Below are 55,129 nucleotides of genomic sequence, written 5' to 3' on the forward strand. Positions count from 1 at the left end.
GGGGGTTTTCTTCACAACCGTGTTAATAGCCTCACCACAAATAGCGGTAATCGCAACTGCACAGTAAGGATAGAAACACAGTATTAGCACTTCCAAGATTGTCGATTCAAAAGGCAGGTGTGTGGGAATGATTGGGGATGTGTCACGAAAACAGCAGCAAAGTAACACACATCACTGACAGAAGGTGAGTTTGTTCTCTCAGCCGCCAGTACATATAAAGCTTACATACCACAATGTGCTTGTGACCTAAAAAACACACCATTTTTTTTCTTTTTTACAGGCAGTGTGACACAGCAAACTTGAGCTTCTTTCTAGGCGACTTGATACAACAAATACAAATAGAAATGCAAAATATATTTAAACAACAAAATATGAAACTATAGCACACACAACAGCTTTGGTATTTTGGGTGATTTTCTATGCATGCATGCGTGCATGAGATGAGAAGACTTGCTGTAATCATGCAAACCCATTGTTTATTAAGTAATGTACACCTTTTTTTCTATGCATTTCAAAAAGGGACACCTATGCATATACAGCGACATATAAAAGTTGCATACAGGAATAACTGATGTGTGGTTTTCGACTCTCTCAGTAACTATCACTCCATTCTAGGATTGAATTTTTCAATGAGCTTATATCTCAATGTCGATGCACCAATCTCCCTGATGACATGACTTTTTAGCTCCTGTTTTCTTTATCAAGGAGGAGCTAATCATAAAAAATAATGAATGCTGGGTGGCAATGAAGCCTTGTAAAAAATGGTGGTGCTGCACTGCAAAAAAACGTGGGGAAGACGAGGGCAGGGAAGTATTAATTGACAGTTACTGGGAAAGTCAAACTCGTTTTAATCAGCAACATCTGTAGGCAATCCGCAGTGAGCATTTGGTAGCATACATTGCTTACGTGAATCTATGTAGAGTAACACAATTACTTTTTCTTGCCCTTGATGGTCTGATGGGCAGCTGCCTCTTCAGCGGCCTGCTGCGCCTGCTGGGCCGCCAGTTTCTTCTTGTTGAACAAGTTGATTTCTTCATCCAACATCTTTCTCTTTTCCTCCATTTTCTTCTTGTCCTCCGTGTGCTGTTTCTTGAGAGCGTCAAACTTCTCGTGCAGCTGTGCAATGTCATCGGTACATATAACATAAAAAGTTAGACAGTTTTCGGAAGATTGCCATGAATGTAGCAGGAAAATCAAGGGTTTGAATTATGCAGGGAACACAAATTTCAAGAAAGATAGGGGCAGAATGAACACTTCATGGGTAACCATGGCGAAAGTTGGACTGATTTATCGCAGAAACATGGCAGTAAATACGACAAATTCAAGACATAACCCCTTTACTACCTTGAGTGTCAGACATTCATTCGCATGTTGAATTACCTATACCTTCAACTGTAGAGAAAGTCCGCCAAGATCGTACATGTTAACATCATCTTTTGTGTATGGTACAACATTAGCATTGGTAGTCAAGGGATAAAGTATTACGGAACAGAAAAGTTAGAGGGAAGAATGTTCTAGAGGAAGGGAAGACATAGATAAGGAGTTTATAGATTTACAGAGAACAACAGTTCTGGTGGCAGTAGGTACATAACATGCTTCATTTTCTCACCTCTTTCTCAGACATCTTCAACTCTGCTTCTTTTTCCTTGACCCTGACAACAAAGGACTGTCTCATTTCATCCTCCTTCTGCTGTAGCTGCTGTAAGTGGGTTGACCGCTTCTGCTCGTATGTTTCTTGCAAGCTGAAATATCAACATAGAAAGTCCGTGAGCAAACATCTTTTTGCAGGGTACTTGGCAAATATGGGAAAAGCGCCCTCTGTCTACAGTTTCCTGTATACCATAGAAAACTCATTTCAAAGCATAAACATAAACAAGATTGAGATTCTATTGTGATCAAGCAATATCACGGAGAGTACATTTGCATTCAATAACAATGAAAAGCAATTATGTCAATGGGCAACTGGTTTAAGAAATCTTCAAGTTTGCTGTCAATAACTTATTAAGTAATACATTATATCTACATGCAATATCTCTTGCACTGCTTTCCAACTGAGATAAAAGGAAAAAGCTTATTTTGATTTTCTTCAGTAAGTTCACTAAATGACTGACATGCTGATACGGTTCAACACACACCGAAGGCGAAAAAGACCTCCAGCAATACAAAACTGCATGAACTTTTTACAGGCTTTTTTACCTGGTTGGTTTGCCCTCAGGATCACTGTCCATAAATCCCATCTCTTCCAGACGACATCTTCTGTACAGTTCATAGTGACGTGCATGTGTCTGTTCTATCAGGTCCTCCATGTTTGTTCTGATGAGCATCTCGCGGAGCTTGACAAAGTCACAGTGGCTCTCATTTTCCACTGGAACATGGTTATATGAGGTGAGCAAAGAGAAAAGTCAGAAACAAAGACCTGACTATAACTGACGTCCAAATAGTGACATGTACCTTACGCGTGGCTCGAACAGAAATTTGTCAATGTAATGTCAGATGATGAAGGTGGCCAAGACTGGAATATGCTGTCTCAAAATAATCTCTGTCCAGAAATGACTCATAGTTGCATTGACATAAGCTAATAGTATCTCTGTTATTGTTTCATTTTCCAAACGCTTTTTCAAGATAGGTTAACCCTTTGCGCCCCACTGCAACAATGTTGCAACATTTTTGCAGAGCCCAGCAGAAAATTTGCATACCGGGGTCCCCAAATCCCAAAACTTTCACTCACTGAACACCTCAGTGGAAATACAGTGAACGTATTTTTTTTTAACTTCGCTGTAAATTTCTTGGTCGGTGTTTTTATGAAATGATTTCTTTTACAGGCAGGAAGAACTTGAAAAATAAAAATAAAATGATTTTCTTATGATAAATATCGCTGTCGTTTTTTTTTATGTGTGACAGAAATGACTTAGTTGAATAGTTAGAAAATTGTTGAACGTCATGAAACTTTCCTGTGTAAAATTTAAATTTAAACACCTTATCAAAATAAACAATCTGGACCAAAGGCTAAACTTATTATGTTATATCTCGGTAACGTAGTTCAATTTTATCATGAATTCTACACTCTGAATTTCTTACCTGAGGCAGTGTGGCACGTCGGTTACCCTGACGGTAAAGTACTATTTAAAATTTTCTAAAACTTCAGAGACAAGCAAATGTCACGAACGTTCATGAACGCAAAAGTTTTGGCGACAAAAATAGCCAACGTTTTAAAGTCATTTGAAAGTATAAACGTTTCGAAGCAATAATATATATACAGTACATATCTCCGTGTGAAATCTAGACGGGGTTCCCCTTCAAGGTCATCAGAGTTCACGTAGACGCTGTTTTGTCTTCATACCGGAAGTCACTCAACGCCGCAAAATTGACGCATGGTACTCCAAAAAACACTCGTTCTTACACAGATGGACGTTGCACTGCTTACATCCCCAAGTTGTTTCAACAGGGTAGCCCTTTGGTGTTTTCTTGCCAGTCTTGCTGCATTGCCGACAACATTTCTTCTTACGCTTCGCGTTCGGAGAGAGTACTTCGCAGATGTGGTTAGCGATGTTGTCGGCGTTGATGCTATTCTCGACTTCTGTGACTTGACTTTGCGGCCCGCGCTTCCGACGACTTGTAAAACCGCCAATCAGCTGACTTGCTAGATCAAGGCGATAATCTTTCTGCCGATATCTTCGTCGAGGGTTTGGTGTATGTGCAATGCTGTACAATATAAAGGCGTTGATGATCATCCGATCGACAAAAAACCAGAACAAGTACTTCCAAAACTTCATGTACTTGTTGTTGATCGGGTAGTACGAAGCCATCTGGTCACTGAGGTCGACGCCGCCCATGTACTTATTGTACTCCCTCACCACTGTTGGACGAATATCTCCTTCCCCTTCCTCTGAACTTCCAGGCCGCCAGGATTGCAGTTGGAACTAAGCAGGGTCACATCACGCTTGTCGTGCCACAAAGTAGCTGTGATTTCACCGCTTGCTCGGTAGACGTAGTCACCTGGTTTCAGCTTCGTCGCTGGCTTTGACACTGCAGCCGGAAGTCCTTTACTGTTCTTGCGAACTGTGCTGCAAACGTACGTTTGCCTGTCAACAAGTCGACAGCAAGGCGAAGGGAACTGAAGAAATTATCATAGTAAATATGATGTCCTAATCCACAATATCTGCTGGTCAGATCAACAACGACACTGTAGCCAAGACCATGTTGCGTGTGCTCTCCCTTTCCAGCATACGGGATCATATCGAAGGTATAACCAGTGCGTGGACATGCAGCTGACCAGATTTTAAATCCCCACTTCACAGGCTTCGCTGGCATATACTGAATCATCGGTGATCGCCCGGCGAATTTACACATAGCTTCGTCAATGGAAATTTCTCTGAAAGGGATGAACTTCGTGGGAAATTTAGAACGAAGTTGATCGATCATCGGCCGAACTTTGTACATCTGATCTCTGCCTGGGTCTTGTCGGTCGGGTTCGCCATACGGATCGTTGACATGAAAATACTGGTTCAACTTCAGGAAACGATTTCGGGACATGACTTTCGCTATCCCCGGTACATGAAGACGGTCGTCCGTTGACCAGTAGTCGCGTATTTCGGGCAATGAGTGAATACCCATCAAAATGAGAACACCAATATACGCTTTCATCTCATTTCTGTCAACCGGACTCCACTCAGTGTCGACTTTCTGTGAAAGATCCTGTCTGAACTGCGCGTATTTGTTGGTTTCGCGGACGAGATGATCGAGAAAGTCGTCTGTCATGAACAGTTGGAAAAAATCCAACTGATCACCCGTACACCCCAGATTGTGAAATGGGCCAGATTCGTCGCCGTTGAAAGGAAATAAAGTTATTTCGTCACTTGAAGTTTCTGACCACTCCAGATTGGCTACAGTAACGTCGTCTGCATGTAGATCTTCGATCAAACGCTGGGCGAGTTCAGCAGGATCGATGTCACTCGCGCTGCCATTTTCCTGTCGATATGTTTCCCTCGCAATCTCCACTCGCAGTTGTTGTTCAGATATTTCCTCTGCTGTGAAACCTTCAAAATCGCTGTCGGAATCAGAGTCCCCAAAGAAAATGTCCCAAACGGTGTTGTTTCTCACTTCCGGGGTCGACATATCAAAACAAACTTTAAATAAATGAATATTTAAATCTGTAGAGTTTTCCCACGGTGCGGGGTCGCGTCACTCAAAGAAAAGTTCAGGTCGTCTGTGTGTGTGGGGCGGGAAAAAATCTTTTATTCATGAAGGGGGCGGGAAAATGTATTCATGTATATGTGATGTCGTAGGCAAGATGTTGTTAAACGTCATTGAGGCATGTGTAGTCGTCACGACAAAAACTAACGATGTAATCAATCCTTGTTTACTAATTAAAAATGCAGGCCTATTGAGGCCGTAACGGGATCACTGCACTGCGTTTACACAGGCCGTGTCAGGCCTAACCGGGCGTACGTGAATACAATTAGTGAGGCCGTCTCAGGCCGAATCGGAGCGCAAAGGGTTAATGCACTGTAATAAATTATTGTATTTTCTCACCCTGTACAACACCCCATGGGTACTGTCTTGCCCTCACAGTTTTATTGCCGACTTTCACTTCCTCATTACTACCGACAACAGCAAATGGAAGATGGCCCTGTGTGAAATAGGAAAACGTACATGTGAAACACTGCACACCATATTCAATTGCAAAAACAGAAGACACCTGTCTATAGATAGACACCAGTCTATGATGAGTGCCAACTCTTGTTTTTGAAGCTATACAACTTCCTAGAGGTGTATATGGGAATGCTAGCTTGAATGAGATTTACCTTCAAAAGCAATATCTCAGGAAAATACTTGAATTCGCATTTTGCACAAAATTATTTTGATGTGACACAATTGTTGTCAGTGGCAAAAATTGACTCCTGTCAAAGGAAATTGGATGAAAGTGTCTGTGATTTGCTTTAGTGCTACTGCAATCCCTATAGTTTTTTTTTTCACTATAAGTATTTTCCTCTGAGAGTCACAACAATATGATGTACAGGAACACAGACATCTACTCACAGATGTTTATATGCTTTTCTCAGTGAATACTTACATTCATTGTTGAGTTGAGTTCAGCGACCGTTTCATCATCTGTTGGGAACTGGTAGATCTGTACACCATTGCTGACAAGTTCACTCATAATCTGTTCAAAAACACCAATAAAAGAATTAGCATATTTTAGCAGTCACCATGACTTCCTGTCACAACACAAGCAGGGTTATTCAGAAAGTTGTTTCATTTCTCGGTACCAGCATTTACAATTGTATTCTGAGGATTGCATAAAATTTCTTGTTGAGACCTCTGAAGTCAACTTGGACAAAGTCATTTGACATACACATTGAAAACTCCACAATGGCTGACGCATTGATTTGTTGCATGTATTTATCTGTCAAGGGCAGAGACACTGTTGACAGCATCCACATTACAATAGAGTGAATGGGTTGAAGATACAGGATGTCTAGTAGAAGACAGTGACCGCTGTGTACTCCACTTCCTTGAAGCAGATACCCACAACACTATAGAACTATATGTCAGAACTTGACAATTCAAATAATTTGTTACAGAACCCTCTTTGCACAGGAAAGAGTGAGGAAATATGTCTGAAAATGTTTTCAAGTCATGAGTAAATAAAGTTCAAGAGTTTACCACCATTATGGCATGTAATAAATCATTTCAATTAATCTTTATTTTTTTTTATAAGTTAAAGCGTCAGTTTCTGTCACATTTGCTGATGTTTTCCCTATTTTTGTTCTCTGTGTCAAATGCAAGTTCTCATGCTGCTCCCCAAAGCTTGTTGAAACACCTACTACAAAGCTTGCAAACACAGTGCCTTATCATGTAAAATGTACTGTTATTGTTCACACTTGAATTCTGATTCACTTGTCAACAATAACAATGCAGTCTACAAATGTACAGCCTGGTTGATATGTGGAATACTGCGTATCGTAATATGCTTTCAGGAGTAGTACAAGAAACTGTACTTGACATTAAAAACATAAACAGAGATAAAAATACCGTCAATGACGCTGTACCTTCTCTAATGTGTGGCCAGGTCAGGTAATTGGTTGTTGGCATGGAGTTGTTGGTAAATAGTTGATGATGTAGGGGCATGAGGTGGGATATGGACCCAAAGAACCCAAAAGATGATTAAATACATCAATCAAAAAAATTCTAAGCTACAGTATAAACTGCCTAAAGATAGTTCAATGTGGAAAAAAGTTAAACAATTCAGAAATAAGAATTAACAGTCCAAAATAGTAATGACGCACTTCCCTACTGACCTGAGTGCATGTGAAATACACAACCTGGCATCTGTAAATTAAATGTATACCAAGTGATCATTTCCAGTCACTTTTAACTGTTTTTAATGGATTTTCCAAAGAGTCCTGTGGAAATGATGAAAAACGCTTATCTGGTCTTGTGTTTGTATAACCTCATGGCTGATAATTGTCATAGTATTGAAAAAAAATTGAAAGTGAAGAAATTACAGTTTTAATAGGCATATTTTCCTTGAAATACATGACAGTGTAAAGAATATATGCTAAAAGTGTTTAAGAGTAAATTTCTTTTCAAAAAATAATTTAATTTGTGACCAAAGGATTTTTATTCTTTGAGTTTACAAATTCAAACATTGCAATTTGTTCAATCATCTTGTGCAGTGCAAAATTTATAAAATGACTGAAAAACAAAAAAAATTGGCAGAATTACAGTCTTTGTGATGTAAAATTATGGGGTGACATCACGATAACTGTTAATCTGTTTGAAGTACTAATATACTATAATTTGAAAAAGAAAAATTCATGCAGAAACGGTAAAATATATTGTCAGCAATGTAGTGTTAATTTTGACTTGACATCAAAATATGCCTTTGCTGGATACCAAATATATAGGGCGAAATATCAGCCATGTTCAGCAAAATCCACACAACAGCATTGATCCTTTTCTAATTTGATTTGATTTGCTTATGTTATCCTTGTATGACAGTCAGTACAATATGGAACTTGAACACAACACAGTGAATAAGTATGCTGTAAATGAAATGGTGTGGCTGCATCCACATGCAGCAATAGGAGTGCCTTTGTCTCTCACCCCTCATTTCCAACCTGTCCCATCCCTGAAAAAATAGTCTGGTCTTATATTTATAATGTTAATAATTTCTGTATTTGTTAAAATGTGCGCATCTCAAAAACTTTTGATCATAAACATTTTCATTGTTTTTTATAGCTGACCAATCAGTTAACCTGTTTATTTTGAATATTTGCGCATTTTTCCTCAGTATTTGACATTTTCTGAATACCTTCTTATTCAGTTTGTCATTTTCTAAAAGTTTAAATGCTCCATTGTGTGGTCAAGCTTTCCACACGCATCAAATGTGGTACTTCATATAGGAGGGTCTGCCTCTAGAGGGCGGGCATCATGAACACTCCTGTGTTTGTTGGTTAATTCCTCCACGTAAACTTCTGATTGTACTGTAAACATTGAACATGGCCGACGTCCGATTTTCCTGTCTAAAACTTTCACTCATTTTCGTTCATATGACTCTGAAACTCCAGGAAACGATTGGGAAGAAAGGTTATCTTGAAATATTGAGGTACTCGCCGATATTTTGCAAAATTAAATGAGAAAAAATGCAAGGAAAATGCCGACAGGCTTACACAATGACAGTTTTCAGACTCGGAGGCATATGATCATCTCTGCAGATTATGCAACAGGCCCAGATCACGTGAGGCCATGAGGGGATATCCACGCAACTCAGTACCAAACACTAGCGCTCACAGAGTGAGCAAACACAAAGTGAGTACCCCTAACGTAAGCTCAGTAGTCTGTAATAGATTGTAGTCAACTAAGAAACCTTTGAGAAAGGCTTAACACTGTGGCTATGCCGCTAAGTCCCTTTTGATTTTTGTCACAGCTCAAAATCGTTCTCCCACACCTCAACCTGAGCCACGAACACCCCCACCAGTTTATGATATGACCCATCACAATGGCATGACGTCAACGGATCTTGACAGATGGAAGTCTTGACAGACGGAAGTTCTTGACAGCAGCATATTGGTTTTCAACTCTAATACCTTCTCTGTCTATAAATAGACACGAGAAGGTAAAAATCATTAAAGGTTACATCTACTGGCCCTTTCTGCCAGTCATCTTTTACAACAGGAGTGTTGTAAAGTGTATCGAAATACAGATACTGTAAACAGTACCACAGCTCACCTTGATTTTAAATTTATGCAGCTCTCCCTTGGAGACAGTATCAGCTTTGGCAATGACAGGAATGATGTTCACTTTACTGTCCAGTTTCTTCATTGTCACCAAGTCCAGGGACTTGAGAGAGTGACCAGTTGGTGCGATAAAATAAAGACACGCATGGATGCGAGTGTCATGGTAAATATGCAGGGCTCTTTTGATCTTCAGTTCCTCTTGGAGATAATTTTCAAACTGTTTGTCTATGTGTTCTACTATTGATTTGTAGCTAGAAGAAAAAATATGCGACATTTAACAATTGCTCTTTTTTGAGTTTTTTTCACATAAACTGAACACAAACAGAGGTTTTCTTCTAGCATGATGTACCATATGACTACCGTAGTAGCTTACGTCTATGGGCTGAAGTATGTGTCCTTTTCATAATATTAGAACAAGAATATCAGAAAAGACCTATACTATATTACATACCTATCTTCTTTGTTAATTTGGTCACCAAACCCAACTGTATCCACTACAGTCAACTTGAGTCTTACATTGCTTTCTTGAAGTGCTGTGAAAGGTCACGATAACACAATCATAAATAATGATTACTATGAATGGCTTTTAAGACAAAAATCCTGCCGTTTTTCAACTTGTCTTTTGATATAGATGTTACACAGTGTTCGCGGTGACTTTTTTCTCTTCGCGTACGGCATACGCATTAGTCTGCTAAAATTGCATAATGGCTGGATTTGAGTGCGTAATTTTACTTTCGCACTCGATTGATGAAAAAACTGACTGCAAAATACAATGTGCCGTTGAATAAACCTACTCTACACATATTCGGATTGTACGATGTAACATTATATTTATGAAAACAGTTGAACCAACAACTTGAACAATGTTGAAACGTAACAGCGAAAGGTATACATGCGACCGTCAAAACACATCGGGCAACCCAAAAGTTAGAGTTATGGCAGCTTATCTAGACACATCTGCAGTGTGCAAAATTTATCAGGATTCCGACGAGCTCTACCGATGAATAATTTTTTTCACGGACTCGTAGAGCAAAGTTGAAAGAAAACAGATTTGTTTGCTTCGACGCCATGCTGTATGTGTGCTTGATCAAAATATGGGAACAGCGAGACGCGATGATGGTGCAGGGTTGGCATTTGTATAATTTGTCGCAACATTTCTGTCAATCACTCACTTTGTGTAATAAGTTTCAGAAACTATCGCTCGCCTGAAAATTAGCAACGTAATTCATAGGCACAGCTGACATAATAACGTGCCTGTGAATACGATGCCGATTTTTCAGACAACGCCAAGAGAATCCGAAACTTTCCTCACAAAATGAGTGATTGACAGAAATGTGTTGCAACAAATTTCGTCTGGTTGTCGCTTAAGCTCAGTCGTGGGGAGTGCTTTCGGAAACATTTTACTGTTATCCTTTACGTATAGAAAACGCATAACAATGAAAAAAATGCGTAGAGAGTCAATTTCAATGCGTAAATACGCACGATTTTTGCGTAAACGCGAACTCTGTTACACTGTATGGAACAGTAATAATATATATTGATTACAGCATCACTGTCTTGAGTGCATTTTGTTAAACAGTGACCAAATCAGACAGTCAATGTTGTCATTATCTATCAACCATTTATGACTCAGTAACAAGAATTGAGTACAGGACACAAGTTATAAATGCCAATCTATAATCTCAGCTTATCTTACCATAAGTTTTTGCATTTAGTTTGACATTTGGCAGGCTATGTGGTGCCGGCTCACTTTCAAACTGTGTGTTAAACAGAGTGTCCATCAAAGTGGACTTCCCTAGACCAGTTTCTCCTGTAAAAAAGAACAGTATTTTCCCAAATGAGATAACAGCATGCCCTCTATGGCAGAAACACATGCTTTACCTATACATGCAAGTTCACAAATGTTCTGTTAGATTTATCCATCTGGCAGTTGTCCTTGAAATATTTTTACTTCATTACACCTGTGAAGGGGTATTAATTACATTGACACGTTGAATCAATTTAATTTGTTTCTGACAAGCTATACACTACATTAGTTTTTACACACAGCAATCTTATTACGATAACTATGACATAATTAGTGGGGAACAAAATACACAAGGTTTGGAGGTATAAAATCCTGGAAAAATTTTCCAGATTTCTTAAGCAATTTCTGCATTTGTAAAACTGGGACATACCATGGTTTACATTCGTAAAGCATAGCCACACAGACCTGGCTTACATTTTCAAGGCTTGTTTGTCGAAAAATTTGACACACTTTCTGTGGAACTTACCAACACATAATATATTGAAACAGAAACCCTGGGCAACAGATTTGTTCACCAATTGATCGGGAAGACTGTCAAAGCCAACATGACCCTGTAGTTTCAAATGCCTAACATCTGGACCCTGTGAATTATTAAAGAATTAAGGTCAGTGTATAACATACATATGGCCAGGCTGTATAACATGGAAAAAGGGATGGGCAACCATTGCATTGGTCTTCTTTTCACGCTTCAGCTGTTTTACTGAAACAATTATGTAAATTCCTTGTGGAGCTTTTTAATAGTGTTGAATGAGATAAACCAAGTTACATCATGACACAATGCAAACATTTCAAACTGTATTGTCTTTGTTAACTCAGGACATTTGATTTTCATCAACAACTGTGCAGGACTGAGGAAACACAAATACAACACCGCATAAAAATTTGTGCCATTTTTCACCTTTCTATTCCAATGAATTCTAGTGTAGTAGTGTACCGTACAGCCCTTGTCTGAAAAAGCTGTTTGTGATGGAGGGACTGTGGTAAGATACTTGTTTGGCTACACATAGAATGAATGTAACTGTAGGAAACACAATAAGACCATAAACAGTTAAGCAATATTTCTCAACTGTTTGTACCAGTACCAGAGTTGAAGGACTCTGTAGTGTCTGACCTCTAAGAAGTGACATGATCTGTCAGTTTAGTCACCAGCTGAGAAGTCTTTGTTCATGAATTTCCATGAGGCCGATACCTCAGTATGAAAAGAGCGATACTGGTTTTTACATTACTACCTGATCAAATCACAAAACAGCACCCTCAAGCACCTCTACTTTGAAAAAAAAATCCACATAATTGACAGGTATGACAGATATATTGTTGTTGGCTTGCAAGGACATTAAAATAATGAGGGGCAATAAAAGAATCATTGATCAGTTAGATTTACAATGGCATATTGAACAAAATACGCACTTTAGTTTTGGATACCAAGTCTTCTTATACCCAGAACTATGCGGTCCAATATAATGGCAATAAAGCATACATCAGTGAGCCTTTGTTCAGTAAAATTTAAACATAAATTTACACTTATTTAATCCAATAGTACAACTGTATATGCCGATCATTAATTACACAAAACTACCATTTTTTGTGAGAATTTCTCTCGTGAATAACTAGAAAATAAAAACTTACTGAGAAATAATTCATACTTATATAATAAAGAACTAAACAGAGATATGATTATAATAAAGTATGGTGGAGAAAAGCGATTCTGGTCCTCATCACTTTAAAATTTGAACACATCCTGTACAAACCCATTATATGAGTATCAATGACACATTTTGAACAATACTTTGCTTTGAAAATAAAAAATTTCAAGTAATTACCAAGCAACTGGGTCGTTTGCCTTGTTTTCTGACAATTAAGGACTAGTTTCTTTTGGCAGGTGTATGAGTACGTTAACGGTTTCAATGGGCTGTCACACACAAATTTGCCCACCGTGAGATGTTATCAGTAAAATATCGGAAAATATCGTAAATACCGATGAAATCTTATATAAAACGTCAATGAAAAGGTTAAAAATCGGTAAAATAGATTCCCCTCTGTTTGACTGCACACCTCTACCAAAAATTTCCCAAACCAAAGAGACAAAGACATAAGGCAAAGTTAATTTTTTCCTACTCACAGCGTTTCTTTCCACTTCGGCAGCCATTTTGATTGTAGTGAGCCGCCCTTCCGGTGACAATCCGGAAAATGACGAATGCTTCCGAATAAACACGACATTGATCTTGGCTCAATGCGTGTGTTACGAAAACTTGAATATCATGAATATGCATTTTGGCAACGAACGGAATGAAAGGCAGGGAGATTCTTGAGGTGGAAGCGTGGAGCACACAAACTCTTTGCCCGCGCAAGTATTTTAAGGTACGGCTATAACTGCACTAAACATACCTAAATTAAACAAAACAATATTTTTGAACAGATACTGTTAGAATTGATTGAAATTTGGTCAACTTGTTTATTTATTCAATCTGTACAATATGATGACATTGTCCACATACAGGATCACATGAAAAAAAGGGGAAATTTCCCCACGAAAATTCAGGTATTTATAAAAAGTTAACATTCCAAACTCTGAATATATTTAATTTTTTGTCATTGTTCCCCTGCTATTTGCAAAGAGTACTATCGCCAAAAGTCACTATACCCTAGATGAGGTAAAATATTTGCCATACTTTATTAAAGTGAACACAAAATACATGTGAAGTGACGAAAACATGTTTGATTTTTGAGATTTTAATAAAAATATTTGCATCAGTCAATGTTTGTTACACAAGCTTCAATGTTATTTTACACGGCCAAGGCCAACAATACGTTTAGCATCGGAATATCTTATTATATTCTAGGCGTGATTTTGAACTTTGCTTATTTTGCTCCATGTTATTTTTTAAGGTTATTCTTGATTGTCTTGGTTTTTCGTCGAACTTCAAATAGGTAGCGTGTTCACATCACCGTACGAAACTAGTTGGGTCGAGTTTGCATGTATATAAATTAAAGGTGTTCTGAGGTCTGGGTATAGGAAATGAATGATCAAAAACAATAAAACTAATGATTTTAAAAAGAGAAGTGAGGCTACATACAAAGTCTGTGGGAGATTGTTCCTCTGTCTATACTTCCAAGATAGCATGATGGTGATGGACGATTATTTTCATTTATTGTTATATATTTCCGAAATATTTTTATGATATATTGCATGCCAAATTACTGCAAATATGTCTTACAGGATCAGTGGAATCACTAGACTGATCTAAAAACATTATTTTCAGCCATGAAAAAACGTGAACGCAACCCACGATTTCTAGTAAAGAAACACTTTCGAAATGAAGAATTTTATGACGATTTTGCAACTTTTCCTAAATGATTAAATATCGGGCAAAAAGTGACAGTCGTTAGAACTAATCCTTCAATTTTTCCTAGCCTTCACACTGCCGAAGAAGTCTGATTAGGGGGGAGGGTATGCAGCTGTGGGTGTGACGAAAATGATTCAATATTCAAAACTATACACAGTTCTAATAGTAAACCATATTGAAAATAGATACTTGTAAGCTGTTGTCGTTCAAAAGCTACTTTACTCAAGTGAAATAATATGGTGATGCTCCGACCTGATGAAGGAAGTGCTCGCCATGTCATTACAATATGTAAGGCAAAAACTGTTGTCATGTCACCATATACAACAGGACATACATTTGTAAGACTCGAACACAGGGCTGGGACTATTGGAGTGCAGCTCGTGAAGACGTTGTAGCATACAGAGGCCGGTGGGTAAAATTCAAAGGTTGCCTGTCCTAGAACCGGTTTTCAGGTGTTGTGAAACAACATTTCTGACCAGTAGACCCGTTTAATTTGCAATGAATCAATACAAGTGGCAGTAAATGAAATACACCGCAAACGGAGAAGTGATGAAGAAGATGATGACGGCTACCAGCATAGCGCCCCCACAGGAAGGTATGTGCCAAGTGAATGGTATTGATTCTGAGGAAAACATTTACAATTTTATTGCATATCATGTGTTTTAGCAGCATTACCTAGTTTCTCTGATTTTGGGCGGATATTCCTAGCTTATTTCTGCATGCAATTCTACAAATAATTTACCATATTTTAGAGCTGATCTGGTATTTTATATCCTGTTATTAGTTACTTGACTCCGGTACATGCCTGTTCAGATTAACACATTATAGTTTGTACAGTGTATTTATGTTGCAAGTTAATTTTCACCAGTATTATGATGTCTAAATCGACCAAGCGACAGAAAGGGATCAAGTACAGACTTGCAGCATCATTACAGTTGACACAAATTGGAGACTTATTCTCGAATATTTCCAAATTCTCCAGACATTTCTTTAATATTCATATAGTATAAGAAAGAATTCAGTAAGCGATAGGAAATAGTTTACAATTTTCTTGTCAGCATCTGTGAGAGTGTATTAGGATTTTGTCCTTTCCTACCAGAACTACTGATGCTACACATCACGATCACGGAGAGCGCCCTCGAGCGATCAATCTGATATGTCTTGTAAAACCAAGAGTTACGGTTTACTTCAGAGAGGTCAGGTCCTTGCTCGCAGGGAAATAAACCTTGAAGATCGAGCGAGCCAACACTGCCTGTACTTTCATTTCTGATGTGCCATTTACTTGTTTTACATTTATAACGGTGGAGCATTACTGCAAACCAATGCTCTCAAACCAGAAAACCTGATCAAGCTATTAATTTGATCATGGTCAAACACTTTCTTTAATGATGCAAACTGCCTTATGCTCGATCTGAATATTTCACTTTCTCATCCATGGTTTCATACCTTCTTTTTGGAAGAAAAAATAGAGTCACAAAGACATCTCGAATCACAGTTTTGAGAACAACACGACAAACTTAAATCCAACCATACAATTTGTTTCTCCAATCGAAAACTTTGTTTAATCAATTTGTTTCTCCAAACCAAAACTTTGTACTGGAACTTTTCTTTATGGTGAGAGTGTGGTTCTTACTTATGTTTGTGGAAATTTGAGTAAAATTTGAAATTTCTGTTTCGAGGCATGTATTACCTCAAGATATAGGATGTTAGCACTATGTCGGTTCATTATGATGGATTGGTTAATGGGAGGGGGATGTCATTGAAACTGTCCTGAAAGGTTGTTTGGGGCCCACAACCAATGTCAGCACTGTATCCAAAGGTATATTTGTTATAGTCTACATCGTAAAAGTTACATGTTGCAGCTATGTTAAAGTGATATATCTGGATATCGTGCATAAAATGCATTATTTATAAACAAGAGAATTGCACAGATGCAGTTTCTATGACCCCCTCCATTTAAGAAAGGATAAAGACTACATATATTTTGAGGTAGTTTTTCACAACTGTTGTTTATTTCAACATCTAATACTGTGCTTCACAAAATGCAAACTCACTCTCCAGTAATTGTTTCCTAAAATTCCTGTCTTTATACAAGTTTTTCATACATTAAACCTTTTTAACTCTTTTAGTATAAGTCACATTCAAATAAACACAAGTTATTCAGACGGTTGATCACAAATGTAAGTGATACATGCAGTGAAATTTCACATTCCAGTCTGGTAATGAACATCAACGAAGCAAACTTCCGTAACAAAGTATTGCAGTAACTCCTAATGTATTTGAAAATATTGACATTAAACTCTTACAAAATACAGAATTGAAATGAGGTTGAGATTCTCAAATTTGAAAATGAAAGGCAGGTTTGAGTTTACAAGATTTCTAAATACAGTTTATTTCACCTATGGTTGACAAATGCGCGTTCTATCCGGTCTCTTGGTAAAAATCATGGGTACATATATACAGAGATAAAACCTACAGAGCACTGTATATTAAAATCGTACCCAGTACATTCCACCTCTAACCCTGTTGTAATCAGGTAGCTGCTCAATTGGACCAACACCAGCAACAGCTGGGCACTTATCATAGATGTACCTTGTACATACATCTCTTATGGTTTTGGCACTGATGGCATTAATGCGAGCATCAAGTTCAGGCAGAGGGATGCGGCGGTCATAGCACAGCATTTGCCTTCCTATATCCTCACAGATAGGCGTGGACCCGTCTAGCTGCAACAGCATGTTGGTTTTCAGCAGATTCTTGGCTCGCTCAACCTCGCTCTCCGTGACGCTGGTGCACAGCCTCATCCATTCTTTCTGCAGGTAGAACATCATATCCTCAATGGTGGTTCTGTCGCTGATGAAATACATGCCCCACAGCCCGGTGTCGTTGTAACAGGTGTTGAAGGACTGGAAGGAGTGGCATAGGTTTCCCTCGGTGCAGACGGACGCCAGCTTGCTGGCCACATTCGTGCCACCGCCGTGAGAGCGATCCCAGGTGCCAATCATGGTGTTTGCCACCATCAGTGGGATAGTGTCAGGATGAGCCCAGCCGACACTTTCCACAGCAATGGCAACGTGAGCTAATGGCATGGCATCATCGCGAACACGAATTTCACTTCCAGTGAATCTGCAAGGCGGCAGAAGCGGGATCTCATTCTCATACTCAGTACCAAGATTTCCCAGGTTCTGGTGAGCCAGGTCCACAAGATGATCATGATCGACACCACCCGCTGCTGAGAGGACTATTCTTGGGCCTTTGTAATGCGTTGAAATATAATCCAGAAGATCTTCTTTGGTAATGGACTTGATATTTTCTGTTGGGCCCAGGATGGTCCTTCCAAGCGCAGTTCCCTGGTAAGCTGTGGCGTGGAGATGGTCGAATATGACTTCCTGGAGGTTGGTTTCAACTTCCTCCATTTCCCTGAGGATGACACCCCTTTCTCGGTTGATTTCTGTCTCACCTAAAGTACTGTTCTGGACAATATCGGCCAGGATTTCAACAGCTTTAGGCAGGTCATTGGCGAAGGCCTTCGCATAGTAAACGGTTTGCTCTCGTGACGTGTACGCATTTAGATGCGCCCCCATGTTTTCGATTTCAAGTTCTAGTTCCATCTGCGTGCGATTTTTCGTACCCTTAAATATCATGTGCTCAAGGAAATGTGCTACACCGTTTGTCTTCTCCGTTTCATACCTGCTACCGGCGTCTATCCACAGACCAACCGTACATGTGGGGATGCCGGAATCTTCAGAAGCAACTCGAAGGCCATTTCCTAGCGTTGTGACTCTTGTTTCAGGAACATTTAGGAGTGTCTGCGGATAGGTTGCGGTATGTCTTTTATTGGACCATTGTGAACCAAGGCAGGTGGTTACATGGATCTGTGGCTGCCGTAGACCATTTCTACACAGCAAGGTCGCCGCTTTTGCCAGTTTCGACGCCATATTGAATGGTTGGAAGGGCACGTCAGATTACCCAGAACTACCTGCGGTGACATCGCTCCCGTAAGTAAGGGCGCCACCATAGTATCAAAATACAAACACGATGCGGTTCAAAGGTCATAAGATGTGATTGCGAGGGAGAGTAATGACAAAACATACAAAGAAGAGATCATCTTTATTTCGGCCATTTCTCCGTCTTTTTACGTATTTTCTATAGTTTTTACAGGAGATATTGATCCACAATGCCACCAAAGAAGAAACGTTGGAATTACTCATCTCCTGTTGGGAATTTGACCCACGGTAATGTCAAAGAGTGGCCAGGCCTTCCACATGACCCGAACTCGTCAGAACAAAAAGCGTACGAAGGATTGCTCGAGATTTTTGCCGGAACCATAGATCCCGATATCATCTACATGGTATTATCTGAAAATGAATTCAAAGGTGAGAAATATTCTTGGTTATGTCACAGGCAAAATTTGACATGTCAAAAGAATCTGGCCATATGAGTAAGTATTGTGCAGTACAGTGAACGTAACGTAAACAAGCAAGCACGATGGACAAACGGCGTGCGTGGTTGTACTAACATCAGGTGATATAGATTAGTGATTAGTGTAGTCAGTTATTAACGAGATAAGAGGATGTGGTCTCTGTCAGGTCTGTCGATTTGGGTTGTCTAGAGACAAACCATAGTCATTACTTTTTCGGCTTTGCTTTCCACCGATGACATGATCCGTAATATACACCGTTCAATGTCACGACAGGAGGGATTAGTGCTAAGTGGTCAATTATATTTTTCGAGTTCGACTCGGTTCACGTGCCATCGGCCGGATGTTCATCATTCAGAGTCACATGTACCCACGTGCGAGTGTGGCCAGTCTTTCCCTGCAAAGAATCACAGTCCCTCCGTCCATCCATGTATTGGACCGTTTGTTATTCTATGCAGGAACAGACTGTTCCATCCCTATCCAATACATTGATTGAGGAAGGGACTTTGCTGCAGTTTCGTAGCCTCGCAATTCCCCTTGAAGATTTTTTGTGTGGGTGGGCCCCACTTCCCCCCCCCCCCCCCCCCCACAAAAGATCTTCAAGTTGAGTTGTGGGTTACGAAACTGCAGCAATAAGGGACTGTGAAAGACGACAACAAAAGCCTGCCTTTCTCTTCATCCATTGTCGTATACCACTGGTGGTAGCCTAGTAACGGAAACAAGTACAAGAGGTGGTAGTTTTTCCACAGCACTGTTGAGGAATCCCTTGGACACGATAGAGTCAATATCCATGATTACTCCTTTTCAACATTGCCTATACAAAATAGGATGGACTGCTGTATAATTTTAAAGGAATTGTCCATATTTTACTTGGGCTTCTAAAAGTGCACTCAACAACACTTTATAATTTCTTTTATCAAATTACCAAATTGTCGATATGAAAATGGATAAGAATGTCACTAATTTAATAAGGGTGGCAGCTGGCTTACTGAGCATACTGACCGTCTCTATTATTTGAGTCAAAATGGCTTTATCGATCTTGAGTCAAGGAACCCAGCACAAATCACATTGGCACCACTGCTTCTCGGGAATGCTATGTCAAACTTTCAGAGAATCATAAGTGTAGAGGCTGTAGTGTTTCCGAGATATTGGGAAAAAATCAAATTGCTTGCACTCCTCCTATTTATATAGTCCTGAGAATCACCACTTGAAAATTTAGGAAATCAACTGTAACAGTCACACAATGGTTGTTCACAGCCAAGTATCTCATTGATCTTCAGTTTGTTGCCCTAATATGCGATAACAGGACATTCAACTGCTGTGTCAAAAGACTGACCTTGATATGAGCAAAATATTAACTAAGTTAAGTTTATGATAAACCATTATCACATTACCCATCTTTTTGTTTCTTCTGTTCATGAAGAGAGGGAACCATAGCCAACTAGTAAACAGAAGTAGGATTTGAACTTTTTCTGTCAAATTGTACAAAATCAACAATTTCTGACAGTGTAGCTTCTTACTTCATTTTTCAGACAATTAATCGTAAAAAAGTAACTTTTTTACTGAGATGGAAAAACCAATCATGAATAAATTTTTATGTGTATTTTTTGTCATGTTGGCAAAGAGGGGTGGGGGAAGTGGACACTACCATGATAGATCATAAACAGTAGACTTGAGTCTATGGATTGAGGAACTTTATTCAAAATGAGACGTTTCAGATAGTTCACACCTCAAAAATAAGAGAAAATTTTGCTCAAACCCATTTAAGTCAACTTTCGACCATTCTCTTTCAAAATCAAGAATAAAAATCAGGCACTGTGAGTCACCTGCTTTGGGTACTAGAAAAACAAAGTACCCAATACTTATCGATATTTGAAAGTCAAAATGGCCAATTTTCCCCTGTGTTATCTCTATGAGCCAAGAGGGAAAATAAAATTTCGGGTTTTTCACAAAACTAAGCTGGTAAAAACTTTATGTACTCCATAAGCTTCAAAATGATCCCCCACAAGTGGTAGGCCAAAAGAATATCATTAAAGTTTGAGACTCCATACATCTCTCCCCGAGGCACGTTCTGCCATAAACACATGGATAGAGGGACTGTACTGTGAATGAACAGCAAACAGGTTTCGAAAGATCAATACAACAAGTACATGTACCACTATGTAGGCTTTATGCAGCGTATGACACAAGTGTCAACACTGCATGTTAATATGGAGCACATTTAAGCAATGAATTACATGATTTTTTTCTATCGATGAAATTCCAACCTGTTGTTTCATGATTTGCTCAGCTCTAGTTGTACAGAAAGGTGGGAAGTCTATCAAAATTTGAGTTTGTATGAAACCATAGATGCTGGGAAAAAACTAGTTTCTATAATGAAACAAACCACTTTGTAATTAAAGGGACATACAGTAGTTCTTAATGTGGCTCACCTATTGTTCTATGTGTGTACAAATTTAATTCACTCTTTGTAAGCTTTTGTTTTCCATTGATTCTCATCTGTGGTGATTCTGTTTTAAATTCATCAGGCTAAAAATATTCAGTTTACCATTATGATGGCCCTGAGGAATATGGCACTGAGTAATTGATGACATGTGTTGTACTCTTCAGTCATCTATTTTTCTGAAGCCATACTCATCTTCACTTTCCATCTACACAAATGTATTTACTGCTGTTACCAGTATGTGCTGATACAGGGAGTAATTTTGTCATGTCATGTTGAAACAAGATTTTTTCAAATGAGTTTGTAGAGCTCACCACAATGAAGTTAAAAAACCCACTGACCACTGTACATCACAAAATGCATCCGCTTGGTATACTTTCAATACAGTCTACAATTTTTAAATGCCAACCTCATGTAAAGTAATTTGTCTATCTGTGGGGCCAAGGCATTCACACCACAATCTCCACAACCACTAAGCATGACAGGCTGCTGAAGTTTAGTATTCCTTCAATTTATTCTGTTTTGATCTTACATGCCCACAGACTTGGAGCAAGTCTATCTATACAGTAGTGTATAAAGTGCACATCTTGTCACAGATGTGAAATTTTAGGCTTTAAAAAATGGAGACAAGCAACTGTTGCAACATCTTTGTTAAGAACTATACACTATGCCATCAGCAGCAGATGGTGACCTTTTCACCTCAGAAATAATACAAATGATATTCACCCAAAATATCAAGCCTATTCTACCTGGAAAAATGGCTCAAATATAAATCACCAGTGCCGTTCCTCTCATCATAACCATGAAATGCATGCAAAGCGCCCTCATGGAACCCCTACATAACTCTGTCCCCTGTTAGTGTTACACATATGCAAAGATCTGCAGTACAGATAGCCAAGTACACACTGTACTATACCGGTTATCTCCCTTGAGCTCCTAATACCTTTGACATTTACTCAGTTACTGGAACTCTTTACTGTAATTGCATGTATGTTTAATAACCTTTGTAATCAGGTAATGAGGTCGTAAAACAATGATTAAAGAGGCTGATTAAAAACAATTTAATTCCATGGAAAACAATCAAAAATACATGAAATGCCATTGGCAGCATGTATGTTTACTGAAATTTGACACGTTTGAATTTAAATTATGGTATGTTTGTATTGCAATCCCAACCTTTCATTTTATTTCTCTGTTTTGAGGTGTTTGTCTGCTTTGGTTTCACACAAGAAAAACAATTTGAATTTTGCTGTTTCTTCATAAAAGTGGCTAGCTGAAGTCAAAACGTGGAAAAGGTATCAGAAACTGATCTACTATAGACAGTTGTTATAAAGAATTATCGGACCCGGCTGAGTTCTAAATGATTTTATACAGAAAAAGGCATGCTGCAGATAAGAATTGTCAAGCTTTATTGGACCTGAGTTCCAAAGAGTTGACAGGAATTATCAAGCTATATTAGACTGGCATGCTTTAGACAGGCATTATCAGACCAAGGAGCCAAAGGGTAACAGGCACACTGAAACATTAGTTATCAAACTGTATCAGACCTGTGTACTACAGATCTGATAGTAGTTACAGGCCATACAGTATCAGATCTTGAGTACCAGTTTTCACTTTTCTTTAGACTTGGTTCAAGTCTGTGATTCGTGAATGTTTGAGTGGAGTGAACGCAATAATTTGTATTTTGCTTTCATGTGAAACGAGCACGTGAGTGGATGTTATGAGTGAGGTGAATGCTATACAGGTGAGTTTCACTCGGAATCACAGACTTGGCTTTCTAGCAGGGTTTGCGTTGCTATAAATTATTTATGAGATGACGTTTTTATTTACTTATATATTATTCATAAGATGTCAAGTGCGATCACTCCCACAAAAGTCAGCACGACCTCTGTTGTATCCCCGAAAAGGCATGAAACTATCTATGTTGTTTGTGAGGCCCATGTTGCAAAATGCGATAATCGTCGCCGGTTATTCAAGGATGGAAAAAAGACACTATCCTGTGAAGAAATATAGTTTGTCGTCAGTACAAGTCTTGACCCCTTTCTGCTAGCCGAGATTGTATTCGTCTGCTTGCCTCCGTACGGAGGCAAGCGGACAAATAGAATCTAGGCTACCTTTCTGCACACTCATGTGAGTTGCAGATCATGCAGAATCGGGCATCGACTTTGCTGAGAAGCCTCCAGCGGTTTCGACCGGGGGCTCCGACAACAGATCAAATCTACATGATTTTGTCGGGACCAAAGAAGAAGTTGTCAAGCGGCTCGTTCCCAGTGAAAACCAAAGGCCCAGCAAAAGGGTCCTAATAGACACCACTAACACTAAGCTCATGCGTTCTCCTTATTGGCCAGAATAATGGCTGGAGCTGCCAATTATTTTGTATTTGTTTGACGTCACTGTGTACACAGTCCGTCTGGCCGCCGGTACTTTGCAAGAAGTCCAAGTCGGTGAATCCGGCAGAAACTAACTCACTATACTGCGCAGACTCAAAGGTAACGCATTCAATCGCTGGGAAAACCTGGCCTGGGCTACCAAATTCCGAATAGGTTTGTACGAAATAGGAGAGACACAAGAGAAACTATTATAAAATTTATTTTTTAAAAATTCACCGACTTGAACCAATTCTAACTTTTCTTGAGAGTGATACTGAAATGTGCCCTCCTTAATATTAGTTATTAGTGATCCAATGAAAGCATCCAGAAGTCTAGCTTTGGTTTTAGTAATCATGATGACAAAAGTGGTCTCCGGCTGATGATACTGATTTAGACATCAATATTGGGATCGCCGTTCCGGACAAACAGCGCATGTTGATGGTTTTTAGCTTGTCAGTACAAGAGTTTGGTGTTTTTGATATCGGTTGCATTAACTCAACACACACAGACTGAAATCTTGATACATTTATGGCAGATGATATAAGTTAAGGGATTTGTAGGACACCCCATTAACCCTTTGAGCGCCAAAGTCCATTTTTGTCACTTTTATAAAATATACTCCAGTCAATTTATTTTTCAGATTTTTGCCAAAATTTTGATTAAAAACTTTAGTCAATGAAATCTTATGTCCATTTGGTCCAAAATTATCAAAAACAAATAACAGAAAATCATATAAAAATTGGTGAAATGTTTCACTCAAATTTTGTTGGAAAAATTTACAACACTGAAAGGGTTAATTCATGATTCGCTGTAATTATTGATAAATATTACATTAATTTTGTTTTCATTATTCTATATAAGGTAAAATCTCCCATATTTTAATGTCAAAATCATGCCAAAATGCCTAGTGCTGAATCTGTAACCACAGCCAGCATATGTGTGATGGCAACATGTTATTGTTGACAATCAAATTTTAGATTTGACTGGAATGCATTTGTCAACAAATCATATTGCATGTTATATGCAAAGATTTGTGTCAGTAAGGCTAATATTTTGTATTTCAATGTACATTGGTGAGAACGAAAAGAACGTCTTCTTGTTTCCTGGACTAAAAATAAAAACAATGAAATTTCCATCAAAAGTTACGCTTATTTTCCCTTTAAGGTGGCTGGAAAGGCTAGAGCGTCAGTTATAAACTTCAATAAAACTAATATAAAAGTAGTTTTAACAATTTTGCTGTATTTGAAGTACTTTTTAATAAATCACATTTTGAAATTTGAAAGAATTTTTTAATAATTTTTTGATATGTAAACCCATGTAAAATCATAAAAACAAATTTTATTTACAAATCCTGACGTACACATCTTACAATTAATAGTGTCAACATATTTATAACTAATTTGGTAATATTAGTACTATCCAATTATTATTAAATTCAAATATGTAAAAAAAATATGAAAAATTAAATTTTAATATTTACTGGTGTCATATTTCAAAACCATGGCTGCAAATATAAATTTTGATATTCTTTGGAGAAAGTATTAACTGAGGGAGTTATCCTGAAAATTTGAACTAAATATCTTGATTCTAACACTTGAAACTTGACATTAACTCTGAGAAAAGAATTGATGCAAAAATAGCCTTTCCAGCCACCTTAATTGTATGCACACATTTTTATTGTTGATCAAACAGTTTGTGAGGGAATTTTATTTGTCTCTTTGTTAATAGGTAGGCACATTATTTAAACTGTAAAGACTCATTTTTGAACAGAACAGGTTTTCAAAGGGGTTTATATCGCAAGCAATTGAAATCAGAAATCTCAGGCTTAGCCAAGGAAAACTTGTGACACTGTACTGGGAACCATAGGCTGTCAACATCAGATGCACAATTTGTGTCTGTGTGTGTTCTGAGCCTTACTTGACCATACAGTGAGGACAAGCTTAGGCCAGAGTAATTAAATTCATTGTTTTGCGTCTACTCAAACCTTTAAATTGTTAGCAGGTAAGGGGTTCAAAAAACACGCGGAGAAAATTTGTGTTTACTTGATTGTTTTCATGTAATGTGAGTGCCCATTCAAGAATAAAAGCAGAAACATATTTTGTGGCTCTACACTTTACACTACAGTATGACATTCTGCAAGCATCCAGGCGTTTTAGAAAGTAAAATTTGCAAAAATTGTGAACAAAGAATTGTTGGCAGAAATGCTAGGCAGGAGAGTCCCATTTTACATACACTGTGTACTAGTATGTTCTTCATGGAAAACTCTAAAAAGCCCAACTTGCATGGGGGCGCAAAACAAAGAAAGTCATTACTTGGCCGTACAATTTGTTTCTGCCAATACTTTGTGTCCTTCAAAATGAAGGCATACTAATACATCATACAGTGACATGTTCCCTATGTACACGCACACCTGTCCTAGGATTGATAAAGTTAATTATCGACCAGCCTGTGTATCATAACTGACCATTCACATCACACCAAATGATATAAAATACAAGTTACTGTGTACACCGACCAGCATCAAACTCTGACCTTTGGGTATTTCCCACGTAGAAGGGAGAAAAAAAATGGCGAATTGCCTGAACAGTCGACGCAAAGGAACAATATTGCCCATACACTTCAGGTTGTGAAAGAGTCATTGTTGTTGAATTGGTGAATAGTTTGGTTTCACTTTCAAGGTAGGTGCAGGTTTTGCATCAGAAGTTTGGAAAGCCAGACAATTTTCCCCCAAAGTATTGAATTATGTTCTGCACAGGTCACTGTGTAATATAGGGGAAGACATTTTACATTGTCATCAAACCAATGTTCACCTCACATGGTGTTCAAAAATATATGCAACCTGATCTAGCCTTACCTAATGATTTTTTTCACATTTCTAAAATTTTGCTATGGCTCAATTTTTATGTATATCAGCGATTGTTTTACATAGAAACAAAAGAATCTTGATGACTTCGAAGTTCCTTGACTGGCTGGTATCAAAAACTCACAGTTTGACAACGGAGTTGTTAGCTGTTTACATAATACTGTTGATGCAACATTTTTGAATGGATTTTGTTGGTTGCAAAGTTTCTTTGTTTAATTCTTCACCCAATAGCTATGTTGAACAAAGACAGTACAGCAAAGATTTGTGCTGTCAGTTGGTTAGACTGGTTTCTCGCTCTTTTCGCCTTATCATTTCAATAGGTCATGTAGACATGTCTTTGCAAGAAACTGTTAACTGATTATTTGTCTGTGTAGTGGCGGCTTTATGATTTGGCAAACTATACTCACTGCAGGACAGTTGCAACACATGCATGCATTTATGGGGCTGTGGATAAATAAAAAAATGTGCATTGCTGGGTACAAAGAAAAAAACTAATTATTTCTAGGGGGTGGGGGTTTAACTCAGTTTCCGTCATTGTGCACAAAACCAAAAGTGTGCATTGCTGGGTACAAAGAAAAAAACTAATTATTTCTAGGGGGTAGGGGTTTAACTCAGTTTCCGTCATTGTGCACAAAACCACACAACCTACCTGGTATATGCCATGATTACTCTCTCAAAATTCCAAATCTGCGTGATACCGAATAACTTCTTTATGTTGAAATGTTTTGTTACTCACAAACCTAGCCAGTTCAGAGTTCATAAACTCCCAACAACCTACCGGTATGTGAGCATTTTATCATGTTTTGCAAAATTTAAATCATAATTTCATCACCAGACATTTGCCTTCCAACCTTTTATCAGTGAGGGGGGGGATGGGTGGGGGTGGAAGGAGTCAATTGAGGTCCAGTGCAACGAGTATATTTGCAATGCACATTTTAATTGTCCACAGTCCTGCAGCCTTTCAACCCCTCTCTCCTTATTGCAAGTCCATACTACACATTTTGAATTACAGATTTGGCTGCAACCAATTCAGATGAAGGGGGTCTGCAAAAGCTTCTTACAATGTTTTAATAGTTACAACCTCTGTTCCTGTACATGACTGGCAAGGAGGTATTTTCACTGCCAAGGCTGATTATTTTACAGAGGAGGTGTATGTGCAAAGCACCCCTGAGCTTACATCTACTTGGTACTCATCCTATTAAAATAGACAATTTCATAGTAGATATAAAGTTTTAAACAGAGAACTTGTAAATCGAAATCAACTAATAGAAAACAGAGGTAATTTACATAATCCTATGTGTATGTCCCAGCCAATCAGCTGTACTCACTGAGTTATGCATGAGACTTCCAGCCAATCAATAGATAAACATAAAGATTACCCAAGTTATGGGAGCATCTGTATGAATAAAATTATACTTTTAAAGCATGAACAGTTTGATACATAGTGTGGCTATCTGTAGTGAGTTTATAAAGGATTTTAACTTGAAGTGATTTCAAACTTGCTGTAGTGGTCCATTGATTTGTTCAATATGAGTCTGTATTTGTGTCCAATCATTTCATTATCCTCGTCACATTGCTGATTCTGTAGGTGACCAAAACAATGTTTGACCTAGTTTGACTTATTGACCCACACTTAATAGTATCCTTCGAAGAAAATAACATTCCTGGCCATGGCAATGCAAACCTTACTTCTCTAACAAACCTCTGTAAATGCATATTAAGCCATACATTGTATGCACCAGCCCCAAAATGGAACATTACCATAATTTCTATAGAGTGAAATCTAGTCCCCAGTGCTTTTGTTATGTTTGAGAAGCACATCATTTTGCGATGAATGGGTTAATAATTAGCATGAATTTTATCAGCTTGTGTCACTATGCACAGGTTGAGGAGGATTTCACAAAATCCATCCAGTTTAAAAGTTTATTAGTCCCCACGGACACCGTCCGGGGGGACTTATAGGTTTGGTCATGTCCGTGCGTGCGTCCGTGCGTGCGTCCGTCCGTCCGTCCGTGCGTCCGTCCGTTCACGCAGATATCTCAGAGATGCAAGGAGCGATTTCATTCAAACTTGGTACAAGGATTACTTCATATGTCATACAGATGCACGTCGATTTGTTTTGTGATATGATCCAATATGGCCGCCAGGCGGCCATTTTATTACGATATTTTCATGTACAGAGCCATAACTCAGACATGTTTCAACCGATTTTATTCAAAGTTGGTACAAGGACATTGACCAGTGTCATAGATATGCATGTCGATTTGTTTTGTGATACGATCCAATATGGCCGCCTGGCGGCCATTTTATTACGATTTTTTCATGTACAGAGCCATAACTCAGACATGTTTCAACCAATTTTATTCAAAGTTGGTACAAGGACATTGACCAATGTCATAGATATGCAAGTCTATTTGTTTTGTGATACGATCCAATATGGCCGCCTGGCGGCCATTTTATTACGATTTTTTCATGTACAGAGCCATAACTCAGACATGTTTCAACCGATTTTATTCAAAGTTGGTACAAGGACATTGACAAATGTCATAGATATGCAAGTCTATTTGTTTCGTGATACGATCCAATATGGCCGCCTGGCGGCCATTTTATTACGATTTTTTCATGTACAGAGCCATAACTCAGACATGTTTCAACCAATTTTATTCAAAGTTGGTACAAGGACATTGACAAATGTCATAGATATGCAAGTCTATTTGTTTCGTGATACGATCCAATATGGCCGCCTGGCGGCCATTTTATTACGATGTTTTCATGTACAGAGCCATAATACTCAGACATGTATCAAGCGAATTTATTCAAAGTTGGTACAAGGAGATTGACTACTGTCATACATATGCATGTCAATTTGTTATGTGATACGATCCAATATGGCTGCCGTGCGGCCATTTTGTTACGATTTTTTCATGTACAGAGCCATAATACTCAGGCATATCTCAAACGATATTATTCAAAGTTGGTACAAGGACATTAACCTATGTCATACATATGTAGGTCTTTCTTGTATGTAGGTCATTCTTGGCCATTGAGCGCTATCTGTATCAAAGTATTTTTATCACAGACCTAATTAATGAAGAGGACTCTATCCTCTCTGAGGACATGTAATCAAAGTACCCATTAACAAGTGGGGACTGTGTCATCAACGATGACTTGTTTGATTTAAATCTAGATCGGTTGATCTTCAATATGCCAGAAACCAAAGTATATCAGCAGGCACCTTTCCTAGTCTTTTTTTTCATTTCTTAACGACTTTCTTAACGACTAATGGGGCACTTCACAATTGTAAATCAAAGGATCAAACACTTCAACTTTTGATAGTATTTTCATTATTGCTGCTCCAGAAAACTGTGAGACAATAAACAATATGTGCACATAGCACAATTGCCATAACTTAAGATATTTTGCTCAAGAAAACAAGTACATTTTTGCCTCGTTCTCCCTGGAATATGTTGAAATACTAAGTACAGGAGTTGTCAAGACTGTACATTTTGTATAGTTGTCAACAATAACATTGAGATTATACGTGTACAGGTTAAAGTGGCAGTCTTCAATCCCTGGGTCTCTGCACCGGTGATGGTTTACATGGATTGCTTATATGATTTTGATCCTCAAGTTTGTTGAGGTTCAAAACAGAGACTGTAGCTGATACAAAAATCTGCATATTTAACACCAGTCATTTAGACATGATTTGTATAAATTGAAAAAAAAATACATGAAAAGTTACAGGTACACATTAGGAGGGCATTGAAATGAAATTTCAAATTTTTTGCCTCGAAACGGAAATGATGCAAAAGTGTCATCGTCAACTTTGAATCAAGCTTTGAAATATTATCAGAATTGGTTTAGTTTGCCTAGGTACATGTAGGACTGATGCTCAGGTTATATCGCAGCCAAGTTTTCCAGTGTTCCACTTAAGTTCAGTCACAAATTTACAAAAAACAAAGATAGAATCACACTCAATTGATCAAGTGAGCAAGTGAAATTCCAATGTGTTGCAATACTTTGCTATCCGCGAACCACTATGCATATCAAAGAAGCAGAATTTCACTGATAAGACATTGGAGCAGTGAAAGGTCATGAAATGTCAACATGCGTGGGTGTGTGGTACTGCTACATACCATAGTGATCTATTGTAGCTTTTGATAGTGATAAACATACCGTTCAATAAATTGAAAAGGTCAAAAGGGTTGATCCTGCCAAGTAGATAGGTTGTTGTTGTTGTTATTGTTGATGTTGTTGTTTAGGGGATACATGTAGATACCTGTTAGCAATACTTGACAAAATGTCAGTAATAAAACCTGTTAGGTGTAGATTAATTGAGATTGTGGGTAACATTTGTGATAATACAACCTGAAAAATGACAGTTTTAAACATTATAAGCTCATAGTTTGCTTGCTGAAATTTTACGCCGTTTACTTTTCACAATCAGGAAGAGAGATCTGGGTCAAACACAAATTTTGAATTGGAGAAGAAAATTACCACAATTTTACCAGTTATTCAAATTCAAAATGGCTGCCAATCTCAATAGGAAACTTCTAAGTCTTTTTGGCCGTCATAAAGTGCAGATAGTGAAGAGTGGAATGGCCTCTACAATATTTGAAATTAGTCCATAAGTCCATACAAGCTGTATACCTGAACAGAATTGTAATATTTGAGAGTCTAAATATCAACTGTGAGGTGAATTCTGTCTTTAAAAAATTCTTCCTTTGAAATTGACTGCTTTTGAAGGAAAATTTGAAGCTTTAATCTGTAGGTTGCATATACTTGTCAAAAGTTTCCGATCTATGCTTGTACTTAGAATGGAAATTCTATCATTGTATCAGCTTTGATTTTCTCACACTTTGCAGAGTCATTTTTTCATGACCTTTGACCAGTCGGCCTTGACCCCAATATGAGTGCCAGTGTGTACATGTTGTTTGGTAGCTGTTGCTAGAAGCATAGGCAGTAGAGGGGGCTGTCCATGCTAGAAGCCAAGACTACTTCCCAGTTTGACCTTCGAACTGCCAGCCATGACCCCAATATAAGTGCCAGTGTGTAATTGTAGTTTCGTAGCTGTTGCCAGAAGCCAAAGAGTACTTCCCAGTATAAATCTCTGATGGTAACACACCATTATATACATGTATGTGAGTTATGCTGCAGTTTATGTCGTGTATAATCCTGTATTGTCATGAGTAATACAAGAAGTGACGGGGGTTATTTTGCATGCCTTGCTTGAATAGTTGCTCACTCTACTGTGGGGCTGTACAGCTGTGATACCTTCAGAACGTAGCGGCTGCCATATTGTGTGGGTTGACCCTAATTGCTTCAACACGTAGAACATTCTCACATGTGTCAAGTTAAGCATTTGGCAAAATTCCACACTTGAATTCAGTGTAAGGCTCAGTATTTTTTACATCATGGCAGCAAATGGCTGTAAAATGAAAGGTGTAGTGTGAAGTTTTTGTGAGTGGCGGCTGGCCAATAAGTCTGACCCGGAAGTGTGATCTTGTCTGTGTGTAAAAACTGAAACAATTTTCATTTGCACTTTCAATCCATAAAATGTGGACTCTGTTTATTGGTTTTTCAGTGGAAACATCTATAGAAGCACTTTTAAAACTCGGAGACTCATCAGTAAGTCCAAAGGACAAAGCTGAAGAGCCCAAACTGAGTTTTGACAACATCTTGGAATTTGCGGAGCAGAGCGATAAAAAGTGGACAAATAGCGAGAAGTCGTCTGCCAATGTTATTGCAGAAGACTTTGTGCCACCTTTATCTGGAGGAGTTACCGAAGTAGCAGACCCACCAACTGTTGACGGGACATCCTTGAACTACGGTGGCTTGGATACTTTTAGCCCTCCACATCATCAGTATTTCCAGCTAGAGCAGGAAAAAGGAAAAACTGTCTTTGATTCTGTGGACACTTCTGTGGGAAATGCTCAGTTTGTAGACGACGATTCCTTGACCAGAGGTGAAGCAGAATTTCTAGATTTGGACAACGAAATCATGGAAGAAATACAAAACATTGAGAGACAGCAGAGGGAGAGATTCATGGCAGCTCGCAGCGCCCAAATGGCTGGCGAGAGCGGCCGTGGCTCGAGCAGAACTTCTGGGGAATCACATGGGCAGAGCGAGGCGTCGCCACAGAGGGGAGGCTATGAAAGGAGAGAACATAATTTTGACAGTTATGAACCGAGAGCACGGGAGTTTAATAACCATGGCCAGGGCTACGAGCTGCCGCCACGATTTCAGCGACTGACGGGTCAAACTCACCGCCCGGCTTATGTTCCTTTTCAAAAAAACTATGATGGTGGCTCAAATAGAGGCCAGAGAGATTACAGACAGCAAAGTAATTACAGCAGCAAGGGAAAGCCAAATGCCAAGCAGGCTGGTTACCAGGGTAACCAGCCATCCCAGCAGCATGGCAGCCAATCACAAACTCACAATTCTTACTCGCAGAGGAAAACTCCAGCCCAGGACCATGAACAAAGCCGGGGCAAAGAACATTGGCCTGGATTAGAAACTAGCAGTAAGCAGGCATACTCCAAACCAAATAGGTACACAACTCAGAAACAATACCAATCAAGTGAGAGAGAGGAAACTCTTGATCAATATTCTACATCCAAATCATCGCATAACCCGGGAAAAAGTCACTCCCAAACAAAGACTAACCCTGAAAAGAAACCCCCAGCAGACGATCACCGTAGTTATGCATATTTTGCACAAAAAGGAAAGACTCAAAAACCATCTTCTAGACCCTCAACAGAGACAAACAAATCTAGATATGGCCAAACTGTGACTTTAGAAGTGGAACGTTTACCCAGTGGGAACGTTTTGTGTTTACTGAGGGGGTTGCCAGGCAGTGGGAAATCAACGCTAGCAAGGTAAGTTTCTGTGACAACATTTCACAAAGACAATCTTCCGACACACTTGTCAGTGTTCCCTCTTCCTTCTAAGATTTTGTAACACTTAAAAATTTACTGAAACTTCCTTGAGTGTGCTCTACACCAATTACAAGTAAGATGTGCGATTTTCTCTGAACACATCATTTAGAGTAGTAGCAGTTATCTTATTAAAAGCTGTCCTGCATCTTGTATGTGTTGCAGGGAACATTGGGTGTTCATAACAACGTACAAGGACCATCCAAAATTTGTAATCAATTGTGTTTTGTAGTAGCCTTACAATATACCTGAACTTTGGTGGACCATCAATTGTGTTTAAAAGCAACGAAATATTGTTTAGGGCATCAATTCATGACGTGTATTGTACATGATGTACTTTGCCCTGCACTGTACATGTACATTAACAATTTGTATGATTTGCCCAGCAGTAATTATACCTGGTATGTATGCTAGCATGTATGCGATGCCATGTGACTTGCAATTTACATATATTACACATATTTATAATCCACATGTTTATCCCAGGCATATATTCTACCATGTATGCAGTGCCACGTGACTTACAAATTGCATATCCTTTGCTGTGTACATACATGTAATGATATGATGAGACCAAAATTGAAAGAAATCTGCCTTGTACCCGGTACCATTGCTTCAGGTTAAACAACATAAAATGGTGTGCTGTGCGTAACTTGTTCATAGAGTTTTGCCCTTCGTAGCAACTACGTGTATGTCGGAAAACAAATTTTTATTTTCCAAAATAACGTGAAATCAAGGATGTTAGTGATGATCCATTCCTCATCGTAGAATTTTATTTGTAGAAGTGTTGAAAGTACACTATAATGCTGAATGTAAATGGTTACTTGCAATGAGCAGCATACAAATCCTTTCCTGATATAAAAAGCAGTATTTTCCATTTCACAACTGTTGAAATGAGTCACAGTCATATATATTTATAACGATTCTAGGCCAGGACAAAATATTTACATGTTCATGTACCATTCATTAATGAGTAGAAAAACCTCTGGAAATTTGCCGTTTAAAGAACCACAGACCATCCACCGGAATTGAAAGATGAGCTTAAAAGTTTCACTCAAGTAAACAAAAGATAAGCGTAATAAATCACATGAAAGGGGCTTATTCATGCTCTGGGTAAACAGTGTACATGTACATGTAAACAGACCCACAGACAGATGTTGTGAACGACACAAAAGATATAAGATCAGAGATACATGTAGAAAGTCTGTAACAATTGTAAGCAAAGCCAACTGCCTTTCAAGTGACAGCAACATGAAAATACATGAGCTCATGTTTTTTCTTGCAGACATTTAGTCGGAAACGGTATAATTCTAAGCACCGACGAATTCTTCATCACAGATGGGAAATATGAATATGAATTTGACAAGTTAGGTGAAGCTCATGAGTGGAATAAAATTAGAGGTATGGCACCAATAGTATTATTTTTCAGTAATTTTCAAATGTATACATGAAGGTTCCTATGATGTTATACAGGGACAGTCAATAGTCCTGTATGCTGTCAGATGCTCCAGTCTTCTCTATACATGTGTTTTTTATTTCCCCAGACACAATCTATCCATCTTCTGTCATGGCATTTTCATACAGTCGTATTGAAAATTCAGGAACAAGATTGTATTTAGATGTTTAAGTTACTGTAGTAGTAAATTGTAAATTCAGTTCTCGCCATGAACAACAAAGTTTTTGTTGCAACTGACTTGTTTTGTCAATGGCTAGGTTTGACACATGTACTGGAAAGGTGAAAAGGTTAAAATGTCACTGAGCTCTCCACTTTGACACAACCGCCATTGCATCACAACAACAGAATGCAATAATCCTGTAGCTAGAAATTTTTGAAGTCCTATATTTTTAGCAATTTTATTAACATTTTAAAGTTTTACATTGTGCCTATAAAGGGTGCCAAGGTTTTTCTGTTATGAATGAATGAATGAATGAATGAATGAATAGTTTTGTGTACTTTTTGTCCGCAGCTAAACAGGCCATGGAGGAATGGAAGACGCCAATTATAATTGATAACACTAATTGTCAATTTTGGGAAATGAAACCTTATGTTGCCCTGGTGAGTCAAATTGCTCCCTGTGTAACTTTAGCTACAAAAAAATCAATGTCATTGTCTGTGATTTAAGTAAATTGTTTCAGTGTTTCTTGGATTCTTTCTACCAGTAAAACTAAGTACATTTCATAATAAGTACCACATATATATGTAATTGTCATACATGTACCTGTTTTTTGACCAACGAGCCAAGCTGGGTCAGCTAATTTGCAAAATGTGGACTGTGCAGTTTATCTTAACGCATTTTGCAGTTTCATTACTTGTCAACAACCCAATTTTTTCTTCACACGTTTGAGAGTCATTTGTAGAGTATCATTTCAGAAACCCACAGCAAAAGGAAAGGCAGTGCGTTTGTTTTCATCAGCCACCTGCTTCTTTGAAGGCTGAAATTTGTCATAGAGAAATATCAATTGTATCAGATCTTATGGTATGATGTGATATGTCAAAAAATGCAAGGAGGGAAGAGCAAACATTATCTTGGCAGTTTGTTTCTCCGTATGTCACTATGCTACCTACAGTACAACATATTGAAAATAGTGTGTGCCTCAAAACTGAAAGACTTTTTCACTCAAATTTGCCTCATAGCCTCATTCCAAATCAAAAATAAAAATCAGGGTATCTGTGCAAATTTTGATACAAGAGAAACAAATCAACCAACATGGATATTTGAAATTCAAAATGGCTGTCATCCCTGTATTAACTCTATACAGAAAAATAAAATTGACAATTTCCAAACAAATAAAACAGTGAACACTTTTCTTACACCAATAGCTTTAAAATGAGTCTCCATAAGCCGTAGACCAGAAGAAAAGCTGTGAAATATTTTATCATCCAAATATCTGTTCCTGAAGTGCATTCTTCTTTGATGTTAAAGAAAATGAGAATATTCTAGATATTGTGTAGTCATTGTGTAATCATTCACCTGCAGTAAAGTGAATTACTGTGAACAGAAAGAAGTATACAAATTAGCCAAGACTTTCACAGGTCCAACACAACTCTTTGTTAATTGAATCATGGTAAACATCGTTATTTTCTGTTCATTATTGTCCTTGTCAATTCCCTTGCAGGCTATAAACTATGATTATACTGTCATAATACGTGAACCGAAAACACCCTGGAAATATAAAGTTAAAGAATTAGCGCAGTAAGTATTTGAAGTACATGTACATTTCCTCTTGTATGGTTGAATTTACTTCTGACTTCAAACTGGTTAAAAGTATATGTAGTATATGTTTTCAAGGAAAGCCATTCAAAGTCGGTAGAAAATTCTCTAAATATCAACATGCCAAACAACACCATGATATTCATGTCCCATTGCTGTGATGTCAACTCATGTTTACATATGTTTTGCCCCATAGCAAGACAAATTAATCATGTTCCCCTATTGTTGTTTTATTGGCATTCAAATGGTAGAGTGCACCGCGGTTACAGTCTTTTGGAATCTCAATTTTTTTAGCTCCCATATGTCAAATATATATGTCTTTCCACTTTAAAAACTCAAGAAGTACTGTGTGCATCACTTTGATATTTCACAATATTTTGCTGGTGTGCTGCTTTTGAATGAAATTCTGCGCTTTTGTTTTTTGTTAGTTGAAAATTGTGTCCTATTTATGTCATATTTATGTTGCACCGCTGTCATTTTTCCTTTCAAATATCGGGAAGTTTGAAGTAATTTGCTTCTCTAATTCCGAAATTTGCTGGATGATCCCCTGACTTTATCGTCAACTATATCAAAGAGAATCTTTTACAGTTTTCTTCAGAAAAGTATGGACAAAAGTTTAAAATCTTAAAGTTATAGGGGTATTCCACCATGTGTGCCAGTATAGACACATTGCCTGTTAGTGATTTCAACCAACTTTATCTAATAGTGACAGCCAAACCAAATAGGAAGGAAATAAGTATCACATCTTTCTTTTTTTTTTCGCAGACGCAACTCTCATGGTGTCACAGCAGGAAAAATTAAACAGATGTTAGAACGCTATGATAATAATGTTACTGCTGAGTATCTTTTAGCCGCTGTAGATGTAGTCAAAGCTAAGCATTCTTCTGTTGAAACAAAAAAGCAAGAAAAAAGTGCAAAGTCAATTAGTAGCAATAGGTAAGTACATGTATACTTTATACTCACCGGTCTATTGTGAACGTTTCAATAGTGATGATACGAGTATTACTGTTGAGCTGTTAGGCATTTTGTTATCGTGTAAATCTTTACCATACAAATGCCAATTTGTGGCTGCCTAGCTCAAAATCCATAACAGTATTTCCCAGATGTTCAAAAGTGTAGATAAGCTTGATGCACTTTTAGTGATAAAATTCAGTGAGATTGATGAAAAAGGTGAGAGTGTATGACTTGTTTGTGTGTGATTTCACATCAAGATAAAGGTACACATTAATTTATCTTTATTCGCTGCCAGCTGTGGATTTAAGTTTGTAACCATCATGTCTTCTTGACATCTCTCAGTGACACGAATGGAACAAAGCGCAAGAATAAAGAAGATGATGCAGCTATAGAGCATGAAGTGGGTGCATCTGCCAAGCAGCTTGACAAAAATGCTGGAGACAAGGAGGGGGAGATGAAGACTTCAAAAGCTGCAGATGAACAGGACGGAAGCTCCGTGAATGAGAATAATGACAGTCTAAGCAATGAGAAAGAGGACATTACAGAGAAGAAAGATGGCAGTTCCATCAGTGAGAGAGATGATAGTCCGGACAATAAGAAAGATGAGGGCCTTTTAAAAGAGGAAAGTGATGCTTCCAACGAGAGCAATCAACAGTCTGCTGCATCTGCCGCAAATGATGCTGAGCGCAAAACGTCAGCCAAGAAAAAGAAAAAGAAGAAGAAGAAGAAGCAACAGAAACAAGATGTGGCTGTTGTCGCGGAGCCAGAAGATGCATCTGAAGCGAAAGATGAGGAGAAAAAACCAGAAGATGCCCTGGCTGAGGAGAAGAGACAAGATGTGGCTGTTGTCGCGGAGCCAGAAGATGCATCTGAAGCGAAAGATGAGGCGAAAAAACCAGAGGACGCCCCAGCTGAGGAGAAGCAGGACGAGGTAGAAACCGAAACAAAGCAGGAGGCAGCGGAAGGAACTAAGAAGAAAAAGAAGAAGAAGAAGAAAAAGAAAGCACAGAAAGATGCCCCTGTGGAGGGCACGGAAGATAATGATGGTGCTCTCATGCCCTTCAATGGGGGAATCTATGGCACTTGTTCACACTCTCGAAAGGACCAGAACCTCCACTTACAGACTGAAGACTTCAACATCAACTCGGCAACAAATTTCGGAGGTGTCTACTACAACAAAGTCAATTGGGAATTTAAACCAGATGTGTGGAAAGACGAGGAGAATAAATCAACTGCCGTGGAAAGTTGGGAAAGCGAGCCCTCTGAGTGGACAGAAAGTAAGCAAGCCAGAGAAAAGGATGGACGTAGCAGGCCGCAGGCACAGAAGGCAATCATGGATAGGGAATACGGAGACCAGATAGACACCTGGGGCAAGAAGTCGTCGGTAGAAATTGTTGAAATTGATAGTGCTGATGTTGAATCTGGAAAAGAAATCAGTTCAAGTGGCAGAAATAAAGCAAGAAATTCAGGGGCAGAGTCAGATGATGAGGAGAGTGCGAATGATTTCCCCAAAAAGAGTAAAAAGAAGGGACGCAAGAAGAAAAAGTCAACCGAACAAGCGAGCGTAAATGATAGATCTCTTGCGATCAGAAAACTGGCAGCCATGCAAGATGAAGATGATATGTTTCCCTTCACACTGAACATCAGACCAGTGGTCATTAGAACGAGCGATCTTTTGTACAAACAAATCGCAGAAGGCAAAGTTGAAGAACCCCACAAGGAAGAGGAGGACCTGATAGATATGAAACGAATTGCAGAGCAGATTTTGATGAAGCCTGAGGATATCTCAGCTGCGAAAAAAGCTGCCGATGTTGGTGCTGAGAAGTCCGAAAGCAATCTGTCTGAAAAGCCACAAGACAAGTCCATTGACAAGGAGACAGAACAGAAGACGGTCATGAGCACTGTAAAGACACAGGACATCTCAGCGGAGAAGGAAGCTGATTCCAAAACAGATGTGAATTCGGTAAAACCAAAAGACAACTCCATTCCAAAGGCAAGTGACCAAACACAAATCACAGCTGACGCTGTGAAGAAAGAGAGTGTGACAACAGACTCAGCTGTGGAAAAAACACAAAACAAATCAGTTTTGAAGGAAATTGCTTATGTTCCAAGTAAAAGTCCCGGTAATATAGAGCCAAAAGATATAAGACACCAAATAAGCCATAGTCCAGACCCCTTTAAGTCTACCAGTGTAACTCCTAGGCAAGAAGACAATTCAACCAATCAGCTGCTTAATCCCAGGCAGAGTCAAGACGGTCCATCTGTTGGCAATGGAATGACAACAGTAGCTAAACCGAGCAGTGTTTGCACTAAAACACAAAAGCCATTCTTCGGGCCTGAGAAGCCAGCGGCCTTGCTGGAAAGGGAGAGGATGAAGCAGAGCGCCAACATTTCTAAGTACACTTTCAACCAACCGAGGACACACAGAAGACCGATATCCTTCATCCTGTGTGAGGAAGGAGGGCGATTCATGCCTGTGTTCGGAAGTGATAACATCATTAACACCTTCCTGTCATATGAGAAAGACGACGAGCAGCGGAAACAAAGGTTGGACGAGTCCAAACGCAGACTCAGAGAGATGGAACTTGTTTCAAAGATCCCAGAGGAGAAGGACAAAAAGAACTCAGCGGATGTGAAATCAAAGGCCGGGAAAGCAAGCAAGGTGAAACTTGCCCCGACATTTGGCGACTCTTCATCGGCAAATAATCAGGATGAAGATGACGCCAATCTTGGTATCTCTGATGCAGAGTTGCTGAGTATATTTGACGACAGCAAGAAGAAAGCTCACGATGCTTCGACAAACACTTACGATGAGGAGTTTGAGTTTGTGCAATCTCTGAAAGCAGATTCAGTGGATGAAACGAAGTACCCAGACCTCAAAGTTGTGGATGCACAGGGAGACAGATTCACTTACAATCCAACTGAGCTCTTCCGGGCGACTGGAGAGTCCATGGCATCGCTGAGGCTGCACAAGAGCACCACCACCGAGGACTTTCCGTACGGAGTGAACCGTGAAGACAACATCAAGTTCCTGTATCGCAACTTCTCAAAGGTCACCTTTGAAGGTGTGAAGGAGGTGCTTACCCAGTGCGACGGGGATGTGGACTGGGCTGTGGACATCATGCTCGAAATCGAGCACTGCATGTTTCGAGACAAGATGGACTTGAAAGACTTCCTACTACGGGAGAAGTTAAGACTGATGAGAAAGTACATGAAGATGGAGCGCACTATCGAGGTGGCTAGTAGCAGCGGCATAAACAGGATAAAGTACAAAGGCAAGACTCCGTTGGACTTTGATACAACTCAGAAAGACAGTTTCGAAAGAGAGAAGTCCAAAGACAAGGAAGGGTCACAAAAAATCAAACAGAGTGATGGGACAGTTGCAGATCAGCTGAAAACCGAAGATCCCAAGAAGGACAAAGTTCAAGGGAATGCCGAAGATGATTCTTTGGATTCTAAAGTTGATGATGCAAGGAAGAAGGAAGAGGATGAAAACTCAGCTAAGGGAAAATCAGCAAATACTTATCAACAAGGGGAGAGTCAAGTCACTGCAGAGGGAAACGAGACTCATGAACCTATGGTTAGGGTGGAGAAGGAGGAAAGAGAGGTGGTTGCCTGCCAAAATGAAGAAAATGGTAGTCCGGAAGAAGATATGCAAGCAACCAGTGCACAGACTGAAAGAGTGTTGGATGATCAGGATTGCAAATTTGAGTTCTCTCCAGAGGACGAGATCAGGTTTGACCTGCCCAGTGAAGACGTGGTCAGAAAAATGAAGTCCCTGTTGGCCGAAGAGGCAGCTTCACCAGGAGAAAATGTGGAAGATTGCATCAACGCAGACTCTGTCAGAGACATGCCGCCCCTGTTTGCTGAACGGAGAAGGGCATGGCGGCAGAGTTTGGAAGACAGACGAAACTTGGAATTTGAGCGAGACATGAAGTACTTTGTAGAGGAAATTATCAAGGAGCAGATGTGGCATGAATCCCAGGAGGAAGCTAAACGCCTCAACCAATCAGCTGACGACGGGGATGAAATATACTTCAGCACTGAAGAAGACATCACTGACGAGATGTCTTCTGGTGATGCCGTCGCTGAACATCCTGTCAGTGAACGGTATCTCACTCCTGATCAAGAACTCGAGGATCTTGATGAAACCGAGAACAAAATAGATCTGGTTTCCTCAAAACCTGTTGCAGGAGACTGTACAGAAAATAAATCGACCTCAGATAGCACCTCTGACCCAGAGGTGAAGACTGCTGCTGTAGGTATCATCGACAAGGATGAAGACATTGACAAGCAGAAAGGTCTCAGTGTTGCCGATGAAGTCTCTGAGTGTGATGTTGCACTTGAGGTACTCGAGTGTGGTGATAGCAAGCAGACAGACGTCGAATGTGAAGACAAAGACGCAAGAAATAAATCCGAAGAGGAAGTTGAAAAATCTCATGAATGTGAAAAAGGTGCTAGAGACAAAGCACCAAAGGACGACATTCCTATAGATGCAAGTAGTGAGCAATCTGTTGATGTCGCAGTGAAAAGTGATCTTTCAGAACAGCAAGGGGAACTTGCCTTGACCAACAAGCCAATCACTGTCGATCAGGATGATCAGAAACCAGCTGAGGGAGAGTGCGTGACTCAACAGAAGGCCTCTGATGAAGTTACAGCAGAGGAAGGTGTTACAGATGATCCTGATGACCAAGGTGGCAAGCAAGAACTTGAAGTCACTACACAGGAGAAAGACATATCAATACCGCAAGGATCTGAGACAGGAGAGGAGCCCAACATAGAAGAATGTATTGTTGAAGATATCAAATCAGAGGTCTCTGTTGACTGTACAGGAAACAGCAATGACCCTGATTCAGAATTGTCACCAGCTTTGGACAGTGGCGGAACAGTCCCAGCTGAAGCCCAGACCAATGTTTTGACTGGTGACCTTACAAAAGAGGACCAAGACATTGAAAGTACAGAACGCAAGATGGTAACTTCAGTCGATGGTACCTCCTTAGATGAACTTAACGACTTTCATGCAGACATTCCTCACAGTTCGGCAGACGAAGAGCAGGAAGACATCGTGACAGATGACAGTGAAGATCAAAATGATGAGATACCTGCTGCTAGAGATTACCAACTCTCCTTTAAGGAACTGAACTGGTTTCGGCCCCCGGAAACTGACACGGCCACTGAGGAAAGCGACCTTTTCCCAGAGGAGGGACATGCCCGTGAAGACTTGAGAAAAAGTGTGCCAGGTCTCGATGCCCCTGATCATCAGAAGAGAGATTCTGCACAAGTAGCTACTGAGAAACCAGGTGCCAGTGATTCCAAAACCAAAGATCTCCCAGCGAAAGACTCAGGCATTCAAGGTGCAGGTAGCAATGAGAAGAAAAAGAGCCAAGGTATCAAAGAGAAGAAATCCAGAGATCTCTCCGATTCACCTTCGTCTATAATGTCTGATCAGTATCTCCAGATGCCCATGGATCCCATACTGGCACTGCAGCTGGAAGAAATGTTCGGACCTGTCAGGATGCACCCATCAGGTAATGACACAGTGTCATTCAACTTTTGAACTCTCTTTCCCTTTAATGCTGCAAACCCTTAACCCATTTACCTCAATGGTTTGACCCAGACATATTGTTACCAATGATGATTTTTGACCCGTTTACATGGCACTGGGGTGAACAGGTTAAATCTCATAGGATAGTTTGCATTTGTGGATTTTTGCAGTGTAGTGTACAAGACAGTCATGCAAGGGAAATGTTACTGCTCATAATAATACAGTAGTGAGATTAATATTTTGACTTTTTTCATGATAGTATTAAAGCGAGAAGCACACTAATGAATTGATCACTGCTGCTATACCAAATACAATAAAGAATCAAGTAGGTCACAACACTTCAGCGTTACCATGGAATTTTATCAAGCTTAAGATCCAATAATGTTCTGTTGACTATGGTCAGCTTTTTACTTTACATAGCCATTAACCTGCACTTGATCCTTCAATGATTCTGGCATCCATCATTGTATCAAATTGATGAAAAATTTTGAAATCATATTTGATTTTTTTTTCATTTCAAGTGTGTAACGGTACCTGATTAACTTAAATAACATTACAATTATTATTATTCAGCCTTGTCAGCTGGTCTCTTTCCACATGAAGATTACATCGTGAACATCAACTATGACCTGGCCAAACAGATCTACCAGTGTTGGGTACAGACACTGAAGAAGAAGGCCGACAGTTACCAGAAGGAAATGGAAGAGATTCTGAAAGCAGGTCAGTGTTTGGTTGAATTGATGTACACAAAAGAGGTGTACAGGTGGCAAACACCACTTTGTTCTTTGTTTTTAGCTAACCCTTTTCAGTTTCCTGTGATTGTGGCTTAATTTGATTTGTTTTCACCAGTGTGTGCAAAAACATTCATAATTGCAGTCCTCTGGAATGTGTTCGGTTCACTTTCCAAACTCCAAGCGGCCAAGCCAGCCCCCTCTCATGTTCATTTCTGTTTTGACCTCATATTCCTGACTTTTTTGGGGGTTGACAGCTTGCAAAAGTGCAAAGACTGAAAGTGTTAGAAGTGATCTCCTGCCAAGACACACCCACTTTCACTATTCAAACAAATTTGGTATTATGGGAACAAACACCTTAAGTTTACTGATATTTGAAATTCTAAATGGTTACCATCCCTGCGTTAACACTTGCCCCCACGTAAGTTGTAGATTAGAAAAGTATCGTAAAAATTTGTGAGTCTGAATATCTGTCCATGAGGCACATTCTATGTTAACATGATGACCGCCAATTGCTTCTGTTCTCCAACAGATGAGGCGCTGGCCAGAGAACTCCAGAAAGAGGAGGAAGAGAAGATGAAGGGAAAGAAGTCACGCAAGTCTGGGAAACGCGACAACAGCACTTCTAGCAGTCAGTCGTCAAGCAGGTCATCGTCTCCAAGGGGAAAACGATACACCCCACTTCAGACGAACACAGCGGTGGATCAGAGTCCACCAAAACCATACTATCCACCTCAGGGTGCCGAGTCCTTGAAGGAGATTATGGATGAACAGATGGCGTTACAGATTAGCGAGAACGATCGGGTAAGATTTGTGCCGGTGCAGTAGCCTTAGGAATTGTTTGGTTGCCTTTTGAAGGGGCAGGGGTCGCTACCTAAAGGGGAAAAAAATATCTACGCTGCATATACTGTGTTGAAACAACATGAACCATTTAAATCGCACAAATAAGTGATGGAAAAAAGATGAACCATGTAGATCAGGGATTATTTCTAAGCTTTGACACAGACTCAAAGAGGATATTTTTTTAATCAGCTTGAAAACTCTACGTTGACATTTTCAGATTTTCTCAATGTATCATTTACCCTTCTTAACCCTTTTCCTGCCAGACAGTATTAAGACTATTATTTCCCCATAAGCCAAGTCAGTAAAAAGTGGTCTTGAGCCAAAACATGACGTATTTTCACCCGCTTGGCTTGGTATGTTATAGCATCTTTAGTCCAAAAAAATCAAGTTTACAGTATTTATGTTTTCAACAGCCTTCAAATGTTCAGTATTATGTAAAAATACACCATATGGAATATGTTGTGTTTAATTAATTTTAACCATCTTGACCTGATGGTGAAATATGGACTTGGCAGGAAAAGGGTTAATGTAGCGAAGTGCGAACTAAAGTGCATCCATGGTGTGAAAAGTTGCAGACAAAACAACGTCAAGTCAGAGGTCTTCACAAATGTTACAGTGATGAACAATTCATGATTCATTGTATGAATAATGATTACACATTACATCAACTCTATCTGTGCTTCAGTGTGCAACTTGTAGAATTTAGGTTTGAAACTTAAATTAGAGTCTGTTGGTCATGAAGATACATAGAAAGTGTATTTTTGATCTTGAATGAAGAAATGTGGTGGCCAAATTACCCTTTTTCTCACAAAATGTGAAATTTGAAATGCCACCAAATTTATTTATTGGATGTAATGTTGTTCCAAAAAATTGAACTCTCACTATAAGAATTTCTGTAGCTTAGTCACATTGACGGAGGAATGTTGATGGAACTATTACAGTCAGGCCATCAATGTTTCTGTGACAGTTGTCAAATCCTTCACTTACAATCACACGGTGAATTCCTGTGTCAGAATCATGACAACAGATCTGTAGATTACAATACTTGCTGTGTTTCTTTTTTGCCAGACTGCTGCCAGAGCAGAAGCAAGGGGACCGGCAAACTTGTCCGGGAAACTGAAGAGAGAAAAACTCAAGTCCATGTTTCCCAAGTTGGACCCGGAAGCTCTGGATGAAATATTTGAAGCGAACAAGTCAGTACATGAAATTGGTCTAACAATGTCATTGTGTTTAAGTTCGACTGTACCATCAAAAATGACAAAAGTGAACCATAGTTTGGTGACAGAAAGGTTGAACATACCGTGTGTGTTGGTGTCCACAGAATTTTATTGTTTGTTGAGATTTCCATGTCGTTATTTGATACAGATACAATGCAGAGATTAGAGGAGCACTGCTGTTCAGTGTAAGGCTCAAGGCTTGTACTTGATTATATCTGGCCAAAGTGATGACTTCTTATATTTTTTCCATGTCCCAAATATTTCTGTATCACCAGTTGTGTCTTATGAGGGAAGCAATCATAAAGCAGAATGACACACTCAAAACATTGTCCCCTCTGAAAAAAGTATGTTTGTATGTCAAGTTGAAGGATATGTTCAGGGACTGATTTTTCTTTGAAATGGGAACATTTCACTCTGGTTTGCAGCAAGCGCAAATATTATCACCATACAAGATGGTATTCCAACATAGTTTTAGGACACAGGTAGATGTAGGTGCACTGATTCTTCTAAGTGAAAAATCACACCAGTCTGAACTCAAACATTTTTTTTCCTGTCATTGTCACAGCTACAAGTTGGAGCCAACCGTGCAGCTGATAAGGGCATCGCTTGGATTGCTATTTGGACCAGACACGTCCATCACCTCCAATGCGAACACCACCGCCAGCACCAGCAGCAGCACTGCTGCAACTGCTAAGGGCAAGACGTCTGTTCCAATACCTCCAGAAGCCAGGCAGTTACTGTTGGGTGCCGGGGAAGGGTCTGCACTGGATGAGGTATTTCCTTAGGCAATTCTGATGGAAAAGCTGCCAAAATAATCATTTCAGCAGGATGTACCCAAGAAAATGATCTTTTCAAAATCAAATTCCTTCAGTTGTATTCTAGTACAGAGCTTGTGTCTTCTCCTTTTTAAGCTGGTCAAAGAAAATTAAGCTGCCACTGGTATAACTTCATGAAAATTTAAGGTGGCCATTTCAAATTCAAATATTCCAGATAGGTAAATTTTGGTAAAGTACTGCTCTCTCTCTTTTAATTTGAAAATTGCTTAATGATAGCTGATTTCAATTCCTGTGTATATGAAAGAATATAGTGTAATATTCGATAGCTACCGGTAATTTCAATTCCTGTATATGAAAGAAGATAGTGTAATATTTTGTAGAGTAAAGTATGAGCATTACTCGTAAGTGTCATCCTGGGTGTGTATAATATGAAATTTATAATTACTTTCTTCTAATACTGTAGGAAGATTTCGATCTTGAATTAACAATTTTATAATCATCAGTTGGTATGGAATTTGCCATATTTCAATATGGATGACTGCGTTCCTTAAAACAACAATATTATACAGTGTGTATGTTTTGGTGTAATGTTTTTGTATGTGTGTTCACAGGACTGGGAGGAAGATGAGGAGGCTTACCAGACCATGAGTGATCCAGACTACAGAGATTTCCGAGCTGAGGCAGACACGCACTACAAACTGAGACATGAGTGTTTCCAGAAAGCAGCCGAGGCCTACAAGAGGGGACAGAGACAACTTGCTCTTGTCTATTCTCAACAGGTACAGTAGTGTAAGGCGTGACCCCTTTCCAGTGTCACTGCCATGGTTTGGCCCAAAGCTGTAGTTTAGGGGTGAACAGGTTGCTGTGCCTCATAGGAACATCTCACAGATTGTGTAAAGCATGTCCCCATTCACCGCCATGGTTTGGCCCAAAGCCATTGCTAGGGGTGAGCCGGTTGCTGTGCCTCATAGGAACATCTCACAGATTGGGCAAGATTCTAGCAGTTAAACCCTATTTATTTACTCAGACCAAAATTTCCATATACGCGGATATGAACAACTGTGGTGAACAAACTGCACCACAACTGGTATCATGTGCACTCATATCTGTGCTTTATAACATTGTATGTTTACCCAAGAGGATGCATCAAGTTCAAAGGGACAACTAGGGACACAAGTCCTCATCAATGAAGGATGTTTATGTGCATGTTTGAATATACCAATGCTCTAAATGTGGTCAGAACATTACATTCTAGACCAGTATTAGCTAGATCTGACGTGTCAGTCCGTACTCTACTAATGTCATCACAGATTTGCCATCAGAAAGTTAGTACGTTTGTAAACCAAAACATCATCACCGCATTTCAGCTTCAGTTATCAGGTAAATCCATGGATGACAAAATAATTTTGATGATAGAATTTGTTGTAACAATGCAAAAGCTAATGCCCTTCTTACTTCTACAGGGCCATATGCACACTACCAAGCTGAGGGATGCAAACAAAAGAGCATCTGAAAAAATACTCCAGCGAAGGTGAGTTACTCTGCTATATTACAGATGTAGTGCAGGGTTCTTGAGGTGTGATGTCACTTTAACTGTTCAAAACTGGTGTTGTACATCATATGAAGTAGGGAGTGATTTGTATCATTGCATTGTCAGAGGTTCTGTACCATTTCGCAATACGTTATGCCAATACATAGATATGCTGTGTGCTGCTGTATAACAGTCTATCTATCATGCTTCTTTTTCATACGATCTGTTGATATACGCACCTATAAAAATTACAAATTTTATAGAAAGCATTATTCAAGCACTGTCTTCGTACCCTCTCAACCCATTTTCCACTTTGGTGATCCAGCTTGCACAAGAAGAAAGCAGGATTGAACCAAAATTCTTTTCTTTGAAGGGGTGTTTGCCTACCCTGACTCTGTGTATGTTAAACTTAATTGTCAGAAGGGGCACCGGTGAAAGCTGGTGGACACAAACTTAGGATACCAATTGAAACGGTTTTCCAAGGGGTTCCTAGCCTGTACTTGTTCACGAACCCTAACTATAACAACTCCCTAGCTCACTAGTTATGAATATAAAACACAGCGTATGTCCAGTTCTCTGCATTCTGGCTGTCAGATGTACTGATAGAAGTAAATATATGTTCCGCCACATCTACAGGAGTGCCTCCCTGGATGAGAACACATTAGACTTGCACGGACTGCATGTGCCAGAAGCTCTGGATGCACTGGAGAAGGTACTCAAACAGAAAGAGGCTGAGGTCCGAAACTTACAGAGCAGGAGACGCTTCACGCACCTCAACGTCGTCACCGGGAGTGGAACTCACAGTCGCGGGGGAGTGGCCAGAATCCGTCCCTGCGTCATTGATTGGTTGAAGAGAAATGATTATCAGTGAGTGACTGTCATGTGTTTTACGTCACAAAAATGATGAATATTGTTGATGAAAATCACTGTAGTTAACTCGAGAAAGTACACCTCAGCTAGCTTTGAGGAGGAAATGCCATATCCATCAGTTATTTCACTATACAGCCCTGAACATCACTATCGTTAACCCTTTCACCACAGTGGTTTTGCCCAAAGCCACAGTTTATCAACAGTTAATGTGGACCTGTTTACTGGGCACTGAGGGTGAGCATGTCACGTGATTGCTGGGCTGGGCAAAATTGCTGAATGCAGGTCCATATCCTTACATATGGCCAGTAGAATGCCTGTCTCATGGTACCTCTTTCAAATGAGACATGGGCGACCCTGGGATAACATTGAATTTCAAAATAAATCAGTGTTGACCCACTATAATACAGGTCTGCATGTTGATTGACTCTCCACTATTATCTGTGAAACTTGTCAAATTTCAGAAATTTATCTGTTTCAAGATGTCCATCTTCTAACAACATGACTTTCAAACGTCCGGTTGATGACATCATTTTCATATTCATAATCCCTTAAATCATCCCACTGCAGATATACAGAGCAATCGACAGCTGTACTGAAAGTTCTGCTGAAGTAGAAAAAAGCTGCACCAGAACCAAGAAAACATCACAGTACTGAAGCATCCTCCTCAGAGATAACTCACTGTCGGCTTGCTTATATCCAAGTGGACCATTCAGGATGGTATAAACAGCGCCCTCAGCGGATGACACAAGCATCTCAACAGTCTACAAATATAATAGTTATAATCTGACAATCACCATTGTCTCTGTTTTTAATGCCCATGACAGATGTGTGAAGTGTGTGTATATAGTCTGCTACTTTCAAAATACTCTAGACTACAGTGATTTTAACTCCAAAGGATTGGGTTTATTTTCATGCATTTTGAGATTTATGCATCCAGAATGCAAAGCCAAGCAAGCCGTACTTCTTTGATCTACTGAAATTAAGAGGACTTCTGAAATGAAATAGGCTTTTTCTATAGACATTTGCTTGTTTTTCGCTTTTTTTCTAAAATTGTCATAGAATTTCAAGTCTTTGATGGTAGTGTTCTCACATTCTGTGTCACTTTGACTATTAACTAATACACAAGATCACCAATATCTTCTCCAAAATGATCGTTAAATATAGCAATGAACGTTTAATCTCTTCAGCACCGTGGTGTTCAGATCAAATTATAGGTGTAATCTTCGAGAGAAATTGACCCAAGGCTTCTCAAGTCATAAGCTCATGTGGTTTTGTTTTGATCCCTCAGATATCAGTTTGTTCAAGTTGGTGTAGTCTTTTGTTTTTATCTCAATAACTGTAACTCAGTGGCCACATTTCTCTTTCAGGCCAAACATCAACATTTTAAAGGAACAAAACACAAGAAATCCTAGAATTGTAGTATACTAGCACTGTTAGAATGTGTTTATGTATTTGTAATCAACACAGGAGCGTAACTGTATCACAGTGTCCGTGTCTTTTGGACTGGGGGGGGGGGGGAATTGTTTTGATTTTAAGATGCTAGAGTAGAGACTGCACAGGATGAAATTTTGCATATACTTTGTGCGTGCAAACATTCCAAGACAGTTATATAAAATAGTCAGAATCATTATAAGACAAACACATATGCTGTATATCCCATGTGTTGCTCATTATGTCAAAAATTTATAAATGTCATCATTTTCATTGTTTGATTGATTCAGTTCAACAGTTTGCTGTTTAGTTCATTTTCTGTGTGTGTGACTTTTTTAATTCTCAACAAGACAGCAAGTAGCCACTTTGTTTTCCATTATACCATATAATACATAAAAATACGGTTGACTAGCAGAAAATCCTTTATCCTATTTGCAGACACTTTGATAGCAAAGGATATGTGATATTTCCACATACAATAGCTATTCTTAATAGTCAAGATTTTAGCAGAGTGACACGGTTTTTCATAAACTGTAACTTTTTGTGTGCTTTATGTGATGATGTTTAGCTTTTATTTTATTCCTTGTTCATGAGTTTTGAAGTATATGAAGAATGCCAATAGATATGCTTTCTTTTCGGCACATGTGGAAATTTTAAAATCATAGTTCATCTAATGCTTGGAAAGTAATGTGTATTATTCATTTATGCAAAGTGTAATTATGACTATTCATATAAGTATGCAAATCCAGTCATAATTAACTCCTCATCAAAGGTGAATACGAATAATCATAAAGCAAGTACCTGTATCATTTGTCAAAATGGTGGTCTGAAACACGAATTACACCCACGAATGCAAAACTATGTTGTTTCACCGTAACAGACACATTCTTTAACTCATGCAGTGAACATTTTTTTTGACAAACAGCAGATTGTCAATTTTATGAACAACAATTAAAAACAATGGTATTAGCAATGTTCATGTGGACTGTAGATCGATATTTGAAGTGAATGCAATACAAATGGATTTTATTTGTCAACAGACCTCATGATGTCTCAGACTGCATCATCTTCAAATCACCATAATTTGCTGGATATCATTTTATAACAAGGGAGAACATTTGTAACTTTTGATATGTACTTTCCAAAAATGTTTTATTTCTTGAATCAGCCATGGTTGCTTGTCATACTCCCAGAATTAATATGGTAAACTCAATGAACAGCTGACCAACAGAATGCTGTCTGTGCTTAGTCATGTCTTTTGTGTCACCAGTTGTGGACTTTATTCAAGTTTAGACTCCAATTCATTACAAGAATATACAGTGTTCAAAAATCCTTACAGTGACTGGAAATTGACAGTCCACTTTGCTGTAGCATGTGGAACTGCAAGGTCTTTAGTGCATCACAAAAACACCCACAACGGCGTTAGAAAATATACAGCTATTGTTCCCTGAGACAAATAAAATCGCGTCACTATATACAGAGATGGTTTCAATACAAATGATGACAACATACCTGCCATAGACAAATCACAGTAGTCCATAATGGCGGCGCTAACTGCAGTGTATTGTGGGTACCACATCGGTAATGATGCCATGAAATCAAATAACTTTAGAATAAGGTAAATATTGAAACATAGCCTTGCATCAAATCAAATTCTTTTATCAAGGTATTGAATGTGTGGTCTCAAGATTCATTGATGTTTTTTCTTTTTTTGCTTTTTCCCTGAAAGATATGTGTCCTGAATTTTTAAATCACAGTTATTTTTTTGTATAAATCATGAATTTAAATAAAAAGAAATTTATCCAATGAAAAGACTGGCTCTGTCAGATTTCATACCGTGTTTGTGGAATGAGAATTGTAATATTTTGCTATGAACACTCACCACCTATATTCCTGATCTCTTTGGAAATTTTCCATATTTTCATATTTCTCCCCCTCTGTGCATGTAACCAAACCCAGTGACAGAAATGTGTCAGTGCTCCAGGGAAAATGAGCAATTTTTAGTAGGTGGAATGTGAAAACCAACCCTGTCATGAACATTACGGGAAAGCTCCATTAACTTAAGAATACCCTACTTCCCTACGTAGTTATCAGAGGATCAATTTCACAGACCTGCCTTTCCTACAATGGCACCACCTGGATAAGATAAACATAACAATGGAACGTTCACACCTTGGGGGGATTAAAAGTCTTCTGTTTGTCACCCGAGTTGGTCAGGCAAGGACGCGGTTTCAGGTACCATGCAAGTTAATGCAGTCTTTCCCTAATGAGTTGTAAATTAGGTACCTTAATTGAAAGAAGACGTGTTTTTCAAGTTGAGGATGTTCACAAATGATAAAAAGTTTCATGCAAACACACATATATGAAAATGAGCAGATTACTATGTACATATACATTTCCCACAAAATAAAAATGGACATACAAATATACAGGCTGAAAAATTGTTCAATATCAGCAGTATTATGATTCACTAACAATGGTATGTACAAATAGTACTGGCTGCTAGTTTACTTGAAATATGCTTTTATCTTTTCTGCAAACACTGCTGTGTTGCAGGTCGGAATTAGCACCAACCATGGAGCACTTTCCAGCAAGGAAAGAAGAGCCTCAAGCAAAAATCGCGACTGCTTTTGATCAAGCAAATGACAAGCGGAAACTTTGCAGTATTGTACAGGGGTAGGAAAAGAAACGATTTTTGAAAGGCTGCGCAAATTGATTGTGACATGATCCTTGTTTAAACAGTGATTACAGAATACAAATCGTAGCATTCGCCAATATCTGAGCTTGCAGACTGTGTTTATACTGGGGTTAGGAGCTCAGTGTTTTGCAGAGAATTCATGGTTCAGAAGGACCCTGGAACCTTAAAATGTTCATTAACCTTCACATTTACATCACTGAAATAGTAGTACCGAAGAAACCATGTTTTTATGAGATATTAAATTTTATCATAAAAACATTAGAAAAATGTAAAATTGACAGCATATGTATACACTGCACATGATTTGGAATGGACACTTTTTACCATAGATGGCGCACTTGAATATATCGTGATGTCAGGAGTTTCAAGTAATACCAAGCAGATGGTGTGGAATACTTTCAAGACTTATATGAGTCAGAGTTTGAAAAAGACAAAGTAGATGATATTGATGTGAAGTAGCGCTCTTTTTCTACTTCAGGTAAGGGAGCCGTCATTAGTTACGACCGGGGGGGGGGGGCGGAGGAATGCTTTAGAAACTCCAAAACTACGAGTAACCCCTTTGCCAACCATGACATGTTTGAGTATCCCCCGTCCCTCTCTGCTACAGAAGTTTTGAGTGACCCCCCCCCCCCAAAAAAAAAAAAAAAAATTGGGAAAGTTAAATATCTATACAGTAAAATGGATTGCCGCTGCGACAGGCCCTGTACAGACCCTGATTAAACGCTGTGGTACAGGTCCTGTGTCGGAAAAAGGTTCTATTGCTGTGACAGAGGCTGATGTACAGATCTGTATCCAGTGCTGTGATGATATGCAGTGTTCTCTGTAGGATTTTTTTACAAGAGGGCGAAGATATGGTGCGAAAGTACCTCAAGCGACCACGCAAGCGGTCGCGGGGGGGGGGGGAAGGTTAGGAGGGGGCCCCCCCTCCCGCGTGAGCTTTTGAACAATAGAGATTAAAATGGTGTTATTTGGTGGCACTTGGGGAGTGTTTTTTCAGATTTTTTCCTATAAAAACTCAAATAGAAATCTGAGACAGTATTCAAAACTTATATTCCAGTTCACTGATTTCAATGAAGATTACATTTTTTGAAAACGAAAAAATAGCTACAGACATACATTTATTCACATTTATTATTTATTATTATTTTCCTGCAATAGAAGATGGGTTTGTTGTCAAGGCATTCCACTGGTTTTAAACTTTATAGAATCAGAATTAGCTTGCTTTACACATTTTCCCCTATCGGTAACCTATACAATGTAGAATATAGAAAGCAGACGTTTCTCATTAATGATCAGGCAAGTATATCAATCTTTAATCAGGAAATACTGAAAAATGTACTCAGTACTAGCCTCTAACATGTTAGGCTTGCCACGTCGAATAGCTGATCATTCTCGCCTGAAGATCACAATTACGTGAAATACATAGTGTAATGAGATTTTAGTTTCTACTTGAAACCACCTGTATTATAATATATATATATATATATATATATATATATATATATATATATATATATATATATATATATATATATATATATATATGTATGTATGTATATATATATATATATATATATATATATATAGAGAGAGAGAGAGAGAGAGAGAGAGAGAGAGAGAGAGAGAGAGAGAGAGAGAGAGATAATATGTATATGTGTGTGTGTACATATACCGGGTATGAACATACACATCTCAAGCATACATATTGCTGTTCTTTACTATTATTGTTGTATTAATTCATAACTTTACTAAATGCTTCAGTACATATCAACAAAATTGAGTAGCCCCCCCTTCTTGTTCTCCATTTTTGAGCAAACCCCCTTGTAGCTTTCGATTTTTTAAGTGACCCCCCGATTCCTCCGACCCCCAGGCCATAAATAATGACGGCTCCCTAAACT

General features: G+C 38.9%; 3 protein-coding genes across 6 annotated transcripts in view; 1 reads left to right on the forward strand and 2 right to left on the reverse strand.

Moving 5' to 3' along the window:
• Nucleotides 1-13,226, reverse strand: part of LOC139130963 (septin-11-like) — an 18,364-nt gene extending 5,138 nt beyond the window's left edge. The window contains exons 1-10 of one of the 2 annotated variants that reach the window (XM_070696819.1): nt 13,169-13,226; nt 11,516-11,630; nt 10,939-11,052; nt 9,694-9,775; nt 9,235-9,493; nt 6,074-6,163; nt 5,533-5,629; nt 2,197-2,365; nt 1,610-1,742; nt 935-1,116 (exon numbers count right to left, since the gene is read on the reverse strand). In XM_070696819.1, the coding sequence (XP_070552920.1) occupies nt 935-1,116; nt 1,610-1,742; nt 2,197-2,365; nt 5,533-5,629; nt 6,074-6,163; nt 9,235-9,493; nt 9,694-9,775; nt 10,939-11,052; nt 11,516-11,630; nt 13,169-13,195 (1,268 nt within the window). In that variant the 5' untranslated portion in view covers nt 13,196-13,226. Of the gene's footprint in view, nt 1-906; nt 1,117-1,609; nt 1,743-2,196; nt 2,366-5,532; nt 5,630-6,073; nt 6,164-9,234; nt 9,494-9,693; nt 9,776-10,938; nt 11,053-11,515; nt 11,631-13,168 lie in introns of both variants that reach the window. The other variant, XM_070696820.1, reaches the window with a different exon arrangement.
• Nucleotides 13,227-16,375: 3,149 nt separating this feature from the next.
• Nucleotides 16,376-18,331, reverse strand: LOC139130965 (mitochondrial-processing peptidase subunit beta-like). Its single transcript, XM_070696825.1, has one exon. It carries the CDS (start codon nt 18,329-18,331, stop codon nt 16,883-16,885), a length of 1,449 nt encoding a protein of 482 aa, XP_070552926.1. The 3' UTR covers nt 16,376-16,882.
• Nucleotides 18,332-18,570: 239 nt separating this feature from the next.
• LOC139130964 (microtubule-associated protein futsch-like) lies at nt 18,571-52,345 on the forward strand. Of its 3 annotated transcripts, none has more exons than XM_070696821.1 (15): nt 18,571-18,769; nt 32,073-33,366; nt 34,709-34,824; nt 35,391-35,479; nt 36,541-36,617; nt 37,401-37,571; nt 37,932-43,117; nt 43,708-43,854; nt 44,398-44,669; nt 45,777-45,901; nt 46,491-46,698; nt 47,313-47,480; nt 48,165-48,232; nt 48,869-49,099; nt 49,670-52,345. In XM_070696821.1, exons 1-15 carry the CDS (start codon nt 18,571-18,573, stop codon nt 49,713-49,715), a joined length of 8,397 nt encoding a protein of 2,798 aa, XP_070552922.1. In that variant the 3' UTR covers nt 49,716-52,345. The 3 variants fall into 3 exon arrangements, with proteins under 3 accessions (XP_070552922.1, XP_070552923.1, XP_070552924.1); XM_070696822.1 differs by lacking the exon at nt 18,571-18,769 and adding an exon at nt 26,106-26,303; XM_070696823.1 differs by lacking the exon at nt 18,571-18,769 and adding an exon at nt 31,432-31,625.
• Nucleotides 52,346-55,129: the final 2,784 nt, after the last annotated feature.

This window comes from Ptychodera flava, chromosome 4 (genome assembly GCF_041260155.1).
Source record: "Ptychodera flava strain L36383 chromosome 4, AS_Pfla_20210202, whole genome shotgun sequence".
Lineage (NCBI taxonomy): Eukaryota > Metazoa > Hemichordata > Enteropneusta > Ptychoderidae > Ptychodera > Ptychodera flava.

Coding starts and splice junctions, on each gene's coding strand:
- LOC139130965 (XM_070696825.1), bottom strand. CDS start 18,331: ATGGCGTCGAAACTGGCAAAAGCGGCGACCTTGCTGTGTAGAAATGGT.
- LOC139130964 (XM_070696821.1), top strand. CDS start 18,571: ATGCCACCAAAGAAGAAACGTTGGAATTACTCATCTCCTGTTGGGAAT. Junction 36,618..37,400: donor AAAGTTAAAGAATTAGCGCA/GTAAGTATTTGA, acceptor TTTTTTTCGCAG/ACGCAACTCTCATGGTGTCA. Junction 44,670..45,776: donor AGATTAGCGAGAACGATCGG/GTAAGATTTGTG, acceptor CTTTTTTGCCAG/ACTGCTGCCAGAGCAGAAGC.